A 72,089-nucleotide genomic window follows, 5' to 3' on the forward strand; every position below is an offset into this window, starting at 1 on the left:
ATGCAATTCAGTTGAAATTGCATGAACGAATGAACAAAAAGTGGCTGTGACGTCATATGGTCGTAACAAAAATCATGACGACGAAATAAAAAAAAAACCAAGAGAAGGCCAATAATAGCCTCAGCTATCGCTGTGCGGCTATTAATTAAACAAACCTGGCAAATTGCCCGGAAAACAGCCGCAATAGCTTCATAGATCTGTAGTCTCACAAAGAAGGTAAAAAAAACTGACCAAAAAAGAAACTTATTCTTTTCATCAAGGGCTGAGATGTTAAATTTTTATTAGGAATCTGTATAACTTATTGCGGTTTCTATTTGCTGCTCTTAAATTACCGTCAATTAGAGTGACAAGCACTCATTTGACCTTATCTCTTTGAATTAAAGCAAAAAAAAACAAATTCAGAGTGAGAAAGTCATTTTTAAGAGTGAGGTAAGTCACGTGTGACCAAAAATTTATTCACGCGAATGAACAAAAAACGAGCTCCACTAAGAGCGAAAAATGACGTCACACGCATTTCAGTTGAAATTGCATGAACGAATGAACAAAAAGCAGATTTGAAGTGGTTGTGACGTTATATGGTCGTAACAAAAATTTTGACGACGAAATAAATAAAAAACCAAGAGAAGGCCAAGAATAGCCTCAGCTATCGCTTCGCGGCTATTAAAAAGAAATTTAAACTAATAATAAAATTCAATTACAATTTCCGCAAGTAATTACAATGGGAAAACAATATTGCGAGCAGCCGAGACAAAACCGCTGCATACACAAATACCAATTCTTACTCGTGAAATAAAGCGAAAGAGGCTAAGAAAAATTTATCAATTTTTTTGTCAAAATTCAAAGAAAAAAATGCGCTGATAAAAAAACTGGATTCAATTTGCAATAAAAACTGCCACCGATCATTAAGCTCAAATTCAGTAAAAATTAAAAGCAATAAAACACAACAACGCACCGTAAAATCGCTGAAATAGCCTTAAAACCGCAGAATTAGTTGAAAAACCTTCAAGTTAGCGCAAAACTCCCATTAAGTACTAAAAACCTTCGAAACGGCATCAAATCAATCTGAATATTTCAACTTTAGTCTAAGAAAAACCTTTTCATTTCTCGCTGCGTTTCAAAAGAAGTCATGAACAAAAGAACCACTCTCTTTTCTCAGCTCTTCGAATTTGTTCACTGAAACAGCTTTTTAAAATTTTATTCACTCCCTGAACTTCCGATTTTCTTGCTCGCTCACTTATAAAAAAACAGAAAACCATAAAGCTTCTTCGAGTCATAAAAGGGCAGCGCCCCAATACAATTCAAATTTTTTGAATTATAAAAAAGGGGCGCCTAAATAATAGCCATTGAGGGGCTGACGGCGGCTAGTAATCATGCTAGTAATACCGAGTGCTAATTTGTTAATGGATTATTGAGCGAAACGATCCCAGGAAATAAATAGGGTATATCCTCACATTGGGTATATTGTTTTGTAACCCTAACTAATTAAAACATCAATTTCGAGACAAAATCGAGATGAAGCCAAAATATTTTCAACTACAACAGGTAGTGTGTTTTCACATCCTTCGTGTCATGCAGCTAAATGACAAAATTTTCCACGTCATTGCAAAATGTACCTTTTAGTTAGAAACTATGCATTTTTCGAATCTTTGACTTGGTAAGGACAAAACCTACTCATGTTGCCGCAACTGAATCCTCTGTTTGTTCAAAATCTGTTTCGCTTAAGGCGTATTAGGCAGCCAAACAAGCAGGCAGGCTAATAATTGGTTCTAACTAAGCCAAAACCTAGTTTTCAGTCAACTTTTACGTATGCAGTTGCAAAAGATGAATGATTAAAAATACTTAAATTCAATAATCGAGGTCTAGCTTGATATGAAATATAAAATATCAGAAAAAGAGTGCAAATTAGTCGCTAACTAGTTCGCGCAGGTTAATCCAGACCAATGACCTTCCATAATGACGTCACAGTTTTCTGTCTCTGTTGCTTCCTATTATTAATATCAAACAAGTCCTTTATGCCTCCCATGTTTCAACTTCTTATAATGCAAGGCATTGATCGGATTGATTTTACGAATGACAATAATTCCTTTTTTGCGAAATATGAATATGTAGTGCTTTAAGAATGATAACAAAATATCTTTACAAGGGAAACATATACAAACGAACACTGTACAATAAATGAATGCAATATACTGCAATAGGAGGCGGTTACTTTGTATGTGTAAGTTCAAAGATTACCCCCTCAGAAATTTAAATAAGAAGTCAGCGGACTTGCACCAATCAATAAACTCACCAAGAATAGTCAGTCATCACTAATGGCCCCAATTTAGCTAATATGAACGTGAACAAAGATTAAAACTACAACTGAACAAAACAAAGATAATTTCAACAAACGAGTACACATCTTACAATGGTGCATACCTGTCAGTTCTACACTGAGATTTTTCCCTTTTTTTCTGTTTTAACTTGAACTCTTTGGTCACTCTTGATTAGAAACTCTTCACTTATTTGGCAACTTGACTCTTCGTAGCAGCAAAATTGAATTCTAATTTTTGAGCTAGAGAACTTTTGCAAACAGCAAAGTGCAGATTGTCGACAACCAAATTATGGGGTTCATCAGAACAAAACCTCTGCCGCCATTGAGTCCTCCATTCTCGCTGAATGAGCGCCATTCTGCGTAGTATGGAGAGTAGGAGATATTGGCCATCGATTGTGTGAACACGGAAGGGTCTTCCAAAGTTCCATACAGTTTTAGTTCCACTTTGGACAGGGTAGCTAAACAAGTTACGGAGCTTGACTCTGACTTTTACTGAACTTGACCCAGAAATCAAAGCAACGTCACTCTTTCCATTCTTACTTATTTCGCTTTCTTTGCTTTCTAATTAAAAAGCAAAAAGCGTGGTGCAGATTGATGCTACTTCTGAATAGGTGCAGTTTAGATTACTCAAATATCAAGCGTGAAAAGTTGACATGCAAAATCAAATGGGCAGACTAAGAATGGATCAAGTAAAAATACACAAAATAACTAACAGGAGTAATATTATTGCTACATACTTCGTTCGAGAGCAATTTAACATGTACATAATTTATTCAAAATTGGAAACATAGCCGGCAGAGAATTGCTCTTAAACGATTGGTGAGGATTGGCTTTAGTAGTCGCTGGCGTACGCAACCTATTTTCACGGGTTGAAAAATGCGGTCGGTGGCAAAAACGAAGGCGAGGGAATAAATTGCGTATAACTGAACCACAAAAATTGCCGTTTACATCGTTTATATACGCCTGCACATCAGAGTTCGTTGGGGGGATTCCAAAAATCATCAATTTATGTCATCACAGCAGTTTCGCTGAATCACATCTTGAAACGCTCCTAACGAACTGCTCAACAACTTAATCTCTTTGGGCTTCAACAGTCTATCCCGTTTCTCGAGGCGAAAAGTCAAATTTGTTGGTTAAACAAAAAACGAAAAAAATTGCATAGCAAAAATCGGGACCAAAAACATAAACCGATTAACATCGGAAATATTGCTCTCGATTGGCGGGCGGATCGTAAATATTTCTATATGAGTGCAAAAACATCAGCCGACGGTAGGACTTATACCCGGATTTCCTGAGTCCAGTTCCATCTCTCGACAGAGCCATTACCCGCTCGTTTATGAAGGCCTTGCCATCGTATCTCTAATAATCGGTTTTGTTTGAACAGCAAACTTTATTTCGGAGTGAGAGCAATTGAAATCACTCAAAAATTAAGAAGTGCGTGAAAAAGTCACTTGAAAAGTAACGCAAAAACGGTCAAGCGAAAAGTTGCATTCAAAAACGGCAGAATACAGGAAACGACATGGAATATAAACTATAACCTTATCTTTCTGTAATACAGAACATCAAAATAGACACGAGAAAAAAAAAACAAAGTATCCGAATAAAACACACTAAAAAGTGTTCTGGAAAATTCAGACACAAGTTTTAGTTTAGGGGTGTGTGTAGGTGCTGGAAACGGCGGGAGAGTGGGTGGGGTACGTGGTGGGGGAAGGGTGAAGTACGAGAGATGGGGGGAGGTAGGTTGCGGGTAGGTGGAGGGAGAGGTGGGAAGGTGGGGGTGGGGGATATTGGCGAGTGGATGTAATTGGAGCGGGGTGAAGGTGTAGGTGGGGGGGGGAGGCGCAGGTAGTTAGGTGGGGGGAGTCAGCTATTTGGGAGTCTGTAGTTTAAATAATTAGGGGTGACTTGTATATGATTAAAAAATCATCAAAATGACCTCTTTACCTTGAATATTACAGGCAGTTCATATTAACTATGCATTAAAAGCTCAGCTACTTGTGTAGTCCAAATATCGAAAACAGACGTCAACGTTCTAAAACAGAAGTCAATGTTCGAAAATAGACGTCAAATAGCCAGTAGAATACATCAAACGTACTTATAGTTTATCTAATCCTAAACTATCTCAGAAATGAAAAAGAAACAGAAAAGCAATAAGCAGGGTAAAAAATCAATTCATAGTGAGAAAGTTGGGTAGGTAGGTGAAGGGTGTGTGTGGGGGTGGGGGGGCGGTTAGATGTGGGAGGGTCTTGTGAGAGGTGGTAGTTCAGATAGGTTGGAGGGAGGTTCGGATCAAAAGTTCTCGAAACAGCCTTTTAACCTTGAATATTACCAACAACTCTTAATTACTATACATTACAAACTAAGCTACTCTTTAAAGTCCATTGTTAGAAAAGAGAATCCAACGTTCTAAAACCGAAGCCAATGTTTGAAAACAAAAGTCAGATTTCAAGTCATGACTTTAGCTAAAAATTCATAGCCAGTAAAATACCCGTAATGAATCGAAGCGTCCTGCATTCCAATTTCTAACCAGCCTACCAAAATCAGAACATACAAACGAAAAAATATGAAGCATAAGAATGGTAGATACATCAGATACGAGAAACATCAGAACGACAAAAAACAAAAAAACATAGCCGACTAACGTCGGGCAAATTCCACTCAAACAACCAGCGAGCAGTTGACTTCGTCAGTATCCAGCCATGGTTTAGTGAGGCGAGCTTTAGCTTGATTCCACTCTGCAACTTTGTTTTATAGCCTTGTTAGTATATAAATCAAATAACCGATATCAAAAATTTTGCAAAATATTGCAAAATTTAAAAAAACTTCCATAATTCGCATTGAAAATGTTTGAATTTTTAATTGTGGAGTTATGTCAAGTAGCCCATCTGCAAGACTTCAGAAGCCTCACCGGCCAGTAATGATCGGTAAACTCAAGAAGAGGACAAAAGAATTCAAAAATACTGATTCCAACAATCGTAAATTTTAAAATCTTGCAAAAATTTAAAAGATTAAATCTTCAAAATCCTTCCATTGTCTTAGGATACTATCAAGTATCCGTATTTTAAGCCTCAAATAGTTCCTTTCTCATAGAGTTCCATAAACTCGCAACACGATGACAACTTTGTGAAAACTTTAATTTCAAAAAATTGCTTAAAATGGAGTCAATAAAATATTGATAACTATTACATCAACTCTAGAAACTAATAGTCAGCGAAAACTTATAATCTAACCTTAGCGGAGGTCGCTTGGACTCTGGTGCCGGAAAAAACGACAGAAATTCAAAATTTTTGAAAAAATTGCAAATAGTTGGTTGTAAAAATTTCTGATATTAAAATCTTGAAAAACATTCCATTACAACTAGAAGCTATGCAGTAACCTATAATCAAAACCTTAAGGAGGTTATGTGGCTCTTGAGGCTAGAGAATCTTAAGAAACGACAAAAAAATTCAAAATATTTGAAAAAATTTGCCAGTTGATAAAAAACTGATAAAATTTGTGGTAATAAAAACCATTGATTTTGTAATAATCCATGGCCAAAAAACATTTTGCGGTACCTTATTATCAAACCCTAACAGAGATTTTCTGTTAGGCAAAAAACCTCAATAATGACCATACGTGTAAAAGAAATGAAAAAAAAGTTTTGTAAAAAGTGCTAAGATTCGTGATATTGAAATTTTGAAAAACATTCTATTACATTTAGAAACTACACAGAAACGTATAGTCAAACCCTACAAAAAGTTCCTCGGCCCCTGAAAAAACATAAAACGAAAAAAAGCCGACAAAAATTTTTAAAAAAACTTGAAAAAATTTAAAATTAGTATAAAAAGTTTTTAGCGATCGGTTGTTCGTCAGTATCCATGGGGGGGGGAAGGGGGGTGCACTGGGGGGTTAGGTCAAAATTGTGGGTGTCTTCAACCTCTAAGAACCACCCTTCACACCATAAGAATAAGTCAGAAAAACAGTTTGAGCTGAAAAAGAGCTAAAAGGCTCTCAGAGCACTTAATGTCAGCTGAGCGCTACCTGTTTATACCGTTTTTGAGGGAAAAAAGTCAAAAGCGTCAGACAAATAAAATCGCATAAAAAAGACAGACAGGACTAGTAAAATTGCTACAAATTTCGTTTGAGAGCAATTAATTAGCCCAACAAAATACAACAAATTATTTCCAAAAATGAAGACACAATTTTGTCATTTCAGTGCTGTGGGTAGGTGGAGAGGGTGTGAGGGCAGGTGGGGGTTAGGTAGGCGGGGAGGGCGGTAGATAGGTAGGTGGGAAAGGTGGTGCAGGTAGGTAAGGGGGTGGGTGGTAGGTGTGAGTCTATAGTTTAGATAAGTAGGAGTGACTTATATAGGATCAGAAAATCTCAAAATGACCGCTTCACCTTGAATATTATCAGCAGTTCCTAATTACTTTACATTACAAACTAGACTACTGGAAACGGCGGGAGAGTGGGCGGGGTACGTGGTGGGTGAAGTACGAGAGATAGGGGAGGTAGGTTGCGGGTAGGTGGAGGGAGATGTGGGAAGGTGGGGGTGGGGGGATATTGGCGACTGGATGTAGTTGGAGCGCGGTGAAGGTGTAGATTGGGGGGGGGGAGGCGCAGGTAGTTAGGTGGGGGAGTTGGCTATTTGGGAGTCTGTAGTTTAAATAATTAGGGGTGACTTGTATAGTATTAAAAAATCATCAATATGACCTCTTCACCTTGAATATTACAGGCAGTTAATATTAACTATGCATTAAAAACTCAGCTACTTGTGTAGTCCAAAAATCGAAAACAGACGTCAACGTTCTAAAACAGAAGTCAATGTTCGAAAATAGACGTCAAATAGCCAGTAGAATACATCAAACGTACTTATAGTTTATCTAATCCTAAACTATCTCAGAAGTGAAAAAGAAACAGAAAAGCAATAAGCAGGGTAAAAAATCAATTTATAGTGAGAAATGTGGGTAGGTAGGTGAAGGGTGTGTGTGGGGGAGGGGGGGCGGTTAGATGTGGGAGGGTCTTGTGGGAGGTGGTAGTTCAGATAGGTTGGAGGGAGGTTCGGATCAAAAGTTCTCGAAATAACCTTTTAACCTTGAATATAACCAACAACTCTTAATTACTATACATTACAAACTAAGCTACTCTTTAAAGTCCATTGTTAGAAAATAGAAGCCAACGTTCTAAAACCGAAGCCAATGTTTGAAAACAAAAGTCAGATTTCAAGTCATGACTTTAGCTAAAAATTCATAGCCAGTAAAATACCCGTAATGAATCGAAGCGTCCTGCATTCCAATTTCTAACCAGCCTACCAAAATCAGAACATACAAACGAGAAAATATGAAGCATAAGAATGGTAGATACATCAGATACGAGAAACATCAGAACGACAAAAAACAAAAAAACATAGCCGACTAACGTCGGGCAAACTCCACTCAAACAACCAGCGAGCAGTTGACTTCGTCAGTATCCAGCCATGGTTTAGTGAACCGAGCCTTAGCTTGATTCCACTCTGCAACTTTGTTTTATAGCCTTGTTAGTATATAAATCAAATAACCGATATCAAAAATTTTGCAAAATATTGCAAAATTTAAAAAAGCTTCCATAATTCGCATTGAAAATGTTTGAATTTTTAATTGTGGAGTTATGTCAAGTAGCCCATCTGCAAGACTTCAGAAGCTTCGCCGGCCAGTAATGATCGGTAAACTCAGAAGAGGACAAAAAAATTCAAAAATACTGATTCCAACAATCGTAAATTTTAACAAAATCTTGCAAAAGTTAAAAAGATTAAATCTTCAAAATCCCTCCATTGTCTTAGAATACTATCAAGTATCCCTATTTTAAGCCTCAAATAGTTCCTTTCTCATAAAGTTCCATAAACTCGCAACACGATAACAACTTTCTGAAAACTTTAATTTCATCAAAAAATTGCTTAAAATGGAGTCAATAAAATATTGATAACTATTACATCAACTCTAGAAACTAATAATCAGCGAAAACTTATAATCAAACGTTAGCGGAGGTCGCTTGGACTCTGGTGCCGGAAAAAACGATAGAAATTCAAAAAGATTCAAAACATTTGAAAAAATTGCAAATAGTTAGTTGTAAAAATTGCTGATATTAAAATCTTGAAAAACATTCCATTACAACTAGAAGCTATGCAGTAACCTATAATCAAAACCTTAAGGAGGTTATGTGGCTCTTGAGGCTAGAGAATCTTAAGAAACGACAAAAAATTCAAAAAAATTCGCCAGTTGATAAAAAACTGATAAAATTTGTGGTAATAAAAACCATTGATTTTGTAATAATCCATGGCCAAAAAACATTTTGCGGTACCTTATTATCAAACCCTAACAGAGATTTTCTGTTAGGCAAAAAACCTCAATAATGCCCATACGTGTAAAAGAAACGAAAAAAAAAGTTTTGTAAAAAGTGCTAAGATTCGTGATATTGAAATTTTGAAAAACATTCCATTACATTTAGAAACTACACAGAAACCTATAGTCAAACCCTACAAAAAGTTCCTCGGACCCTGAAAAAACATATAACGAAAAAAAGCCGACAAAAATTTTCAAAAAACTTGAAAAAATTTAAAATTAGTATAAAAAGTTTTTAGCGATCGGTTGTTCGTCAGTATCCATGGGGGGGGGGGGGGGGTGCACTGGGGGGTGAGGTCAAAATTGTGGGTGTCTTCAACCTCTAAGAACCACTCTTCACACCATAAGTATAAGTCAGAAAAACAGTTTGAGCGGAAAAAGAGCTAAAAGGCTCTCAGAGCACTTAATGTCAGCTGAGCGCTACCTGTTTATCCCGTTTTTGAGGGCAAAAAGTCAAAAGCGTCAGACAAAAAAAATCGCATAAAAAAGACAGACAGGACTAGTATAGTTGCTACGAACTTCGTTTGAGAGCAATTAATTAGCCCAACAAAATACAACAAATTATTACCAAAAACGAAGACACAATTTTGTCATTTCAGTGCTGTGGGTAGGTGGGGAGGGTGTGAGGGCAGGTGGGGGTTAGGTAGGCGGGGGAGGGCGGTAGATAGGTAGGTGGGAAAGGGGGTGCAGGTAGGTAATTGGGTGGGTGGTAGGTGTGAGTCTATAGTTTAGATAAGTAGGAGTGACTTATATAGGATCAGAAAATCTCAAAATGACCGCTTCACCTTGAATATTATCAGCAGTTCCTAATTACTTTACATTACAAACTAGACTACTGTTAAGTCCAATGTTCGAAAACAGAAATCAACAATCAAAATCAGAGGTAAATGTTCGAAACGGAAAAAGTCAAAATTCAAGTCATGAAAAATCTTGCTCTAGCTCCTCTTCGAGTCGTAAAAAAATCTGTAGAATATCAGTACTCTTCCGAGTCGTAAAACGACTCACACGTTTACAATAATTGCTTCTCATTCGAGAGCAATTAATAATAGCTTCTCATTCGAGAGCAATTACTAATAGCTTCTCATTCGAGAGCGATTAATAATAGCTTCTCATTCGAGAGCAATTAATAATTGCTACAAACTTCTTTTGAGAAAAATTAAAAGTTCGCATTTTAACAACTCTTCGCCAGCACGGAAAACAGTACCAACAAAGGTCGGACAAATTGGTCTCGAGAGGCTGCTCAGGTGTTGCTTTTGGTAGCAGCTGACTGCTTGAGAAGGCTTAAGGTATATGGGGTCCGTACCTACCAAAATGGCTGAAAGCTACGTACTTATGCCTCATCAGGAGTTTCAGTACACCATACAATTAAAAAAAATTATAAAGTTCTGAGAGCAATACACAGCGAATTAAAAGCCCTCGGGTTTCACACCTGTATCCCATTTCTATTGGCGAAACGTGAAATCGATCAGATGGAAAATGATTAAACGAAAGGTCGCATGAATAAGAAAAACATCCTGAAATAATTGCTTTGAGCTTCATTTGAGAGAATCAATAACATGACCAACATACTTTTGTGTGTGTAACTATTCGACTGCATGAGCATTTAAAACTAGCATACTGAGACACGCTTTCTGCGATAGCAAAAACTATCAATAGAATTTTTATCTTAGAACTTGAACTGAAAGTAGCGCACCTGTAGCGGTAGGGTGGTCATTTCTGAACGTGAACTTCCACTCTCCCACGGCTGGTTCCTCCCAGTGATGTACAGACATAAACTGCCAGTTGTTAAAACCATCTTTTCCGTTGTCTTTGTTCCTAACAATAAAAGTATATTTTGTAATAAATACACTCAATGTTGTTTTCAATGGTGTCCCACTTTTTCACCCCTATTTATTTAACTCCCCTGTCATTTAACCCCGATTTATTCGCCCCTCTATCATTTAACCCCTCTATCATTTCACCCCGATTTTAATCTTTAGTAATATAGGGACTTAATTTAGCAATATAATCATTTGGCCATGCCTTAGCGGCCCGTGGGACTTGATATGAAACTATCACATCCGAACATGGGATTAAGTTATCTACTTAATTGGCGGAATAAAATGATAGAGGGGTGAAATGATATAGGGGTTAAATGATAGAGGGGTTAAAAGATACGGGATTAAAATATGCGGGGTTAAATGAATCGGGGTGAAAAGAAGTAGAACCGTTTTCAATATATTCACTTTAATATTCAAAGGTGCGTCTCAATGAAACACTCTAACCCGCACAAGATTTATGAGACTTCAAATGTCAGTCACAACCTCGAAATTGCAGCAAAGATTTCTATTTTCACATCTACTCCTTACAAGTCTTAAAAACTGATTTAATTTAACCAAAATACAGGTACTAAATTAAGAATTATGCGATTTTGGCGTCTAACCACCACATAAAAAGTAATGTAGTTATCTTACAACACTCGTGCGCTGAGCATTCTGTTCGTTTATTCGGAAGCTTCCCTCGGATAAAATAATAATTGTTAAACTAAACCAGCAATCAGCATAATCCAGGCCAACCTTGGAAATAGTAGCTGTGACACAGTTCCCTCAGGTGAAGTGAGTTGGATTGATAATTTGCCCCTGTTGGTTGGGATAGCGAGGGTCACAATTGCCACTACATGTTCCAGATACATCACCTGTTCACCACACCCAGTGCTCTTGATCTTCACTTCATGGGTGGTGTGTGGCGCAATTTTACTACAAAATTACAATGACCAACTTATAGAGCTATAGGCCAGTTTACTTTGGACGCAACTAAAACCAATCAAACCAAAATGGGCTTCAGTTACCTCGAAACACTCTTCTGAAACTGTTACAGCCACTTTATTTTGATCAAAATGCATGTCATATTTAGTACTATTAGTGATCACGGGGCTCTCCTCTCATAGACTTGTCGAAACCTTTTGTATCATTTTAATGTGTTTCTTTGTATCCTCTTAATGTGTTTTAAAGCTATTAGTCTCAAAGCTACACTTGCTAAAGTTCAAAAGAGGAGGAGGCTGATGTGAGGGGTGGGTTGGGGGTCAACCTCTAAGAAACGCCCATCACACCACAAGTATAATTCTCCGTAACAGTTATGTGAATCGCATACTTGGAGACTAGTGAACTGAAAGGCTCTTTGAGCACTTAATGCCCGCTGGGTGCTATCTATTTATCCCGTTTTTGAGAACAAAAAGTCAAATGGGTGAGACGAAAAATTGGTCAAGCGAAAAATCGCACAAAAAAGACTGACAGGAAAACTATAACGGCTACAAACTTCGCTTCAGAGCAATTAATAAAGAACTAACCATGCACTCAAGAATAAAGACACCATGTACTCAAATTCAGTTGCAGAGGGCTAGAATTTACCCGCTCAAACGGCGGTACAAAAATATGGAGGAAGACGAAGAAGCAAAAAACATCCAAAGTCCTGAATTCAATTCAAGTCACTGAAAAAAACTAGGACATGTCCATCAATCACATTAGCGAAACAACTCTCGGTTGTTAGCAAAAAAAAAAATAACCGAACACAGCAAAATGAGCTAGAAAAAATTCTTTCGTCTTCCTTTACAACATTATTGTTGTCCATGTCATCGGATCTGGTAAAAGCATCCGGTAAAAATATCTCGCAACATTTGTCTCCAAACTGCATACTCCAACTTTATAGAAATGCTAAGAAGACAAAGATGTAGGATGAAAACCACTACAGATGAGAAATATGAATTCACTTGAAAGAGTGGCGTCGGATTCAATAAAATATGAACCAATCAAATAAAAGCCTTAACCAGATCAAACAATCTGCCATTGGAAAAGACATATAGCCAATCAGGCCTATAAATGTTGAGGCTTAGTGAAACAAAAGGAACGAAACTCGAAATGCAGCGAAAACAAATAACGAAGTCATTCACTTAAACTGCTGGTTCTAAATTGAAACAACAAAACACATTCGATTATCGATTATTAAAAAAATCACAAAACTTCATCAGAAGAATCTGTCATTGACAAGCAGATAAGATTTGTCATTAAAACAAAACCAACAAACAAAAGCAAAACCACTAACATTGTGCTAGAAAAAGCAGTTTCAGTGAAGAAAAGCATTAAAAATAACATGAAAACTCAGACGTAATAATTTAAATGTCACGAAAAACCTGAAAGGGCTTTTCAATAATAAAACTTAGAGACAACAAAAAGACCAGCACATACGATTGAAACTCAAAAACACAAATTTAGCAAAGTGTCAACGTAGCTAAAGTCAGTGGCTATTAACTAAAACCCCTAATAAAATTCACTTAGGCCTCGCAAGAAAGTCAATGAGACCTGTATGTATTAACCCACGTATCGGGACATCTAAACGATAACAAATTAGGGAAAAAATCAAAAAATCACTAAACTATTTAGAAAAAAATGGTGTCAAAATCATAACTTCATTAGCCATCAACTCAAACATCTAAGAGAAATCCCAAATGCTTCATTAGCAAGCCGATAAGACCTTTCATTATTAATCATAAGCAAACGGACGTGAAAACGAACATAAATTACAGGTAAAACTCAAAAAATTAATTAATATTTTAAGAAAATTGAAACAAAGTCAGACTGCCGGAATAGCTGCGAGATACAATTTCGCACCAAAAAATCAGAAAAAACGGATACAGAAATGAGCAGGAAAAAAAATTTCCGCAGCCTTCAAGACTTTAATTCAAAGAATGACTCAAAAAATAAAAAAAATTACAAAATGACTGAAAAATTGGAAAAATTACGCCAAAATTGTAATTAAATTTGCATTACACAAAAAACCTTAAATTCAAAAAGCAGTTATGAAGAGCATTTCTAGCGTGCGCAAGATTACTAGGAGCTTAAGTAAATGTCAATTGAAGTCCTGTTTAAAAAAATCTCATAAAACGTAAAAACAGCACAAGAGCAGCACAATTTTGTGGTCAAAACTTCAAAAGTGCCTTTTTAACCTTCAATTTAGACGACCCAGCAACTTCAGTACATTAAGCACCTTAACGACTACTAGAGCAGCTGAGGTCCTCTAATGCAACTTAATGCGTGCCAAGCGCTACTTGTTTATCCCGTTTTGAAAGCTAAGTCATCAGAAAAATGTGTGAAAACATCTTAAACATAGCCCGAAGAAATCCGGATGCCACTAAAGGTAGAAAACTGAGCCCCCTCGTTGGCCTCATTCACTTAATTGTTTACATTGACAATCTGAAAATTTACATGACGGAATTAACTGTGGAAAACCTGAAACATAACCGACTAACATCGGGAGAACTGATCTCAAACGACCGGCGAGCGGCTGGCTTAGTCAGTAGCTATCCACGGGAGAGGGGTTTGAAACGGGCGGCTGACGTGGAAGGGGCAACAGTGGGGCGGGGCAACGGGGTGCGGGTAATTAACCTCTCAGAACCGCCCTTCACACAATAAGTATAAATCTCCAAAACAGTTTTGTGATTCGCATACATGGAGACCAGGGAGTTGAAAGGCTTTAAGAGCACTTAATGCTCACTGGCCGCTACCTGTTTATCCCGTTTTTCAGGAAGACGAAAAATCGGTCAAGCGAAAAAAGACCGACAGGACTAATATAATTGCTACAAACTTTGGTTGAGAGCAATTAAAATGCATGCTTTTTTTTAAGTTGCGATCCAAAAAGGGAAGAATCAAGTTAAATTGTAACAAAAAAGAAAATCGAACGTGTTTAAAAACAACGTGTTTAAAAAAGAAAATCGAAAGTGTTTAACAAAGACGGCAGATTGCCGGAAAACAGCTGCCGTTGACGCGCTTGATGCACATCGGGAAAAAATGACCGAATTTTTTTCTGTCTTTTTCCAGTGTCAGAAAGTGTTTTAATTTGTTGTGCAGTTTCAGTTGGATTCTAAAACTAAACTTAATTCAGATTCCTAACTGAAATCAAATATGTTTAATACCAATGTCAGCTCGCAAACAGTCGAATGAAATTTGATAACCTAATTCTCAATTACTTAATGACCTGGCTTTATTTGTTTATCCCGTCTCTTTTGATCTTTTGACTTTGACAGTATTCACAACATTGCGTAATTGGATGCGTGAGAAATTTAAAATCTATTCAGTTGAAACAGTGACTGAAGTAAGTCAGAAGTCAAACGTGAAAATCGTGACTTGTGTAAAACGAAAAACGTGATCAAACGGTAAAGCGAATTCGAAAAAATGAGAGCGCGTATATAATAGCCGTTGAGAAGCTGACGGCGGCTATTAAAGAGAGTAAAATTGGTGAAAAAATTTGCTCGATTTTCTTGAACAAAATAAGTCAAAAATCAACCAAAATGAAATCAATCTAGTGCTTTAACAACTTATCTTAATCACAACACTCCCAAAATGCTACCAAAAGTTGAAGAACAGAAAAACTGATGAAAGAGATTAAAACAAAGCAATAAGATACAAAACAAACCGGTCACAATTGACATAAAGAGGGGTAAAATTAACTTTATATTGCCAAAAAATGCTTGCAAACGCATTAGTACCAGTTTAGATAATTGAGAAAAACCACTGACTGAAAAAATAGCAGTTAGATCTTCGAAAAATGGCTTTCAAAAACAGCTTTATGAAACGGCTTTGAAAAAACCGCCGGTGATTAAAAAAATCCACTCGCTTGGTGGAATTTTTTTCACAACTTCTCTCGCTCTCCATCAAGTAAGCGACATGAACAGTAACCCACCACCTCTCTTCTCACAACTCTTCAGCAATTTGACCTGAACACTGTTTTCACGCATTTCACTTCCTGTTTCAAAAACAATCTAACAAAATTACCAAACATACCCGGCAGATTGCCGGAAAATAGCCGCCGTTGATTCCAATAAGCATGATTGGGATTGAAATAACAGAAGATATTGAAAAAAAAAACGGATTTTTGTACAAAAACATTTTTTTAAGTCCGATTTATTTTGATGGCATTTCGTAGTTGAACATACTTCTGTTTCTTAGAGAGAGGCTACAGGGGCTACTATCAATAACAATAAGCATTAGAGAGAGGTAACTAATACTTATAGGAACGACGTTCAAATAGGGGGCATCTAAAATTGGGCTTTATGGGTTTATCCCGTTTCTATTTCTGACTTCAATTTTTTATACTGACTCTGTTCATTTTGAATTGCTTTGCTGAGCAACTGATGTTCAAAATCACTTTTAGCAGAATGAGAGAAGAGAGAAACTAGCCTAGAGAAGTCAAAAAGATTTCACGCAAAATGTTGAAAAGGCGGCAAAATGAGGTAAAGCGAAACATTTTTTTATTCGACGAAGTAAAAAAAATAGGAGCGCTATAATAGCCGGCTGAGAAGATGAGGGCGGCTATTAATAAAAAGACTCTAAAATTACTCTTCGTGTCGTAAAAAGATAGCACACTAATACAATCCAAGAGCACTAAAAACCAAGAGCACAGGAATATAGCTACGTTTAGCTTAGAGCTTTGCTGCTATAAACAAAGCCAGCACAAAGCCGAACAAGTTGCGAAACAGACTTGAGTGATGTTGAATAAAGATGCCAACAGAAACAGAAATGAATCGATGCAGTTGCCAAAACTTTTTTAAATGAAAACTTTATCAAAGAAAATTCTTTCCAAAAAAATCAGATTCGTAAACCTAACTTGATCACCATGTTTTACTATTAGTAATGATCATTACATAGGAGTCCTAAGTTAACCTTCAAAGGGGGGTTTAGAGTGATCTAAGGGGCCCTTAATAAAGTTAGTCATTCAGAGAGTGAGGTGAGTCAGTTATTATCAAAAAATTCGCCTCATTTTACAGCTGCAAACTAAACGTCAATAAGTGTAAGATGTGACGCCACGCAGATAAGAGTAGCAGAGGATCGGCGAACTAGCGACAAAAAAAGAGCAACAAAATTGCACTGCTGAAGTGTCCGGTGTAAAAATATGTAAAACAAAAAAGGGCGTCAGACGACGAAACAATCACATAGGACAAGTCTTGACCTACAATTCAAAGAATTTTAATTGATTTAACAAAAAATTAGACCTAGAATGGACTATGAGTTGGTTGAGAAAATCATTTAGAAAAAAATTCTATCAAAATAAAAAACAACAGTAAAAATTAAGAAAATGCCGCACGTGATTAAAAACCACTAGCGATAAAGATAATTTTTGTTCATACGCTGTTTTCTCACTCTATTTTGGAACATGAGTGAACCCATATAATTCCGCAAAACCACTCGCTCTTTCACTCAAATTCTTGTTTCGGCGTGACCAAAATCACTACAAATTGACGTCACAAATCATGAAAATGTGCGAACAGATCTTAAAAAAACGTAGCCGGAAGAATTCCAGAAACATCTCAAGGATCTCTTTTTCGAAGAGCAGTCTGTCAAATAACTAGTTTCTCAAAGCAATAAATATTAAAAAAAAAAGAGTTAGGAAAATCTCAACTGAAAAAAGAAAACTTTACTAAGAAAATTTTAACGAAAAAAAATCGAGAATTCAATTACGTTTTCAATTTGTACAAGCACAAATACCAAAGGAAAACAATATTTCAAGTGATTGAAAGAACTCAATTGCTCACACGAATTCGGAAAGGCCAAAATAAGCACAAAAAACATCTCTGATTTTGAAATGAAGTAAAAAACTGTATATGAAATTAACCTAAATTTTAAAAACTTTTCGCAATTTTTGGTAAACAATCCGAAGTAAAAAACTGCCTGGAAACCAAATTAATTTGTATTAAAAACTGCTTGCTAGAATTAGGCTTAATTCAGTAACAAGCAAAATCAATAAAACACAATAAAAGGCCAAAAATTGCTAAAACAGACTTAAAACAGAATTAGTTGAAAAGCCTTTAAAAAAGGGCAAAACTCCCATTTATTACCCAAAACCTCTGAAACGCTATCAAAACAACCTACAGTTAAAAGCTTAGTCTATAAAAAACATTTAAACAGAAATTGCAAAACATAGCTGGCCATTTTCCAGAAATTAGTTGCAATAGCTTTGTAGATCTGTGGTCGAAAAAAGATAGTAATAAATAGACCAAAAAAGACTATTTTAAATGCTGAGATGTTATATTTTGATTAGGAATCTCTTTTAATTATTGATGCTGCTACTAGCTACTTTCAAACACCCTTCAATTAAGGTGACACGCACGCACTTGACTTTATACTTTATCTCTTTGAATTAAAGCAATGAAAAGTCAACTTCAGAGTGAGGAAGCCATTTTTGAAAGCGAGGTAAGCCACACGAGAAGCAAACCTCAATCTCGCAAATGAACAATAAAACCTCCACTAAGAGTGGAAAAAACGTCACGCACGCAACTATTGAAACTGCATAAACCAATGAACAAAAAGATGATTTGAAGTGATTGTGAATTTATATGGTCGTAACAAAGATCTTGACAAAATTTTAAAAACCAATAGAAGGCCAAAAATCGCCTCAGCTATCTCTTTGCGCCTAAAAAACGAAAAAACAACAGCTGGAAAAAACCGCACGTAAACAAAAAAATTGCCGGTGAAAAATTTTCACACCTATAGTTCTCGCTGTTTCAAAACAGGCAAAAGATTCGCTCTTTTTTCGGCTCTTCGATTTTGTTCACTGAAGCAACTTTTTCAAACTTTATTCACTAACCGAACTTCCGGTTTCTTGCTCGCTCATTTATCAAAAAAAGAAAACCACAGCCTCTTCGAGTCTTAAAAATACCCGGCAGATTGCCGGAAAATAGCCGCCGTTGTTTCCAATAAGCATGATTGTGATTGAAACAGATATTGAAAAAAAAAAAGATTTTTGTACAAAAACATTTTTTAAGTCCGAATTATTATGATGGCAATTCGTAGTTGAACATATTTCTATTTCTTAGAGAGAGGCTACAGGGGTTACTATCAATAACAATAACCATTAGAGATGGTAACTAAGACTTAAAGGAACGACGTTCAAACAGCGGGCATCTAAAATTTGGCTTTATGGGTTTATCCCGGTTCTATTTCTGACTTCAATTTTTTATACTGACTCTGTTCATTTTGAATTGCTTTGCTGAGCAACTGATGTTCAAAATCGCTTTTAGCAGAATGAGAAAAGAGAGAAACTAGCCTAGAGAAGTCAAAAAGATCTCGCGCAAAATGTTGAAAAAGCGGCAAAATGAGGTAAAGCGAAACAATTTTTGTCCGACCAAGTAAAAAAACATAGCAGGACAAGTCCTGACGTACAATTCAAAGAAAATTCATTGACTAAACAGAAAACTATACCTAGAACGGACTATGAATGGATTGGGAAAGCCATTTAGAAAAAAATCTATCCAAAAAATCGAAAAAATAGTAAAAATCAAAGTGAAATTGCCGCATGTGAACAAAAAACCACTAGCGAGAAAGCGAATTTTTGTTCAAACACTGTTTTCTTACTCTACTTTAAATTTAGAGCAAAAAAAATTCACGCCGCAAAACCACTCGCTTTTTGTCTCCACTTCCTTTTTCGGCGTGACCAAAATCACTACTCCAATTTGACTTCAAAAATCATAAAAAAGCGTTAACAGATCTTTAGAAAAAGACAGCGCCCCAATACATTTCAAATTCTTTGAATTGCATAAAAAAATTAGGAGCGCCATAATAGCCGGCTGAGAAGATGAGGGCGGCTATTAAAAAGACAGCGCCCCAATACAATTCAAATTCTTTGAATTGTAACAAAACCCAAGATGACAGCAATATAGCTAGGTTCAGCTTACAGCTTTGCAGAATAAATCATTAGATAACAACTGGAACATAACCGACTAACATCGCGGGAATTGCTCTCAAACGACTGGCGAGCGGTTGGTTTGTCAGTAGCTGCTGAGGATAGGGAGGCTAAATTTAGCTTAATTGAAGGGAGCGTGGGGTGAGCATGGGTTTTATATAAGAAACAGCGATGAGACCAATAATAGCCCCACTATCGCTTCCCGGCTATTTTGAAGTTACTTACACTGGGTTGAAGGTAGGAATGTTATTGACACACTCCCTCTGTTGAGGCACAGTCTTCCATTGTCTTGCCATTCTGACCATAGCTCCTGCGTCCATCAGTCCATAACCATAACTATGGCTTACAAGTCTGCCCACGCCATTCTTCTTCCACGAGTCAGGGGATTTGGGTTGCATGTTGGTCAGCGGTCTGGCTGTCCTCAGCACGATATGTTGCATGTCACGCCACGTCAAGTTGGAGCTACAATGAAAGTATCAGTAAAAAAATGCATGCCTCGTAATGAGAGAGAAAAATGAAAAAATCTAAATTCAAAAGAGTTAATTTATAAAGATTTTCATAAATAAAAAATTTCAGAGTTCATTTTTGGGTTATTTCGCAGTCGGGTAACATACACTGGAGTTCCTGGAATTTTGACATGTTGCGAACTTGGACCGATTTTAAAACAAAGCTCATCGCTCACTTTATTTTAAGAAACCAAATGCTTTTTTTGCTAGCTCATCATGCATTTATCACTGTAGCCCTATCGATTAGCTTGATGCCATCCGCTAGAAATGCACTTCCCATCTGACATCTCCGGGATCTATTTTGCCCCCCGTGCTTTTATACCCCCACGAACAAATTATATGTCAGATAGCACGTTACTATGTAAAAAAGCACGTGCGCCTGGGGTGGGCGCGTAAAAGTTATATGCCCAATAATCTTGGGGGCAGAAAAGATCCCATATCCATTTTTAGGCAATAAGGACTAACTTGGCCTCCAACGCGAGGGCGCATATTCCTGCTGCGAGAGGGGCACTAGCAGATGTGCCCGTGTGCTTGTCAGTGCACTTGTTCCTCAGATCCGTTGTCACTATACTCTTCTCTCCTGAACTACCACTGCTGTATGTGCTGGCCAGGGTAGACGAGCATCTTTAACACCAAAATTATAATATCAAAATCATAATATCTCTCAACAACATGGTCTGGAAGAAAGACACTGTCTTCTACGTAACGCAACTGCCCCTTGATAGTTTTCATGCCGTTTACTGGTCAGCAGAAACAAAGAATGCTACGATTGTACCTTAAATTACAACAATTCCCACAAAAACAGAAATTCATAAATCATTTCATTAAGAAGAAAGTTATTTCTTCGTTTTCAAAACAATTTCAAAGTTGGGCTCCTTCTAGATTAATAGATTTCTAAGAGAAAGCGCACCTTTCACTGTACCAGGGAAACTGTTCCTTTTCGGTTGTACTGGCAATAGACAATGTGTAAATTGAAGTCGTGTATCCATCACAGTTGCAGTCATCCTGATGTCTTCCACCATTGCCAGCTGCCCACACAAATATTGAACCCTTCCCTTTGCGACCCTACATAAGCGTTTTCAATATTAGCACATCTATGATTCTCTACCCCCAAAATTCAGCATAAGCAGTTCAATATCACTGCACAACATTTGACATGATGTATCTCGAAATATTGCATTTATGATACAAAAAAACTATCACCAAAAATTTGATTGAGCCTGTAAGTTGACAATAACCTGATTTCATTATGGTAAAAGCGAAATACAGCAGATTGTCGGACAAAATATGGGAAAATGTGCTAACAACTTGAAACAGCGGCGCAACTTCCACAGAAAAACAAACATAAGTGGCAGATTGCCGGAAAATAGCCGCCATTGATTCCCATAATTCCCTTGAAATCGAAAGAACCGAATAAAAAGTGATTACAGAAAAATACTTAAAAAATGGGGATTCAGGGATTAGTATCCATACCGATAAACATTAGATCTGGCAACAGACTAAATTGAACGAAGTTCAAACAGGGGGCATCTAAAACTGGGCTTTAATAGCTTATCTTGTTTCTAATTTTCATTTCGTTTTTTGTTCATTTTAGATTGCTCTGTTGAGCAACTGCTGTTTAAAAGCACTTCCAGCAGAATGAGAGTCTCAAGAAAACACTATTTTTATTTGGCGTCACAGCAACTAGCACAAAAGACAATTTTCTCTTGTTGAACATATAACCAACAAAACGAAATCAAAAAATTGCAAATATATAAATTCTCGTGGAATAAAACAAAGGAAATAGAATAATACTCCAGAGCAAAAAATAAGTTTATTAACAAGACCTAGCCCAAAGATCATACGGCAAAAAAAAATATTCTAAATTAGTAACATACCCGGCAGATTGCCGGAAAATAGCCGCCGTAGATTCCAATAAGCATGGTTGGGATTGAACGAATAGAATATATTGAAAAAAATATTTGTACAAAAATATTTTTTAAGTCCGATTTCTTTTGATGGCATTTCGTAGTGGAACATACTTCTGTTTCTTAGAGAGAGGCTACAGGGGCTACTATCAACACCAATAAGCATTAGAGGTGGTAACGAATACTTATAGGAACGACGTTCAAATAGCGGGCATCTAAAATTGGGCTTTATGGGTTTATCCCGTTTCTATTTCTGACTTCAATTTTTTATACCGACTCTGTTCATTTTGAATTGCTTTGCTTAGCAACTGATGTTCAAATTCACTTTTAGCAGAATGAGAGAAGAGAGAAACTAGCCTAGAGAAGTCAAAAAGATTTCACGCAAAATGTCGAAAAAGCGGCAAAATGGTAAAGCGAAAAAAAGTTTGACGATGTAAAAAAAAAATACGAGCGCAATAATAGCCGGCTGAGAAGATGAGGGCGGCTATTAAAAAGTAATACCAGCAAATTCCCAGTGCTACATTAAATTAAATGAAAAACCTAAAAGCATTAAAAATTTTTCCACAACTAAAACATCAGAACCAAGAAAACTGCAGGTCTTAGGAGACTGCCAAAATCATACATGTTAGAATACCAACGCATTGTAAAAAGAAACAGTTCAATGCTACATCAGAACGCAGTGCAAAACATTTAAAACATGGACAAGAAATAAAAACTTCAAAAAACTTAAGAAATGATTAATTTAGTTTCAAAAAAAAAATATGTCACATCAAACCCCAACTTTTTCCACTTAGTAACAAATAACTAAATTCATAGATTTAATTCTATGAAAATGTGACATCAAACCTTTAATTGTTTTCACATACCAGGAGCGCTATTTAAACAATTGAACAAGAAAAATATTCTGAAAGGCAGAAAAAAACATAGAACAAGACGAAAAAAATTCAAAACCAGAAAAAGTGAGCATACTTTCTTAACGTATTTTCTTTTGTTAAAACAAGTCGTTATTGATATTGGAAAAATCCAAAGGCCACGAAAATCAACATAAATGCCAATTTAAACCAAAAATTACCAAAGACACAAAAACACAAAAAAGAGTACAAAAATTGCAAAAAGCGTCTAAAACGGTTTAACATAGGTCAATGTTGAAAATAAATATCTAATACAAGATTGAGATGGTCAAAAATTCTCCCAAACACAACGTCACTTATTATGGTTAAGAAAGTAAAAAATTTTTAAAAAAGCTTCCAAAAAAGGCGCAGGTGATCAAAATATTTCGTTCGTTCCGCAAATTTTTTTGAATCTATTCGCTCTCTCTAAAAAACGCAGCGTGAACTGAAGATCACACTCTCTTCTCATTGCTCAATTCGGTCAGCCGATTGACATAAACACTTCGATTGACCTCTACTAATACTCTTCTTCGAGTCGTAAAAATATATGAGCGCATAAATAGCCAGATGCGAAGATGAAGTGGGCTATGAAACATCACGCAAAGCAGATGAACGTACGCAGATGACTGCAAAAAAATGCAATCAATAAAACCTTGCCTTAAGAATATCGGAAGCGACTCCAGGTATAAAATTGACACCTTTTTCCTGACTTAAAGAGCTACAAACAAAATCATATCAATAACTTTGAAACAATAACAGGCAATTAACAATCTGAAATTCTCAAAAAAAAAATGCTAAATCATCTGAGATAATCTTCTTTACAAGTTATGCTTCCAAAACAACTATTGGCGAAGTACCTTATGATACGGCCAGTTTCCATTCTTTAAACAACTACCACGTAGCAGACAGACCAACACAAAAATTTTGTTAGAAAACCTAGTGAAAAAAAACGTTCATTACCTCTTCAACTAGAGCATTCAAACACACAAACCCAGCATTTGGCAGAAATTTGTTGAACAATATAATTAGAGCAAAAACATTAGACTTGCATTATTTATTTCAATGGAAAGTTCACAGTCTAGTCAATTCTGATATATTTTAGGAATAACAAGTATAAGGTAGCTCTATATTAAAGATTGCACAAAAAAACATTCTGAGAAGCATTAAATCAGAAATAAGGGGAAATTAAGGAGAAAAATTGGACATTTGTTTAAAATTACTCAATTAACTTTAATAAGCATAGCCAGCAAATTTCTAGAAAATAGCTCCAGTTGACCCTCTTGATGCACATTGGGCTTGAAACAGAAAAAAATAGAGAAATTGACTTAATTTTTCCAAGTGTCAAAGTTTTCTTATTTGGTGAGCAAACTCTGTACATTCTGAAGTTAAACTTTATTCAGCTTCTAAACTGAACGCTACTAAGCAGAATACTAATGACAGACAGCAATCGCTTTAATGAACTTTGATAACCTAATGCACTATGACTTAATGACCGTGCTTTATCGGTTTATCCCGTCTCTTTTGATTTTGATCTTCGGACTTTAACAGTATTTACTACATTGCGTAATTGAATGCGTGAAAGAATTTAAAATCTATTCAGTTGAAACAGCGAGTGAAGCAAGTCATAAGTCAAACGTGAAAATCATGACTTGTGTAAACCGAAAAACGAGATCAAAAGGTAAAGTGAATTAAAAAAAGAGCGCATAAATAATAGCCGTTGAGAGGCTGACGAACAAAAAATTGCCGGACGTACAAAAAATTGTTTGCTTAGAAAAAATTTTTACACCTATTTCGCTCTCTCAGAAATGCGACAAGAACAAAAAATCGCTTTTTTTCTCTGCTCTTTGACAATCTGACCTAACACTTCGTTTTCCCGCATCTCACTTCCTGTTTCAAAGACATTGCAGCAAAATTACCCATCAGAAAAGGCGCCCCGCCCCCATTACTCTTCGAGTCGTAAAAAAGACCCTCCACCAATACTTAGAGTAGTAAAAAGACAAACGCCCCCAATAAAATTCTTCGAAGTGTTAAAAAATAGCCACTAGAATAGCCTGCTGAGAAGTTGAGGGCAGATATTAAAAAACCAAAAGGACGAGAAAAGGTTTAAATTAGTTAAAACACGTTGTAACCGTCAAAAGAACAAAGCCACTAAGTTACAGAATCAAAGCGGCACATGAAGAGAAAGTTTCGCTGAGCAAATAGTTATTCAGCCCCGCATATTTTTGCTTTAGTTCAAATCGACGCTTGCAGAAACAATACTTCAAAAGAAACAACTAAAAAATCCGCAGAAAACCAATACCCCTCTTCGGGTCGTAAAAATGCACAGATTAATAATAGCACCACTCACCAACCACTATTGTAGCTATTTAACAATAAAAATGGCCAGAAAATTAACATGGCCAGCACCATGTTAATAGTTTCATGCATCACCTATTAGACAGCCAAAATATTGATAAAACAGAAAAGCCTTACAACCTGGACAACAATTGGGATTAGAAGATTAAGTTGTTAACTGTCAATCAACTCCTTACTAATGGGATTCGATGATACGAATCAGATTCAGCTGCAAGATTAAAACAGTTTATTGTAAGGTAAAACAGTTCTTTAAAACATAGCTGAGGGATTGACAGAAGATAGTGGCGATAGCTTTCTAGATCTGCAGTCCCAAAAATACAATGAAAATAAAAAAGACGTCAGAAGAGAAATTTTAGTCTTTTCCTAATTTCTGAGATGTTATTTTTTGAATAAGAATGTGTAAAAATTACTCTTGTTTCCATTAGCAGCCATTAATTAACCTTTGATATGCACTTACTCTCGTGCACTTCAACTTACCCTCTCGTCTTCAATTCAATTAAGCAAAGATCAAATTGGGAGAATGGATGTCAAGTTGAGGAAGACCGAAAAGTTAATCATGCTGAGATATATTTGGATTAAAAATCTGCTTAACTTACTGCTGCTTCAATTAACTGCTCTCAAAAAATTTTCAATTAGAGTGACGCACACTCACTTTTCTCTTTGAATGGAAGTAAAAAAAAAGTCAATTTCAGAGTGAGGAAGTCATTTTTGAGAGAGGTACATCACGTGTGACCTAACGCAAACAAACAAAAAACTCGCTCCATCAAGAGAGACAAATGAATCAAGCATGCATTTCAGTTGAACTTGCATGAACGAAAGAACAGAAGGGAGATTTGAAGTGATTATGACGTCATATCGTCCTAAAATCCAGTCGAAAAAAAAACATAGCAGGACACGTCCTGAATTGCAAAACAAAAAACTACAAGAAAACTTTTAAAATTCCTCAATTTACTAACAGAACAATTGGATAACGCAAGCCAAAAGAAATTTTTTCTACAAAAGTGAGAATTATGAAAACAGAAACCGTATTTTAGATACTCTGGTTGTTAACACGACAAACAATATTATTTCAAAACACTTGAAAAATTCAAAACACATTGACATTTCACACATATCTTTCCGGACACAAACAACAAGCAAAAGCAAAGACCCCAAAAGAAGCCTTTTTTGTAAAAGCAAGTTTTAGAAATCTAATACTATTACTGTTAATGCGCTCAGAACCATTTTTGTTTAGTCCAAAATGATTCCAGACACCAGCAGCAAGATAGACTAATGATTAACTGGCGGCTTTCACAAAAAAAAACATTGAAAATTGGAGGGTGAAAAACAAAAATAAAACAAATTTACATTAGAGATTAATTAATACTTCAGTTACGTTCAAAGACACTAACTTAATCAAGCATTTTAACCAGCATTTTTGAATAACTACAAATGGCAAAACCTAAAAACCACAAAATAAAATCAGGTTATACACAAGCCAAACAGAGGGTAGAGACTGATCTCAGAGGGTAGACACTGTAAATAAAATGAAACTAAAATGAAAACAAACAATATTTTTTAAAATGAAAAGAGCAAATATTAATAACAAATTTTCAAAAGTTTACATCTTCCAAGAATTACCCGAGTCATTAAAAGTTATCCATTCAAACAAATTTAAGCTTAAAAACTGTTTCACAGCTCACTACAAATTAAAAAACTGAAAAATGTTCAAAGATTTTTTTAAAAATTCAAAATGAGCAAAAAATAGCAAAAATTAATTCAAACGAAAGAATATTTGATTAATATGAAATTGAAAATAAAACAATTTTCAAAAAAACTTGAGTGACACCCAAACTTTCGGAAAAATTTAGCGAGGAATGATTTTATTATTGTTAAAATTGGTATAAACAACCAACTTTTTCACCTTGAATTTAGGCCTTACAGCAGTTTCAGCACAATAAACAGCTAAATCTACTAAATTCAGCTGAGGTCCTCTGTATCAACAACTTAAGGCAGAGCTTTACTTGTTTATACCGTTTCAAAATCTCAAGTAATGGAAAAAGGAGTCAAAATTTCTTACAAAAAAGACAGGCACCAATACAATCCAAATTCATTGGTTTGCAAAAAATAAAAGAAGGCCAAAAGAGCCTCAGCGATCGCTCTAAGTCTTTTAATAAACATTCAAAATCTTAAGATGAAAAATTAAAAGACTTCAAAACTACCATTTTTAAACATTCTTCAATAAATAACAAACCCGGCAGATTACCGGAAGACAGCCGCCGTTAATTCCAATAAGCATGATTGGGATTGAAAGAATAGAAGATATTGAAAAAAAGATTTTTGTACAAAAACATTTTTTAAGTCCGATTTATTTTGATGGCATTTCGTCGTTGAACATACTTCTGTTTCTTAGAGAGGCTACAGGGGCTACTATCAATAACAATAAGCATTAGAGATGGTAACTAAGACTTAAAGGAACGACGTTCAAACAGCGGGCATCTAAAATTTGGCTTTATGGGTTTATCCCGTTTCTATTTCTGACTTCAATTTTTTATACTGACTCTGTTCATTTTGAATTGCTTTGCTGAGCAACTGATGTTCAAAATCACTTTTAGCAGAATTAGAGAAGAGAGAAACTAGCCTAGAGAAGTCAAAAAGATCTCGCGCAAAATGTTGAAAAAGCGGCAAAATGAGGTAAAGCGAAACATTTTTTTGTTCTACGAAGTAAAAAAACATAGCAGGGCAAGTCCTGACGTACAATTCAAAGAATTTTCATTGACTAAACAGAAAACTAGACCTAGAACGGACTATGAATGGATTGGGAAAACCATTTACTAAAAAATCCGATCCATAAAATTGAAAAAACAGTAAAAATTAAAGTGAAATTGCCGCATATGAACAAAAAAACCACTAGCGAGACAGCGAATTTTTGTTCAAACACCGTTTTCTCACTCTGCTTTAAATTCAGAGCAAAAAAATTTCACGCCGCAAAACCACTCGCTTTTTCGCTCCACTTCCTGTTTCGGCGTGACAAAAATCACTACTCCAATTTGACTTCAAAAATCATGAAAATGTGTGAACAGATATTTAAAAAAAGACAGCGCCCAAATAGAATTCAAATTCTTTGAATTGTAAAAAAATTAGGAGCGCTATAATAGCCGGCTAAGAGGATGAGGGCGGCTATTAATCAAGAGTTCTTTAAATTACTTGAATTTTCATTAACTCAACATGCACATCACTGAAGGTGCAAAAATGCATATTACATCAAAACACCCAAATCCAAAAAATACAAAGTCTGTCTAATTCGATTTCGTAAATATACAGAACGGACCGGAACGTATGAGCTAATAAACGTCCGTTGCAGTATACACTGATCACATGTAAGTCCACTCAAACCTGAACAATTTTGTCGATTAAAAATAGAGAATTTTGGCCGATTTTGCCCTCGAAGTGCATTATTGTGTTCTCAAAATACTTTTGCTTATCAACAGCGGATGGGTACTATTAAAGCAGCAACAGTCAAAAATGATTTCTTCAAGAATATACAAACTACAAGCCTAACTCATTTAGGTGAAATCGCCACCTCAGCTTCAGTAAAAAAAAATAATTAAAATTGGGCAATTAAAGCAAAGTTGGAGGTGGGTGTCAACCTGTAGGAACCGCTTCACACCACAAGTATACGTCTCCAAAACAGTTTCCGTGAACTGCGTATTTGGGGGCTAGTGACCTGAAAGGCTCCAAGAGAATTTAATGCCTGCTGCGCGCTACCTGTTTATCCCGTTTTTGAGGACGAAAAGTCACATGGGTCAGGCAAAAAACCAGTCAAGAGAAAAATTGCACAATAAAAGACCAACAGGACTAACGAAATTGCTACAAACTTCGTTTGAGAGCAATTAAAAATTACTACAAACTTGAGGGTAATTATAGAGATCGCAACTAATTGAAACGAGACTGTATTATAGCACATAAAAGACACCGCTAGCCAATCTGAAATACAGAAATACCAAATACCAAGAAGACTTTCAAAAACATAACCCACTAACGTCGGGCGAATTGCTCTCAAATGTCCAAGAGCTGTCAAACTCTAAGAACCCTTCACACAATGAATATACGTCTCTGAAACAGTTTCTGTGAATCGCACACTTGTAAACTAGTGCGCTGAAGGGCTCTAAGAGAATTAATGCCCCATGGGCGCTACCTGTTTATCCTGTTTTTGAGGAAGTGAAGTCAAATGGGTCAGACGGAAAATCGGTCAAATAAAAATTCGCATTAAAAAATAGCAAGAAGATTGCCTGAAAACAGCCGCTTTGCCTTGCTTGATGCACATCGAGCTTAAAACAGAAAAACAGAAAAAAGACCGATTTTTTATGTTTTTCAGACAAAAAGTGTTCTAATTTGACGAGAAGTTTCAGTTAGACACTAAAACTATACTTAGTTCAGCTTATAAACTGAAAGCTAATAAGCTTAATACCAATGTCAGCTAGCAAACACTCTAATGAACTTTGATAACCTAATGCTCTATGAGTTAATGAACGCGCTTTATCGGTTTATCTTGTCTCTTTTGATTTTGCTCTTTGGACAATGATCGTATTCACCACATTGGGTAATTCAATGCATGAAAGAATTTAAAATCTATTCAGTTGAAACAGCGAGTCAAGTAAGTCAGAAGTCAAACGTGAAAATCGTGACTTAAAAGGTAAATCGAGTTTTAAAAAAATCATAGCAGGACAATGAGTGAATTGGGAAAACCATTTCAAAAAAATCAGATCAAAAACAAAAAAAAACAGAAAATCAAAATTAAAAAGCCTCATGTGAACAAAAAACCACTAGCGAGAAAGGGAAATTTGGTTCAAACAAAAACACTAGGCCTAGAATGAACTATGAATTGATTGGAGAAAAAATCCGATCCAAAAAATTGAAAACAAAGCTGGCAGATTGCCAGAAAATAGCCGCAATAGCTTCGTAGATCTGCGGTCTCAAAAAAAAACAGTAAAAAAGAGACCCAAAAAATTCGTCTTTTCATTGAAGGCTGATATGTTAGATTTTGATTAAAAATCTGTATAAGTTTTTGCTGCCTCTATTAGCTGCTCTCAAATAATCTTCATTTAGAGTGACACACACCCATTTGACCTTATCTCTTTGAATTAAAGTAAAAAAAAGTCAATTTCAAAGCGAGGAAGTCATTTTTGAGAGTGAGGTAAGTGAAGTGTGACCAAAAATTTAATCACACGAATGATCAAAAAACTCGCTCCACTAAGAGCGAAAAATGACGTCACACGCATTTCAGTTGAAATTGCATGAACGAATGAACAAAAAGCAGATTTGAAGTGGTTGTGACGTCATATGGTCGTAACAAAAATCGTGACGACGAAATAAAAAAAACCAAGAGAAGGCCAATAATAGCCCCAGCTATCGGTGTGCGGCTATTCAAAAAAACAGTAATAAAAAACTCAAAGTGAAATTGCCGCACGTGAACATAAAATCACCAGCGAGAAAGCGAATTTTTGTTCAAACAGCGTTTTCCCACTCAACTTTAAAATAAGGGTAAAAAATTTTACGCCGCAAAACCACTCGCTTTTTCGCTCAACTTCCTGTTTCAGCGTGATCAAAATCACTACTCCAATTTGACTTCAAAAATAAAACATAGCTGGCAGATTGCCAGAAAATAGCCGCAATAGATTCGTAGATCGGCAGAAAAGAACAATAAAAAAGACAGACCAAAAAAAATCGTCTTTTCATTGAGGGCTGATCTGTTATATTTTGATTAAAAATCTGTATAAGTTACTGCTGCCTCTATTAGCTGATCTCAAATAACCTTCATTTAGACTGACACACACCCATTTGACCTTATCTCTTTGAATTAAAGTAAATTAAAGTCAATTTCAAAGTGAGGAAGTCATTTTTGAGAGTGAGGTAAGTCAAGTGTGACCAAAAATTTAATCACGCGCATGAACAAAAAAACTCGCTCTACTAAGAGCGAAAAATGACGTCACACATGCAATTCAATTAAATTGCATGAACGAATGAACAAAAAGTGGCTGTGACGTCATATGGTCGTAACAAAAATCATGACGACGAAATAAAAAAACATAGCAGGACAAGTCCTGACGTACAATTCAAAGAATTTTCATTGACTAAACAGAAAACTAGACCTAAAACGGACTATGAATGGATTGAAAAAACCATTTAAAAAAATCCGATCCAAAAAATCGAAAAAACAGTAAAAATCAAAGTGAAATTGCCGCATGTGAACAAAAAATCACTATCGAGAAAGCGAATTTTTGTTCAAACGCCGTTTTCTCACTCTACTTTAAATTTGGAGCGAAAAAAATTCACATCGCAAAACCACTCGCTTTTTTGCTCCACTTCCTGTTTCGGCGTGACCAAAATCACTACTCCAATTTGACTTCAAAAATCATGAAAATGTGTGAACAGATCTTAAAAAAAAAAGACAGCGCCCCAATACAATTCAAATTCTTTGAATTGTAAAAAAACCAAGAGAAGGCCAATAATAGCCCCAGCTATCGCTGTGCGGCTATTAATAAAACAGCTAAAAAAGTGCTGTCTTAAAAAAGCCATTGAGATGCTGACGGCCGCTATTAAAAATTGCAACAAAGTTCGTTTGAGAGCAATTAAACAAAGCTAGCTAGAGAATAGAGGCTTAGAAACAAAACAATATTTGTATTAAAACCATTATGTACCCTATATTTTCTACAAAAATTACAGAATAATAGCTTATTTATTCCAAAATGAAGCTTCAACATACATTGCGAACTCCATCTAAAAATGCCCTGAGAGCGAGCACCTTCGGACCATCCACAGTTTTCCCATCGTCATCTGGACCCCACGAGGAACTGTAAATATCGACATACTCTGGTTTATAAGACAGAGACCTGGCTTCTACAGAGTCTGTGATCTGGCCATCTAACATCCTGATTCCACCCACTTTGGAATTGTAAGCCACTCCCACAACACAGTTATTGTTGTTGATAGAAGCAGCAACTTCTCCAGCACACCGTGTTCCATGTCTAAAAATATTTCAGTTCAGAAGCAATTTTGAGAATCTAACACGATTATGGTAACTGTTGCATGCTCTATATATCGCTGACATAGCGCAGAAACCATTTAAACATTGCCTGTAGATTTAAGGAAATTAGCAGCGATAGACCCTCTTGAGCTTCATTGGTATTCAAACCACCAGTTAGTTTTGAGAATTCTAAGGGTTAGATTCTGAGAGCAATTTCAATATGACAAAAATGAGTTCTGTTAAACATCGATGTTCGAGATGAAATGTTCTAAACCTTTCATTTTAAAAACTAGAGCACTTAGTTTTTGACACAATTTAGATGCGCGATCTTCCATTACTAAATGCTCTTAAACTTAAACCGACTAATGTCGGAAGAATTGCTCTCAAACGACAGGCATAACCAGATGCACTGACCACTCGGCTATCAGGCCCTTGTTTTTGCTATGCTGCAACCAACTTTATATTAGCAACAAGCTTTACCTCGGAGTGAGAGCAATAGAGATCACTCAAAAATGAAGAACGAAAGCGTGAAAGTCACTTGAGAAGTCAAAGAATGTTCTAGAAGAAAACCGCCAAAATGGTCAAACAAAAATTTGCACAAAAAAAGGCCAACACGTTTTCAATAATTGCTATGAACTTCGTTCAAGAGCAATTAAAAATTAAACTTCATTAATTGAGAGTAGAAGTTAATTTTTTTTCAGTGAGATACGTCAAAAACCGCTCCCACAATTGACCTAAAAAGCTGACGCATAGATTATCAAATGACATCACGCACACAAACTCAACTGCAAGGCTGTAGAAGTCACTATAAATGAAATCAAATGTTCATACAAGAATCATCAATGGAGAGAACGAATTAAAGACAGAGGCCGTACAATACCATAAACGACTCAACGAGTCGTCCAATATAATCTCTACGCTAACTTGACTTAAATCAGAATTATCACAGAAAAAGAATAAACGATGAAAATTAATTTCCTAATAACACTAAGTGTTTTAAAAACTGCGGACACAATTTATAGTTTTTGAGGGTATGACTTGTTGTCGTGAGTTAATGGCGCGGGCGGTGGTTTTGGCCATTGCGTGCGGGCCGGGTTTAAGTAGGTGGATTAGGTACGTTTGGTAGCTGGGTGTAGGTTTCGGGGGGGGGGGGAGGGTTGTTGTGTTTGTGGGGGTAGGTAGGTTGGGGTTGGCGGAGGGGGGGGGGGGGACGGAGGGAGGGGGGAGTTATTCCAACAACGACGGAGGAGGGTGACGAGGCAGGGGGTTAAGGTGACTGAAACCCTTCACACAATGATTTTATGTCTCCTCAACAGTTTCCGTGAATCGCATACTAAGACACTAGTACGGTTTAAGACAGAGAGCTGCTCAGCCACTTAATGCCCTCCGGGCTTTACCTTTTTTAATCCCATTGAGGACAAAAACTTTATAGCGTAAGACCAAAGATTCGGTCAAGTGAAAAATCGCATAAAAGCACCATAGGACTAATAAAATTGCTACTAAGGACTAATAAAAGAGCAATTAAAAACAAATTTAAAAACTACTTCAAATAGAATTACACGATGGAAAACCTATATGGACAAAAAATTGTCAGAAGCAAACCTCGCATATACAAAACAATTTTGAGCAAATTGAAGCACTTACTTGTTTATGTTCGAGCTGTCGTATCTAGGCGTGGCATCCTTATCATTATCGTTGATATCATAGCTTGCTTTAGGATCGAAATTCTGAGCCAAATCTTTGTGCTTTCCCTCGACTCCATCATCTATGATTGTGATTACAACTCCCTTGCCAGTATAGCCAAGTACCCATGCCTCAATCACGTTCATGTCCTCCTTCTTCTCAATTTTAGAATTCAGAGACCGGTGCTGCAACAAAGATACGCTTGTTCACAATTCGCGGGTCTTTCTACTACGCACTCAAAGTTAATAGTACCCAGCCAATTAGAAAATGTTACTACCAAATTGCAGCAAAAACAATCGTCCCATCAACCATCATCAATTATTAAGAGGAGGGACTTTCATGCAGTCAGCAAATAGGTTTCACTTGTTTTTGTCAATTTGGTACCGTGCATGATTCTATGGCGTAAGAGTGCAAGTCTATATGCTAAATGCCAAGATACTAGAAGCTATTTGTAAGTAATTGACTTACAAGGTACCACTGACTCAACCATGACGGGTCATTCGGTGCGACAAATTTGCTTTTGATCTGCTGCAACGTCAGTTGACCACTCTTGAAGTCGGGTTTCCGCATGATCTCGCCGCCCAAAAACTTCCCAGCTACATTCATCTTCACAGAAATGTTGCCACCCTGTAGACGTTTCTGCTCATTGTGTTCCAATCTAGCGTCGGCTACTACTGATATTGTTGGTTGAACAGACGGTTCTTCGTTATCTCTCTTTTGTCTGCTTAATACGTATTGCTGTTCGAACCATAGCACCTATAAATTGCATTTTCTACTACAATTTGACTTTTCATAAATTGACTACAATTATTGGCACTTAACTATCAAGACAAAAACATCATAAAAAGGCCATAAAAAGCCAATGGCCATCAATTATAAGGTTGTTAGATCATGGCTCCGCTGGCAAAAAAACACTTTCTTTGAAACGGCTAGCAGACCCATCAAAAGTTTCTTAATTCGAAAATTATATCTACATTCCATTGTTCCAGCATTAAAAAAATGGGAACTTATAGAAAGCAGGCGTTATACTTCACTCAAACTTCTCCCTTTTTGTTTAGGAATCCCACCGTTTTGTAGCTGCTAGTCTTTAGTTCTGTTTTGAATAAAAATTTTAATTTTTCATCAATTTGTGTAAAAGGGAGCACTCAAGTTCTGAAGGACCATGAAATGAAATCTTCCCAAAATACTAGAAGTCTATCTTTTGTTTCCAATTTTGAGTTATTTTAAGCCTGAATTTTTTGTTTGACAGTTTCAAATGCTTCAAAATGCCCTACATGAATCTTGAAGTCGTGAAATGCAGATCAAATAAACAAGACAATTAGGGAAAATCATTTTGATTTCTCTGGATTTTCAACCAAACTTTAAAACTGTTTTACGGCAGTAAATAAAGAGTTTCGTATAGTCACAAAAAAAGATTTCACGGATCATCAGTTTTAGAAATATTCAACTAACAGCGAAAAATATTAGATTGCAAACACAAAAGCAGGCATCAAAAACTCGCAGCAAAATGCCATCTTCAATTAAAATTATTTTTCAGATCTTGAATGAATTTGAGAATACATTTTTCTAGTTTATCTAGATTTTGGTTCTCTGAGACGCCAAATTCTTCATCCAATTAATATCAGAATCCTCAGTTTAAATATGTTACTGGTATTATGAGTTTGCCTCATTTATCCCAACTAGTTATACTGCGTTTGGAAGTGTTTTTGATCATCTGAAGAAATAAAACCTTTATAGCTTGAAGTTTGAGCAATTTATCAAGGGAATTTTGTACATGAATAACACAATTTAAATTAAATGCAATTAATTTCTCAGCCATTCGATGGATAAAAATTAAGCTAGGCCGAAGCTCACATTTCAATTCAAATTTTTTGTAATCATAACGTCAATAACACCCCAGCCATTTGTTATCAGCCATTTAAAAAGGTGACTGATCATACCCAACAGCTGTTAAATCATTAATCTTGCCCTTGAACAAATTCTACATACCTTCGAGTTTGATCTGAGGCCAGAGTGTAGATCGTGTGTTGAACCGGCATCGTCTGCCCTCCGTCTGTGTCTGTGAGGCACTTGGAACAGGTGGTGGTTTTCAAATATCTAAACAAATCCAACTATTCACTACTGCGCTTTTGTTAATCTAGCACTTCTACCTAATCGAAAGGACCAGACCTAAAGGGTAACAAATACAGTAGAAAAACAACGACAGATGTGAAACTGCTGCTATCCAATGGTCAGTTTATGTTTCAGATTGCAGCTGGTGATTTTTGTTGCCTTCATTGTCATACGCCCTAATGAATACAAGCGGGTAATGCCGGACGAATAGCTCGTAAAAGACTTGCGTGGGCTGGCTTTGGTTGTAGATAGCTTACTGCGATGCTAGCCTCACCAGGTAAGAGAGACAGAGGGGGCAAACGCTCCTCGCGACAGTTTTGGTGAACCCTACGCTTAGAGAAACCTGATATCCATGCACACTATAAGCTTTTTCACAAGTAGACCGAAGAAGTTCGTTAAAGTGTGCCACGGTTTAACAGGCTATTCTCTTTTATTATTGTTAATCTTTAATTTTCATGCAATGCGTTGTTGTTGTCGATTTTTATCAATGGTGGGGCATTTCACAACTACAGTTATAAGAAAAATTTCGGTTGGTTCAGCAATTGAAGAGCAACAAGGCAATTGCCAAAAGTAAGTTTTGGATTCGAATTCACATAACTTTTCCTGGGCAAACTTCTACAAAGCAGGGGTAGTGTGAGGTATGGCATGTAGAGTGAGACGGGTCTAAAGTTCACTAGGTGACGGCAGATGCCGACCTCTCAAAAACGAAATGTTCAATGAATTTTTTGTCAGCGTCTTTAAGGAAAAATGGGAAATACAGCAAGATATGGACCTGGACTATACTATATCAATGCTAAATCACATCCGCATACCCGGAAAAACAAATAAAATGGTTTGTTATGGTTTAGTCGTGACAAACACATGAGGCCCGGATCACATCGGAAACATTATCTTCAAAATTGCATCAGAAAGTTGCCATCCACATCAATGGAAACTAACCGAGGTAAACTCTATAATTAAAGAAAATAACAGCCGACATTGCCCAATATCGTCTCAACAAACTCTTTGGAAACATATCAAAAGTGTTGTTCAATCACCTCTATCCAAACCGCGATCAAAATGGTCCCTCTCCGGAGAATAGTAGTTCCACAGATTCTTGTCCAATTCAAGGAAACAAGTTACAGCACGTGATGAGAGAAAATGTAATGACACTATGCTGCTTTTAACAACGCCTTCCATTAAAAAAACTATACAAACTATAGTCGAAGCTGTCGAATTTGTCCATTACTGGCAAGCAGCTGAAACTAGTATCCAATACCACGATAAAACTGTTTTGGTACGAGGTTGGTATTGCTATTAATGTGTATTATAGATAATTGCATGCGTAGAAAATTAATTACTATCAAGTTTAGGCTGATGTTGGTGGATGGCTGTACTTTGGATGCAATGGATTCTATATTTCAGTACAGTATCTCTAAATGTTGAGTAAGTAAAGATTTTCACTTATTCGTTTTAATTAATTCTCAATAGTGTTGAAATTAGCAAGTAACTTAACTTTACAATCTCTTTCACTTTTATGAATTTAAAACAAACAATTTGGTGAGGCTTGCTTCTATGTAAATAAAGAATATTCTGTTTAAATATCATGCTCGATAAGTATTCATATTAACGAATTTTTTGACAACGTCACACTCCCGTCCTTTTAAGAACTTCCGGACTCCAAAAAATTTGGTACTCCATCATTCAATGACGTTGAGAAATATCGTACTGTTAGGATAGTAGGGAGCAATTGTAGTTGTAGAAAAAGATAGAAAAGTTGCCACCTTTCGTTCCAGTCCAGTTTACATGCATAAGAAATAAAAGGTATATGCGCATCAGGGATACGGATGAGGCTGAGCAATAGATATAAAAGATGCTTTTTGTTGTCAGAAAAGGATAAAACTAAATTGGTGTAGTCGTGTGGAATTTGCTCAACGTAGATCGCTGATTGTTCCAATCTGCTGTCGTTTAAAATGTGGGATAGGACAAGCAGGTGTACTGTGGATGATCGTTAATTGGTCGTGCAGTTGTTGATATTTTTGACGAGTTACATCTATACTTTACAATTAAACTGCACACTTTCTTAGACATTGGTTTCGTCTTGCGCGGCTTGATCAGATGATGACAAATTTCGCTCAGATTGATAATGTCGGGATTGAATGGATGACCTTCTTGACGAAGGGACAGCAGTAAGCGCTGACTCAAATGATATCAATTTGTCTTCAGCTCGAACAAAAATGTCATAATCCCGTTTAAGTTCATTATAACGTTCCATGCAAAGTTTGACTTCATTTTTATCTTCCCACTTGACATCCATAATGAAACATGGTTTCAAATTTCCGTGTGGTCGCGTTATGAACGGTGAAAGAACACTCCGTATTAACTTGAATTTGTGATATGCCCACATGAACAGGAGATGAAGGAAAAGATTGATGACAAAGACTACAACTGATAAGGTTAGAGACATTTTTAAAGGGACATATTCCTTCAAGGTAGTTTTGAATGATGGGTTGAGGCTGCTCATTTCCATAGTCAAAGGCATCGCTATCTTGACTAGATCGTCAGTCGATTCAACTTTCGGGCTGTACAGAAGTTTTGCACGGACTTTCTTTAATAAGTCGACTCCGGCTATAGTACGTGACTCGAAATAAGGTAAGCTATCCAAATCAGGCACGACGTTCATTAAATGTTCCAGGGGATCGGGTAGTTTCACGTCTACAGTTTTGGGATCTATTTTGTCGCAAACTTCCAAATCTGATCGCAATTTTATATTATCACCAACTTTTACCTGATAACCGCAATCTACTGTAAGAAGACAGATTTTGCATCCGTCAGTAGTAGATCCGAGGCCAGACAGGCTTTTTTCCAGGCTATATGTGCGTATGCTAAACGCATCTGTGGCTGAAGTAAGAAGCCAAATTCCATAACCCAAGTTTTCCGCTTGGACATTCGTTGGAAGATAGAACACTTCCGTGTCGCATGTCTCGGCTGCCTTGAGTATGGATCCCAAGAACAAGGTTGCAAGGCACGAAGGTTGATTTGACTGAGACGGAAATTGCTCATGACAAATCTTGTACTTCGAAGAACCTATGCAACGATCGAATTGTTGCTGGGATAAGGTAACGGTTTCATCCTGATCCTCGGAGACGGCAAGATATGGGTTCTCAATTACCCATCTAATCGCCATACGAGGTTCAGACTGTGGCATGGGAACCACCTTAGCTCTATATGTAGAGTATGCAGTAGTCCGTGACGCCAACGGAATCGCAAGGGTCAATATCAACCCTTTTTCGACTGTTACGACATCACGGAGAAGTTTTGCTTCATAATATGAAAGCAAGTCAGTGTTATAAGGTATAGCCAAAGATAATCTGCTGCCGGATAAAGTCAAGTCCTCTCCAACAGATTTTAAAATGGCTTGTAAGGATTCTTTTGGAACTAACGAGATTGGCAATAACTTTTGCATCAGAATTGGAATTGCATTCAAAACGTTGACTCGATAGGTGTAGACGGAAGCCCGATAACTTTTGACGTCGGCATATAATAAAGAGAGAAGACTCGCCATCGTATCGAAATTGAAATTTAGCTGTTGGTTGGAAAACAGCATTTGATTACAATCGCGAAGAATATTGAAATTAGTTTCGATTACGTTAAATTGTTCTTGAATAACCTGCCAATTCTTATTCTGTGTTTCAGTCATTTGAGCTTGTGCTTCTTCAATTGCTTTCAGTTTGTTACTAACAAGGAAGAACTTCTCGTCGGTGTTTGTTCTCAATTGGCTCACATAACTAGTCAAGACTGAAGTTATTGTTCCCAAATGTTCAATATTAGCTGCATTTGTTTCGGATTGGTCTTGACAAGTGCCGAAGATTCCGGTCAATCCACAATCTGCAGATCCTCCTGCAATAAGGCCTGAACCAAATAGACCTAGACCTGCTGCTGCCAACGCTCCAATGTGTGCTCCTCTAGCATTTCGTGAATGTTTCTCTTCGTTTGTTGTCGATTTCATCACTTTAGATTTTTCACCAAGAAATGTTGATGTTTCGTTTCGGAGCAATTTGATATCAGCTTTCGACTGATTGACTTCATGGTGGATTTTGTTGAACATCCAATCAACGTTAAAATATGATTCATTTGTATGAAAAGGTGATGAGAAATCGAGAGGGCAATGGGCAGATGGCAGTTTCCACATATCATTTAGCTTGGCAAGCATGTCTTTGATTTCAGTCTTCAACGTGAAGTTATACGATGGAAAAGGAACAAGAAATTGGACTGGAATGAATTTTTCGGCAATAATGATTTTTGATTCTTCCGTAAACAAAATTCCTTTTTTCAAAACATCGTCATAATCAATATCATAGTCGTTTGAGCAATAAATTTGGGTTAGGGATAAAAGGGTTAGGGAAATAGCAAGCCTCATCTAAACACAAATTAAGCTTTAAGAATTTAAAAATTAACTAATGATGTTTTGTTGTGTTTCAGATTTAAGTTCTTACTCCTTGTTTTCACAAGTAGAGTAGTCAGGTAAAACAAAAATATGTGTTCAAATGGTAAGTTGTCTCTATTTCAGTTGTTTGTCATGTTGAGAAAATTGTTTTTGTTCGTCTTGTTGGCCCCCTTCGTACTTTCGTGCGAGGTGGTTGTTTGGCGTATGACTCAAATACACTGTTGCCCCAATGGTACTTATGTGGTTGTGGGGACAGAAAGAATTTGGAGCAAGTCTGTACCTTTGGCGTGTGGGGTGGGAGCTGAGGGACAGCTCAGTGTCGCTCCTTTTGTGTGGACTTTAACAATCCTGTTTTGTATTTATCAAACAGTGCAATCAGTTTTGGCCTGCGTCTTTGCCAGAATGTATCGTTATTACTAGTTACGTGAGACTTAACGGACTAAAACTAGACTGAGTTGTGTTAGATGTCGCTAGGCTTTGTTTTAGAATGTTGTTTTAGAATGACTTTTGACTAATTTGACTTTACTATTTCTTAACTCTTTTAACACTCACACTTGGTGAGCGCTCTAAATCAAAATACTCAATTTTCGTGAATTTTTTAAGATTAGTCATGGAAGTGTATCTTATGAAAGCTGCTAAAACTTACTGTGGGACTGAGAAAATTGACAAAAAATATAATTTTGGCAGAGATCGCAAACTTTACAGCGATCGTTTTCGACAATTTAAAGTTGTCAATAACGTATTAATGAAAGGCAATTTTGTCGTGCCGACTGCCGATACTGCGGGCAAAGTGGCACGAAGAATTCACAGGCAAACTGAGGATCACGTATGTGATATAAAACAGCTTGTGGCGGGTTTGAGATCCTCAAACTTTTTCCTACCAGATTTTGTTGGGGGACTTCAATTAGTGGCGAAAGAGTAAGTAATCAAACATCATCGAATGAAATCATGTTATTAAGGTAGTGAAATCTCTTTTTGTTTTTCCAGTGCGGTGAGGCAATGTCCCGATTGCTTTAATGAACTTTGTGGAAAAGTAAAGATAATATGTTCGACTCCCAGTGAAGCTATGCAAAGAAAGTGGTGTTCGGAATTCGATTTCAAATTTGAAAGGAAACCTTTTATTGGTACTTCATACCAGAAGGAATTATGTGAACCGGCGCTTCCAATTGTGCAGCCTCATATTTCGGAAACATCTGGGAATTGTGTATTTTCTTCGGTCTATTATTTGATAACTGGCAAAAAATCAGGTCATGCATTTTTTTTTGAATTTAATGGTATGTAAATGAATATCAAAAATAAAAAATGGATTTTTAGAGAATGGTGAGTGTAACAAATTGAGAGCTCGCACTGCGGACATGATGTTGCGACCTGACTTTATCAAATTTTGTACAAAAGAGATGAATTATATCCCAAATCCTTTCGATGTGTTCGAATATAAAAATACATCTTGGCCAGTGTCAGAATCATGGGTACATTTTTACTGCCTTTATTTCTAATATGCAAATTAGGTGGAAAAAATGTAGTTTTCCAGGGCAAAATCATTTTTTTTTGTGGCAGATTCTTGGACTTGCATGGGTGCTGAAGTGCGACATAAATGTCTTTTGGATTTATAAAAATGAAGGGATGTGGAGTGTTTATCGACACTGTGAGTTAAAGAATGGAAATGGGCCGGCAATTCTTTTACATAGTGCACTGTTTAAGAATTCAAGAGGTTTTCACTGCGAGCCACTCTTACAGTTTCCCTGTAAAAGGTTAATTTACATTTTTTCGACAGCAAAACTTGAAATTGGTCAAAAATATAGATTTCTCACTCTTTTATAAATAATTTAGCAATGAGGGTGAGTTTGATGCTCGAAAAGCCGAGGGTGAGCTGCAGCCACGTGCTGCTAAATTCCTCAGGGGTGATGTTATAAAAAAGTGACTCATAATGATGTTCAAACAAAATTTCATATAATTTTCATCAATTCTTCATAGAAAAATTAACTTAAATTTCAGCTGAACGAATAAATTTTTTGAATACAAACAGTTTACTAGGTTGATGAAACTTTATGAGCTGCGTTTTGGGGAATTTGAATTTGATTAAGGTCAATTTGGGGAAAAAATTTAAGGAAATTCAAAAATTTTTAAAAAGTTCGCATATGCGGGTGACCTTGAAAATTTTTTTTCCGTAGAGGCTTCAGAGGTACACCATTCGATAGAGGATGATCTGCTAGGTACCAAAGGCCCCCACAGATTTTTAATATAGGCCTTAGTTTCTCTAGAAATTTGAATTTTTTGGCTCTAATTTGACATGAAATTCTTGCTCAATTTTTACGTTGAGTTCTTTTGAGTTTTGATGTTCAAAATAAATTTTTTCATTCGCCATTTTCAATGCTGATTCTAGGAGTGAGAGGGTTTGTTCCCTCCTTTGTAGGGTGGGACTTTTAGTCGGGGTACAATTTTTGAAATAGGTCAATTATAGCAAAAATTTTTGTAAAAGATTTCTAAGGGCAAAGCACATACATGTGGGAGTTCTATAAACTAGGGGGACTATAGGAATAAAGCTAACTACTATTAATATTATCCTGTATACGTCAGGGTAAAAAGAAATGTTAAATCCGGGTACTTATACATTAAAACTGCTATTAAATTAAGTAAAGCAATGAGAATAAAACATCAATTATAAATTAAAGAATTGAAGGTTAAATAAGGGTTAAAACTAAGAATTAATAGTAAGTTAATATATAGTGTGTTTAATTAATAAAATAAAGTAATAGTTTTAATGATTTTTCTATTTATTTTAATTATTTATTATATATTTTTTTTTGTAATATTTTTTTTTTTTTTTATTTTACATGAACATATAAGTTTAAGTTAAAATTGTTGAACACATTTCGGATTAAATTAAGAACTTCTGGCCATGAAAGTTGCTGTGGCTTGCAATCTAGTTGTGCGATTGCTAAATCAGTGATGTTGTAGTTTTCACAATGCTTTTTAAGGTTCTGAAGACAACTTTGTAATGATAAGTATGATGGTTTGTGGGCATCGGTTTCTTTTGTTACAAGACTATAGATAAACCGATTGTTTGATACGTCAGAAATGGTTAGCAATGAACCTATATCTAGGTCCTGATTTTCTAGATTGTACGGGGGGATATTGAAGTCCAATTTTTGGAAAAAGGAATTTGGATTTGATTTTGAAACAGTGTCGGCAACAGAGAACTTTGAGTTTTCTAAGTTTTCTCGGCTGAAGAAAATCTTCAGACTATCATCTACTAAGGCTTTCATTCCAGATTGCTTCTGTAACTCTGCCTTTTCTTTTTTCTGTCTCGTGCGTCTCTTAGCAACTACTACTAAATCTAACAAAGGTGAAGGCTGTTTTGGTAAAGCTTGTGAAGTAGATGGAGAACTTGAAGACTGAGGTGTTGTATTGAGTAATTGATTGTGGGCTTCTTCGCTTCGCTTAATATCGTGTTTTGTTGCTCTAGATGGCGGTTTTCCAAAAGCTAAGCGGGCAGTATTGTCACGACATGACTGAATAATTATTGACCGTTTTTCATTTGGATTTTTTAAATATAACTTTCCATCCCGTATTCCGAGTTTGCTTGTCGTGGGAGAAGTGGTGTGCTTCGTTTCAGGATGAAAGGTAACTGTTTTCCGGCGTGTCGCTGCTATAGGAGTTTCTGCCGTATTGGGCATTGGTATCCTAGTAGGACGTGGTTCTCGCTGTTCCGGTGTATTGTCGACTTCAAATGTTGGTCGAATCTTATCATGGATTGTTGGCATCTGAGGCTGTCTGGTCTCAAATGTCTGTGGAAATTCAGCGAATGGTTGATCATCAGCATCCGGAATGGCATCATTATCATTTTCCTCGTCTGTTATTGGCTCCAGTTCTTCATCTAGAATTTCCTGATCTATTATATCTGGCTCGTCTGCTTCATTCTCATCGTTAACTGGGTCAGGAAATTCAAGGTGAGGGCCACCGCCTGGTTCAGCATGATCCGCTGGTGGTGCTGGAGCTGGTGGTGGAGGGACTGGAGGCATTGCAGGTGGAACAACTGGTGGAGGCAAAACTGGAGCTGGTGGAACAGGTGGTATTGCAACTTGAAATTGAATTGCGGTTGTCAGTTGCGCATCATCTTCTTCCTGTTCTGCTTGCTCTGGTACATCCGTCATGAATGTGTGTTCCAACAATTTTGGAATCTCATTATCAAATAACGCAGGCTCTTGTCTGTACTTTCCTAAGACTGGGTCTGGAATGAACTTTTCTTGATCTATGTTTTCGAGATCTATCGGAGGTTCACTCGGACTATATGCTCTGAGTCTTATGCGATGAATACATTGGGTAAAATAGGTACCTACTTTTCGAATCAAATAATTGGAATCAGTAAGCACTTTTTCGACTCTATACAATGGTAACCAAACATTCATGGACTTACTTCCAAAATCATTCTGATTCGTCAACTTAGGATTCAAAATCAAACAATAGGAATGCAACTTGAGTGGATGTGCTAACGCTTTTTCATCATAATATTTTCGATAATGGTGATAGCTGTGAATGAGCCTAGATTTTGTTTCAGCGAACTTTTGCTGCATGGCATCTTGCAACTCTATTACAAAATCAGACTTTGGATCAAGTCTTTTTATGGCTGTGTTGCTAAATCTCAAATCAAGAGGTTTGATTGGCTCTCTGCCATGAAAAATTGCAGTTGGTGTACAACCTATTGATGAGTAGTATGAGGTGTTATGAATGTAGGCTGCCAATGGTACGTATTTGTGCCAATTTGACCATTGATGATTGGTGTTAAGCTTTAAGATACGTTTCAACGCTCCATGAGCTCTTTCAACTACACCTACACTTTGTGCGTGTTTCAAACTAGCATGCTTTATTTTCACCTCTAACAATGATGCAAGTTCATGCATTAACTCAGAAACTAGGCTTGTTCCAAGATCAGACACTATAGTTTTTGGAATATAGCTGTGTTCGAAAAATATTGATGAAAGTTCATGTGCAAGTTTTTGTGCGTTGACAGTTGTGAGTGGAACGGCAAAAAGATACTTTGAAAAAACGTCAATACCGGTTAGGACATATTTGTAAAGTGGAGACTGAAATGGTCCTACAATATCAATTTGCATCATGTCACCTGGATATGATTGAAGGGATGAAACTGGTTGCAAAAATGGTCGTAAAGACTTGTTTGAAATGCTTTTCTGCTGGATACAGGTTAGGCAATTTTTAATCATTTGGACAAAATACTCTGTGAAACCTGGAAAATAAAATCTATTTCTGAACTCATTTATTGTCCTTTGTATGCCTATATGACCTGCTATTGGCGAATTATGCAATCTATACACTGTTTCTTTCCACAAATGTTTTGGTAAACAGTACTGGAGATTTGCAACTTTTCCAGCATGATCAAAAAATTGTCGATACAAAATTTCATCCTTCAAAATAAGTCTTTGGAACTGTTTTGCATACTTTTTCAATTCAAAAATTTGGTAATTTAAATCAACAGGTTGACCTTCTTTTTTCCACTTAATTACCTCTCTTATTGTCTCATCTTTCATTTGTTCATCTAAGAGATTAAGAGGTGTCATTCTGTCATGCAAATCATTAAGTTTGTCTGCCGGATCTGGCATTAAAACTGCGTTAATTTCGGTATTTTTCAACAAAAATCTGACAAAACCTGAAATTTCTTCATTTTCAGTAACTTGATTTGATTGTTGAATTTGTTCAAGAATAGCATTTGGAATGCCTATTTGCTTGAGTTGGTTGATAACGTTTTCATCAAGTATTACTTTGAACAAGTGATCAAAATCTTCTACAGCGTTCATTAAAACATCAGGTGTTTTTGCCATCGTTTCAATTTCAATTTCCTTGACTGGAATATGATCAGTTAATTTCAATTCAATCGCTTGGTCAGGATCAGTTTGAATACGTGACAAAAAATCTGCGGCATAGTTAGCTCTGCCTGGGATGTGAGCAATGACTAGGTTGAAAGAAAGTAATCGATCAAGAAGATTCCATAAAGATGGGGGAATTGTTTTTGATTGGAAAAATTGTACCAAACTTTTGTTATCTGTCAGGATAATAACTGGTTTTTCAGTTCCCCAAATAAAATGCGAAAAATGGTCTAGTGCAAAATACAGACCCAAAAATTCTTTGTAATAAGTTGAAAATTTCAATTGAGCTTCATTGAACAATTTTGTACCAAAAGCAACTGGTGCATAAGTTTTTCGTTCTTTGGCTTTTTGGTCCTTGACATAGTCCTCAATCATTAGGACAAAACCTGCGCCATAATAACTGGCGTCACATAACAAAACATATTGCATTCCTGGCTTCGCCAGTCTAAGGGTAAGCTCTGTTGCTTTAACTAGGTCATCTTTCAAAGTTTTCAAACTTTTTTTATGATCATCAGTGATGTAGTGTTCTACATTTTTTCGCAAAAGTTTGTAAAACGGTAAAAGTTTTTCACCTAGGTTTGGTATGAAATCTCGCCAAAATTGTAGAAAACCGACAAGTCTTTTCACTTGCTTAACCGTTTTAGGCATTGTCAATTTACTAAGGAATTTTGCAATTCTTTCTTTCTCAGGTTGAATTCCTTTTGGAGTAATGACTTTTCCTAAGAAGGTTATTTCCTGAACACCAAATTCACATTTGCTTGGTGATAGTTTTAAACCTGATTTTCTCACACACTCAAATATTTTCCTTAGGTTAGGAATCAACTCATGAAAACTATCGACTGCACTTCCTATGTCATCCATATACTGAGTACATATATTTGCTGCTAAGCATGGGTCTAAGTAATGTCTGATGAATGAACTAAAACCTGTGACAGATTTGCTAAGACCTTGAGCTAGACATTTATATGCGTAAGTACGAGAAGCAAAATTAAATGCCAAAAGTTGAACCGAAAGGTCATCTGCCATTTGCACACAATGGTATGCTTGCGAACAATCAAGTTTATTAAACAATTTCTTTCCTGCGAAATGGTTCGATGCATCGCTCATATTTGAAATTGGAAAGTTCGTGTTTATATAGTCATTCCTTAACAGATGGTTTATTCGTCTTAGATCAATTAAAATTCTCAATCTACCGGATGCTTTTCGTTGAGCAAATACTGGACTACTGTATTTTGAATGTGACAAGGTTGTAATCAAACCATAATAGTGCATGAGTGCTAGTTCGACAATCAGTTCATTTCGCAAATGTATGGGTGTTTGTGGACTTTGTACATAAACAGGCGAGTTATGCTCGGGTGTAAGTTTGATTTTCAACTCGGTATTGTAACCTACGTCGAAACGATGTTTGGCGAAAATGTCAGAAAACTCTGTCAACAAATTTTGGACCTCGACCTTTTGGTCATTTGACAAAACAGATTTTTCCCATTTGAAATTTGCTAAGAATGTTTGCTTGTGAACTTCATTAACTTTGGGGTCAATTTTTTCAAGACCTTGAAAATGTTGGATTTGGTCGAAAATTTCACGTTGTAAGGGTGGGAGTAAATGAGGATTGGGACAAGTTTCAGGGGTTGGGAACCAGAGTTTCTCATACTCAGGTCCAGGGCGTTTTTTGGACTCATCATTTGAACATTCTATTTGAATAAGCTGATTAAGACCATTTTCAATGTCATCAGGATCACGTTGCTTAGCCAACGCTATCAGTTGCGGATCGATACTGATAAGTTTTTCTGCTTGAGCTTGGCTCAGAATTTCAAAAGATGCAACAAGTGTGTTAGCTTTAAGATGTACATAGTGATCTGTGATGTTAATTGCTGATATATACAATTTTCCGTCTTTTTCAGCTGTACTCAGAGATGATGTTAAGGCAATCTCTGTAGATTGTTCAAATTCGTCATTAGGGATAACAACTCCACTACATTCGGAAAAACTTTCAGAGTTATCCTTGAGTGAACACTCTAAAATTTGGTGTGAATTTGGGGGTAGGGCATGCTTTTTGTTAAGAAAAATGGGTATTTTCTTAAGTTTTTTCAGGTAAAATTTTGATTTACCTTTTGGCTTATTTTCATTAAGCTGGACAGTCAAATTTGGAAGTTTCAAAAGATTGAAAGCGGGGCAAATCCAAATAAAATTTTTCTTGAAAAAAGGATTTCCAATAATAACGGAGTTCATTGTTGGCAAAACGAGAAAAGTGTCTGTAAATTCATGATTTGTGATATCAAAAGTAATTTTTACGGCCTTTGAGATGTTAATTGGCGCACCTGAAGCCAATTTTACATTTTTAAAAGATGGTGATGTGAACTCAAATTTTGCATTGGAATTTTGTAGTTGCTCTAAAAGATTTTCTGGGATTGCATTTGCGCAAGAACCAGTATCTATTAAAGCTTTTCGTCGAATTTTATTATCAAAGAGAATATTAACATAAGAAAGGAATTCTCCCTCCAAAGGGATAACGGCACATAAATCATTTTCCGTTTCTAAACTACTAGTATCAAAATCAAATACATTGTCAGTTACATGATTAGTAGAAAAATCTAAATTTTTGGAGGACTTTTGTGGAACTTGTGGCTCGTTTAGTTTTTTGGTTTCCTATTGAATGGGAAACTACCACCGCCGCGTCTGCCTCCTCTGCCTCGCAGAGAGCATGTTGCTGCAGTGTGGTTTGGATAGCCACAAATGAAACATGTTACACTAGAATATTGAACTGTTTCAATATGACCAGGGGGAGCGGGAGGTGTTATTTGAACAGTCGCAGGCTGAGCATTAGAACTAGATGCTTGTGCAGGTGGTGCTTGAGGTGAAACTTGACCTGCTGCTTGTTGATTTGCATATGCAGGGAAAAGTTGCTGCGAAAAGTTATTGTTCCGAGGATAATTTTTGTTGTTATTATAATATCCTCGTCCTCTCCAATTACCTCTGTTATTATTATTACCTCGGTAATTATTTCGTCCTCTGTTTCGTCCTCTAAATCCGAAACCACCGCGGTTGCGGCCTCTATAACTTCCTCTGAAGTCTCCCTGTTCTTGGTAATAATTTTCTTGAGCATTCATACCTTGCTGACTCAAAACTTGTTCCTGTTGTTGATGTTGTAATTTTTGTTCTTCAAACTGTTTTGAAAGTTCATTTACTTTATTTTCCATAGCCTCACTTGTCTGTGTAAGTTTTGAAAGTGCATTTACTAAGTTCTCTGATACTGTGTTACTCATTTCACTGAATGCTCCATCTGCATATTCGTCTGTTTTACATAAGTTATGAATTGTCAGTTGTTTTCTGGCAAAAAGACACAAATCATCTACTGTTGCGTTATCTGGTTGTTCAAGTAACTTTGCTCTTAACCAACTTGGCATACATTTCACAAAAAGTCTCTTAATCTGATTACCACGTTCAGTTTGTGCAAAAAGTAAATTTTGTGCATTTACAGCATTTTCACGATCTATTCTTGCTCTCTCTGCTCCTGCATCTAACGCAGGGTCAGCTGCTGCTACCGGGTTTGGTGTTGGGTCAGGATATGCTCTCACTGCCATATTTTGAAGTGTTACTAAGAAATTTTCTGGTGTATCAGTTTTTTGATCGAATCTCAAACTTTCTAACTTAATGACATGTAGTTCCTGCAATTGGGGGTTACAAAAGTGATTTCTCAGTGCTGTTAGACTTAAATTAATGTCTGCTCTTGTAGCGTCGTCAAGTGTTTGAAAATATCTTAATGCTGAGTCTCTAAGATGTAATGACATAAAATTAGCCTGTTGACCAGCTGCAATTCCTGCAACTCCTATTATGCTTCTCAACAATCTTTCAAATTCGCGGAAACTTTCTTTTTCTGTACCTGAGTACGGTTTCAAAGTTATATTTGGTTGAGCCATTTTTATAATTATTATTATTATTATGATTAACTATTGAAGTCAAAAGACGTGTTAGTGTGCAAAATGCAAGTGATTGAAACAAAAGTTATGTGCTTTGTCAAAATTCCTTCGGAATTATCCCAAAAAGTGTCAAAATTTGAAATTACTCTGAAAAATTGAGCCCCTTTAGTTTTTGAACTGAACTTTAGTGACACAGTTGATGAAAGTGATAATTACTTTTAAAAGCACCATAAAATTTATCTTTAATCTCTCCATTCATGGTTTCAAACATTTCTGTTTTCACGATAAATGATTTCAATTGATCAAAATTGACTGAGCGCTCATCAAGTTTAGATAGGACATTTTATAAATTCACTGCAAAAGTAGAATTGTTAACGAACCCTTGAAGTGTTGTGGTGATTCTTGAGCACTAAGTTGTAAATGGGATTGAGCCCTTCTGCTGCGTCTTTGGCTTTGAGCAAGTAAAATCCAGTTTTTTCTTCTTCTTTGCTTAGTAGGGTTAAGATGCTGACATTGTAACACAAGATACTGCCTGTGATCTTTTTCAGCTGGACCTTCTTCTCAGCTGTTGGTGTCCGTTTCTGTCACCATATCCAATACCACGATAAAACTGTTTTGGTACGAGGTTGGTATTGCTATTAATGTGTATTATAGATAATTGCATGCGTAGAAAATTAATTACTATCAAGTTTAGGCTGATGTTGGTGGATGGCTGTACTTTGGATGCAATGGATTCTATATTTCAGTACAGTATCTCTAAATGTTGAGTAAGTAAAGATTTTCACTTAATCGTTTTAATTAATTCTCAATAGTGTTGAAATTAGCAAGTAACTTAACTTTACAATCTCTTTCACTTTTATGAATTTAAAACAAACAATTTGGTGAGGCTTGCTTCTATGTAAATAAAGAATATTCTGTTTAAATATCATGCTCGATAAGTATTCATATTAACGAATTTTTTGACAACGTCACAGAAATATAAACAAAAACTATGCCCTCATCTTTCTTGAGAAAAATTGGATCTTTCTGATAGACCCCCCCCAGCTTAGGCGCCAGATAAACTCTACCCCCAATCATGCTAAATAAGTATACCATAATGGGGGATTATAATCGGGAAACACCCGAAAAATTAAAACGAAATTTTTTATGGGCATTGTCAAATGTACTGATGACTAACAATTTAAATTCTCTACTCCAATATAATTTAACTCCAATTATATTTCAGGAAGAGGAGGAAGAAATAAAGCTAGAAGTAAATGTCCTGAAAACGGTAGGTCAATTGTAAAGTTGTTAATTACATTCTTTGACTTTAGAAAACAATTATTATGCTTTTGTTATTATCTTCAATAGTTTCGTACTGAAGTTTTTTGTTTCTTTCAGCACTCAAATCAGCGAAATATTGCCAGATTTTTTGGAGCATTTGTCAACAAATCAGTGGAACCCAAGTCGTTATGGCTGGTAATGGAATATTGTGGCGCTGGCTCAGTCACAGATCTAGTCATACGCCCTAATGAATACAAGCGGGTAATGCCGGACGAATAGCTCGTAAAAGACTTGCGTGGGCTGGCTTTGGTTGTAGATAGCTTACTGCGATGCTAGCCTCACCAGGTAAGAGAGACAGAGGGGGCAAACGCTCCTCGCGACAGTTTTGGTGAACCCTACGCTTAGAGAAACCTGATATCCATGCACACTATAAGCTTTTTCACAAGTAGACCGAAGAAGTTCGTTAAAGTGTGCCACGGTTTAACAGGCTATTCTCTTTTATTATTGTTAATCTTTAATTTTCATGCAATGCGTTGTTGTTGTCGATTTTTATCAATGGTGGGGCATTTCACAACTACAGTTATAAGAAAAATTTCGGTTGGTTCAGCAATTGAAGAGCAACAAGGCAATTGCCAAAAGTAAGTTTTGGATTCGAATTCACATAACTTTTCCTGGGCAAACTTCTACAAAGCAGGGGTAGTGTGAGGTATGGCATGTAGAGTGAGACGGGTCTAAAGTTCACTAGGTGACGGCAGATGCCGACCTCTCAAAAACGAAATGTTCAATGAATTTTTTGTCAGCGTCTTTAAGGAAAAATGGGAAATACAGCAAGATATGGACCTGGACTATACTATATCAATGCTAAATCACATCCGCATACCTGGAAAAACAAATAAAATGGTTTGTTATGGTTTAGTCGTGACAAACACATGAGGCCCGGATCACATCGGAAACATTATCTTCAAAATTGCATCAGAAAGTTGCCATCCACATCAATGGAAACTAACCGAGGTAAACTCTATAATTAAAGAAAATAACAGCCGACATTGCCCAATATCGTCTCAACAAACTCTTTGGAAACATATCAAAAGTGTTGTTCAATCACCTCTATCCAAACCGCGATCAAAATGGTCCCTCTCCGGAGAATAGTAGTTCCACAGATTCTTGTCCAATTCAAGGAAACAAGTTACACAACGTGATGAGAGAAAATGTAATGACACTATGCTGCTTTTAACAACGCCTTCCATTAAAAAAACTATACAAACTATAGTCGAAGCTGTCGAATTTGTCCATTACTGGCAAGCAGCTGAAACTAGCAAGTGGCATTAGTCGAGGCAACGAGTTACACTGAGAAAAGCCGTAACTCCTTAAGTATCTGTCACCGGGCTGTTCGTAGTTTACGTCGATGGCTCGCCTGAATCAGTCTCTTGTTTCAACACCAAGGAATCAGAAAAAATTACTTTACAGCATCAACGAATGGAATCTGGACAATCTCATGGCACGCAAAGATAAAAGTAACAGTCTATGCATTAAAGGCGAAAACCACGCTCCCATGAAACACTGTCATGAACAAGTAACTATTCAAAATGAGCCAGGAGTCATTATATAATATCTATATTAGAACAAAACTGGTACAGAAGAATCATCAAAGCATGGAGATCATTCTTTTTTCTACTTGAAAGTTCAAAAGAACGCCTCTAACTAAAAATTCTCTGGTTCAATGTACATGGAACTTCAGGAAGCTCCCTTAGCAAAATTTAAATTACTGGCAATTACCGCACAGTGAAAATCGTAATACCTCGACTTTGTCAACACAGAATTTGTCAAGATCTAGAGTTTGAAATCCAAAAAAAAACATCGACTGAAGTAAACAGATTATCTCCTTTGGGTGTCAACAGCAAAATTCATCATCATTGCACGGCGACACACTTCAAAAGGACTTCACAAAGACACGCTCACAAAAGTTAGCACTGAATAATTCAAGAGGGGCTATACTGAAATGCATTCGTACAGCGGTGGGATCCGGTTTTCTTGTAGCTCATGTAACCCGCTCAAGAAAACCGCGCCACTTGAAAACTGAACCATCAATCCTGGATAGCTTTTAACGGACTTTCACAAATATCCAATCATGTAGGGTACAAACCCCAATTTCTGTTAACCTACTGAAGCACTGACCACTCGGCTATTGCTGCCATTCAATCGCTTCTGTTGTAGAAAACTTAATTTCTAAGTAAGCGCAATTTTGGTCACACAAAAACCAGGAAGTCAAGAAAAGTCACCCGAGAAGTGAAATCGAAGCAATGTTTTCGAACAAAACGGTCAAGCGAAAAATTGCATAAAATGGCACAAACACATTTACAACAATTGCTTCAAACTTCATTCGCAGGCAATTAAAAACTGTCCTTCGCATCATTATTTTCTCCAGCCTCACGTACTGCGGCTGGAAAACAAAGCTTAAAGCATAAAGGGTTCTGTCGCGCCCTTCTAACTTATTGCTCAGTTGCCTGGATGCTGAGAAAAAGCAACATGCAAACTTTCAGAAAGTTTCAGAGGACAGCAACAATATGGACACTAAACAGCAACTCCAGCTATGATGACTGTCTGAAGTTTTTGAAAATTTTGCCAAATTGCACGACCTCACATTTTTATCAATTTTGAGGGACATCATGATGCAGATTTGAAGCAAGAGTTTAAAAAAAGAAAAAGGTGCAAACACATCTAATTGCTCTAAGACATACAAACCTAACAAAAATTACCTATCACGCACTGATGACAATTTCTTCCGCGCCAAATGTCTCGAACAAAATGACAAAAATTAATCGACATTTTGGGGCCCATTTGAACAAAAACAATTAGGAATATCGACTGAACGTTTTTTGCAAACACAAATTAAAAGCTACGTGGATCATACACTGCAGATGTAATCTTTGCGAAAACTTCTCAAAACAGCTGTAACTTGGACTGCAATTTATATGGCGCTAACTAAACTCAGAACTTCGACCTAAGTCCTGTTCAACTTCTTCAATTTTTTTTCTAAGCAGCTTTGGTTATTTTTATAGTTAGGGACTAGTAAAGCTCTAGGAGATCTGCTCAGCAATTTAATGCCCCAAGCGATAAATGTTTATCCCGTTTGGAGGACGAAAAGCCATATGGTCAAGCGAAAAGTCCATCGTACAACAAAATCGCATTAAAAAGGCCGACAGGATAAATATAAACGCTACAAACTTTGTTTTAGATCAATCAATAACAACTACAAATAACTAAAAATCAACGCGCTTTGAAGCGCAAGATATTTGAAAATCTCATCTCTCCAATGTTGAACCACCCTTCTTTCAATGATCAATGCCGCAAAGTTTTCTCTCTTCCGGTGAAAGGAGGTGGCCTTAACATGGCACAAGACAAGGCAAACGCATATGAAAGAATAATTCAGAAATCTGAGCCGTTAGAAAATAATAACGCTCTAGATGCAGAATTTCATCAGGAAAGAATCCTTCATAAAATGATAAAAAAAAGCCGGAACAGAACCGAGCAAAAAAATTGAAAGATCTCATCAATGACAGCGAGGCGCCTTCTATAAATTTGGCTTTAAAAAAGCGTCATGCTGGCCAAAAGCACTTCATTGAAGGGGTATCATTTCAATCTAACTAAAGTAGAGTTTACAGATGAAATTGCCTTCTGATATGGATAGGATCCCAAGAACTGCCAAAAATACGCGCATGTGGAGAAATTTTTTTTAATGTAGCGCACTCTCTAAATTACCCTAAAGAAGGATATACGCACGTCAGAAACTGATATCCCTGACTCTTTTGCCAACCTGCTCAACGAGGTTTGCGACGATCGCGAAATAGAGCCCTGTCTTCAGACCCTGCAAGGTGAAACCTTCGCAATAGAAGTACCACTACTGATGACGCTCGACTAGATATCAAAGCTAATGTCTTGTTCGAATCATGTTTCAGCAGAAAGTTCGTGGATGTGAAAATGTTTAATCCGTATGCCAAGAGTTGCACAAGAAGCAAACCGGATTCCTTCATGTATGACGAGTCCATAAAGAAGCTGAAATACGAAAGAAAAATATTCGAAGTCGAGGAAGCTACTTTCTGTCCGCTAATCTTCTCCAGTACAGGAGGAGTTGGTCCGTCCGCATCGAAAACGATACAGAGATTGGCTACCATGATTAGCGACAAGAAACAGGATTCATATTCGGACGTGATCACTTAGGACAAAAATAAGCGCTCGTCCGCAGCTTCATACTCCGCCTCCGAGATGCGCGCTCCATGCGCCGGCGCATGGAGCGCGCACAGTAAAAGCCTCAAATGGGACCACTGTAGAGGAAGGGCGACTGCTGTCCTAGATGTACAAATTTATTTGAAATATTGATTCTAAATCACCTCATATAATGATTTCTGATTCTCGTATCTATTTTGTTCGCAATTCTCTTGTTCATATGGCGTTTGATGTTTTAATCTTTTACAACTGTCATGATTTATAAATGTATATAGGAGTTGACTTGCCGCCCCCGAGTTGACCAACTACCCTTTTAGGGGAGGGGCTTTCTTTTAATTGGCCTTTTTCTTTTTTTTACTAAAAAATTCACATTCAAATACTTAGAGACGACTCAAACAGTTCGGCACTTTTCAATAAAACGTTCCGCCACTTGGCGCCGCCTTAGCATACGAAAGACAATTAATTGGCTCCTAGAACGTTGCGTCGCAGCAAAATTATCTAACCTCTGTAATGTGAACTAAGTCATGCTCATCTGCGATCTGATATGCTTTATCCAGACTACCATCACAGTGAATAACAATTTCATCAGTATACACCCGACTTTTCTCAGCAAAAGAAACTGCATCGTCACTCTCATGATCGGCATCTAAGGAGTTTTGATCGGCTTCGGATGGTTCCTTCAGAATGGCAGCGAGGGATAAGTTAGGAACAACCATGGCTATCCAGATCATTGCCAGGCCAACAATCATAAAGATTGAATGGCATACTTGCTCAGGATACAAAAACATTGATTAAATACGAATACTACATAATTGGTCTGAAATAAAAGATCCATATAATATACCGTTGCCTCGGTGTATTTATTTGTGTCCTTTTATAAAATGGCTGAGGATGTGCGTTACAGTACCTTCATACAGAGGGATGCTTGGGCTGACTCTATCTACTTCTTGCTCAAAACTTGAAATTGTAAGTTAGCGATCATTTATTATTTACTTAATGCCAATCTAAATTTTCTATTCCAAGAATTTGTTCTTGGGATAATTAATGTTTACATTAGGTAAATATCACCGAATTCCTTCACATTATATAAACACGTTATAGTAACAAATAACAGAGTTAAACTTAAGGAAAAATATGGTGAACTGAGATTAAATAACAAGATTACTGCGGTTATGCCTTGACATAAATTTCAGGGACGTCACAATGCAAGAACAAATCTCTGATCAAAGTTAGGGGTAGCTTCACCTCTAGTCAAAAAATTTGCGTGGACTTATTAATAAGGCTGCCGAACGTTACCGTGGATTCTTACTCTCAGTGGACTTGGCTTGTGAATTAGGGTCTTTACCGATATAGCCTTCTCCTCCCCCACCCCTCGAAAACTCCCTCCCACTCGCAAAGGAGGCTACAGGTTATGCCACCGCTAATGGGTTATAGGTAAAACCCAAAATTTTGATTGAAACATGTAGTAGTAGGAGAGACTTCAGGGTCGGAGCCCACGGGAGTAAACCCTTCAGTTTTTGTTTGGCACGAGTTTTTTCATTGGATTGCAGATTCCACAGTTGCATAGAAGTCTCCAGGTACAGCTGTCGAGTTCGTTGTAGCTTCTGTAGAAGTAGTTTTGGTACATCTCTGTCAGAAGTTTCTTCGTCATTGGCTTCACCGTTGTTCTTCTGATGATGTTGAATAGCTTTGAGGCTCTGAAGAAGTTTTCGTCTGATTTCGGTAGTCGGTGTTTGGGGAGTTCAAACTCCTGCTTTTGTCTTGTTTCGTTTTCTTTTCGATATGGCCATTTGTTTTCGGGGACGTAGTAATTGCCTTCTAGGATTGAGAGGAGATAGAGGACATCGTGCATTTCCGTGTACATGGAGAGTGGGAGTATTTTCAGTGTTTCGAGTCTTTGATGCTATTCGTCGTTTCCACCGCATATCCACTTCGTGGCCTTCGATCTTCTCGATTGATCTCATGTCAGCCTTCGAAGGGTACCAGAATTGGGAGGCGTAAGTGAGTACGGGCACTACGTATCCTATGTACGCGTTCAGTTTCGTTTCCATTGAGGTTCCGCTCGAAACATTTTGTTTGAGTGTCTGGAAGGCTTTCCACGCTTTGGTTGTTCTACGTTGGCAGCTTGCGCTCCAAGGGAGATTTCGAGACATTACGACTCCGAGACCTTTTTGGCTGACAACGGTTTCCAGACCTGCCTCGTCACGCTCGGCTAGATCCCCTCTGATGAGGAGAGTTTTACTTTTGCTAACATTTAGGTCCACTTCTGTTTTGCTTTGCTCCATTTCTATATTTCCTCGAGTGCTCTCGCATTCGTGCTCACCGTGGGTAAATGCTTTGAAATCATCCGCGTATCCGAAAGCTGGGATGTCTGAGATTTCTTCGGGGAGATCGTCAATGTAGATGATGAACATCATAGGCCCCAAAATTGATCCCTGAGGTACTCCTCTGGTCACATTTCTGCTCTCTGATTTGCTTCCTCCAATTTTGACTAGTTGCGTTCGGTTTGTGAGATAGCTTTGGAGTAGTTGGATTAGCTTTCCTCCGAGCGGAATGAATGTCCTCGAGCTTCAGGATGTGTCTTTTGTTCGCTACTTGGTCAAAGGCTTTTCTGAAATCAACAGTCATTGCATTTTTTCGATTCAAGTTGCTGGTTATTCGTCTGTGAAGAGGATGAGCTGAAGGACTGCTGATCGTTTCTTTCTGAAACCGTGTTGGGAGTCAGAGGGAATTCCTTCTATCGTTGGGTAAAGCATTCGAAAATGACTTTTGAGACGTTCTTCAGTAGACTTATTGGTCGATATTGTGTGATGTGCGCTTTTTCGTTTTCTTTGTAGATCGGGGTGATCTCGGTTGTTTTCCAGCTCTCTGGGAATTTTCCTTTATTAAGGCAGGTTTGGAAGATAAGTTTGAGAGACTTTGCCAAAGCTAGGGCGTTTTTTAAGATTAAATTTGCCATGTTGTCTGGGCCGCACGCTTTGTTTGCTTGGAGGCCCAGCAATTGTCTTTCAATTTTTTCTTTAGAAATTCGGAGGTAGTTGAGTCTCTGTTTTGGGTAGACTGAGGGTTCGTTGATTTTACCATCTTTGGTGAAAACGTCGCAGAAGAAGTTGCACTTTTCGCTATCTGTTGTGGCTGTCTTCTTTGTTTCTTGTCCATTTTGCACAAAGTTGTAGGACTTTTCACCAAGGAAGTGTTTCGATTTGCGTAAGAAAATCAGGTATTTATGTAGGTCAGACATTTGGCGGCTTTTGAAGAGTTTTTTTTTCATAGACTGCCTGATCTGTCAGTATTTGCTCATTGAGGAGTTTTTCGCGTCGTTTTATCTTTATCAGGAGGTTGAGGGTCAGTGCTTTCTCATATTTCCTTTTCATCGTTCCAAAGATCTTCAGTTTGTGTGATGTGGCAGAATAATTCCGTGGGGGAAGGTTTGCTCGGTGCTGAGTGAATGGGGGATTAGTATCTCGATTATCTTTTCGATCCATGGGTACCATTGGTCAACAAGTTCATCGACGTTGCAGAAGCAGTAGGGTGAAAAAAGATGGTCTCTGATGTGGCTGTTAAATTCTTTCCAGTCCACCTTGTGATATGCATGTTTCACTTTGCAATCTAAATTAACATCTAAATTAACGAACAAAATCTTTAGGTTAAAAGTTTGCATGTTCAAAAATAACAAAAGGTCAATCAACTTATTGTTGTTGTTGTGCATTCACAGCTGCTGGATCTTGATCCCGGTGCTCAAAATATTAGCGAAAAAAATAACTAAAGTAGGAAAATCAATTGCTGAAATTAGCAAACAGCACACATTCAACATAAGAAAATCATAATACAGGGAAGAATACACCGCTTGTTTGGAGCCACCAGCAATTGGGAAGCGTTCCATGAAGCATTGGCAACAAATAAAATTTGGTAACGCAATCAATATCCTAGGCATTGGTTAGTGAATATTGTCAGGGATATAATTAACCAGCTGCGAATGAAAGAACAAAGAAAAGGGATATAATTCGGGCGTAGCCGTAAAACAACAGAAAAGTACTCAGAAACTACAATTTGTAATACAGTACAGAGGTAACATCTCTAATGAATTTGTAAAAAAGCTGAACAAAATTCATCCTGCACAGACAAATTTTACCACTCGGAAGCTTAAGAGCTGTTTACCTAGCCTTAAGTCTAGCTTTGATAAAGACCTCAAATCCCACGTGTCTTATGAGCTCAATGTAATAGAGGCAAATCCATCTATGTAGGGCAGACATGCCGACAATTTTCAAGGGTCGCAGAGCATGCCAAGGCGGACTCACCAATGGGAATACATGCAATTGAGTAAAACGGTGATAAAACAGCTTTCCAGTCGAAGATATTAGACCAGTGCGGCAACCAATCTAAATTAATGACACTAGAAGCGCTCTATATAAGAACACTGAAACCAGTCATCAACATGCGCGATGAATACCGAACACGAGAATTGACACTGAAAGCTTAGTGTGGAGATGAAATTCCAACTCCAAAGAAAGACACGTTATGAAACAAAAATTTCAACATTACAATTGAATAAAATCAATGTTTGAGGTGATTTATGAAAGTTTTTTTAAAAAAAAAACACGTCGATTTGCATCAGCAACATCAAAATGAGAATGTATATTTACTCAGATGTAAAGTTTTGTAGATACGACTGTAGATATGTAAAAATTCGTTTGAAATTTCCTTGAATGAGTGATTTTAATGATTTCCTTTTTATTTTCTGGCTTTTCGTATTAGCTTTTTGAATTGTTTAGAACCTGACGATGATTTTAGAGTTCGAAAACGTTCGTAAGAAAGTTGTAAATTGACAAAACTTTTTTAATTCTCAAACAAAAAGAGTACGCGCAATTACCAAATTGATTGCGGAACTCGCAAGTGTGCAGAAACAGCAACTCTTTTTTTCATAAAAGTTGTGGCACCACCCGACCCAAATCTGCTTTTTTTCTTCAATTAGATTTTAAAAATTCTCATAACTCCTTATAAAAAGAAAAAATGCTTAAATAAATACAACTATACATACGTCATTACCCAGTTTCCTTTATTTTGGAGATGAGCCTCCACTATTTGCCGAAACAATACAGGCACTCGTTAATCAAATGAAGTCAAAAATTAATACATTGTACTTCATCGATAGCAATATGGCAGATGAAATAGCAGCCGCCCGTTTCCAATATATTATCTCTTTGGTTAAATGAAAGTGGTACTAGAGAAGATACTATTGAAAAGAAAGCTTTGTTTCCTCTTTATAGTTCCTTTAAAAAGATTATGAAGAAGAAAAAATAAACATGAAATAAGGTTCTTCAGAGTGGTTAGCTCGTCTGGTTGGATGAATGTTCACGATCTGAATAAAATCCTTGTTTTGTCAGTACCAGATATCGATTCTATCAACCTGGAAAATTAACCAATTCAACAATGATTTCAATTTTATTGATATTGCTCGAATCAAACGTCTAAAAATAAACAAATAGCCTCAGGCAATTTGCTCTCAAACGACCGGTGAGCACTTGACTATGTAAGTAGCAAGCCATGGTTAAGTGAGGCTAGCTTAAGCTTGATTCGACTCTGCAATTTTTAGTTTTCTAGCCCTGGTAGTGAATGAAAAATAGGTAAATTAAAAAATGCCCCTCCCCAGAAATGGGTGAATAGTAGCTTGTCCGGGGCCCTCCCAGCACTACGTCTTCATAAATTTTTTTGTATTGTTTAAAGTTATCAATAAAATGCTATATACAAACATCAGCATTAGAAAACAAACAAATAATGACAAAAGTAGATGAGTCAAACTAACCGCCTCCCTTCTTCAACCACAGCTCCAATTGAGGCATCCACAATTTGTCGCCACCTAAATGTCCTTGACCCACGAATGAAGAGTATAGAACTACGCAGGAGAGCAAAAATGATTTTTGTCCTTAGATACGATGTAGTATCAGCGTAGCTGTCCTCTTTTCGAGCAGAGAGCTTTGATAACAGCTGTTTCAGCGCTTTTGGAGCTGATGGGACAGCTCCACTAGTGCAAGCAAAGACAAGAGGACAAAACATTGCTTTCTCAGCCTCAATTATTTTTTGATCATATTTGTTCTTTTCAATAGGTTCATGGTACTTGTAGGCTTCGCTACTGCTTTCAGAGCAATTTTTTGCCAGCGGGTTGAAAACTTTTACATCAAAATAGGTTGAATTCCCAATAGGTTGAACTTTTATTCCCAAAGTCCGTTGGCCTTGATATCTAATCTTGCATCATCATCAGTTTTAGTTGATTTAAGAAGAAAGGTTGCCAATTGCAACGGCTGAAGACGAGGTTCAATCTCGACATCATGACAGACATCACTTAACAAGTTTGCAAACTTCATTATGTCTCATGTGCGTGTATCTTATTTTCGGTCATTGGAGGGCATGTTCGACAGTGAATTGAATGCTCATAGTGAGGGCATCTTCACTGGATCCCAGCCATAGCGAAGGGCAATGCCAACACGAATCATGCTTTTCGTTAGATCGAAGTGATAACGCTTCAATGGCATTGCATTCAGCCAGCTTGATGCACCTATTTTACTAGTCAAGTCAAGTGAACGAGTCTCATTCTTATTCAATCCACTCTTCAATCTTGTCTTCTTTGATTTAATAGCAAGCTCTTTCTCTTTTTTATGTCATGTATGATTTTTTGTGCCCTTAGTTCGGCTTTGGGCAGAGATAGGGATAAGAGACTTGACAATTGAACTGATCGCTCATAATTGTTAACGCGGTCATCAGGTTTAAGCATGTTTAGGCCGCCCTCCCTTATCGGCAACGAAAAAATATCCCTGTATTTTGGATTGTAGGCGGGATAATTTAATAGATTATGTAATGGCTAATCGTTGATTGATTTCTTACATTCTCTTAAATCGTCTTCAAAATTGGGTGTTGTACGTGCTAAGAAGGTCAATTTAAGCTGAACCAATGAATTGAACGGTTTAGAAACATCTTGATGTGAAACAATGGCAAGAGCGCCTAGCTTTCTCAACAACAATTTATGCTGTTTTAGTGATCTTTCTACAATTTTCTTTCCTGCATTTTCAGAACCTTTTACACTACCAAGTACCCTACAACCGTCAACTACTTCAACTTGATTGCGAAGAAAAATCTGCTTCGCTTTTTCAAAAAGATGTTCTTTTACAATGTTGTGACATTTGGTAAGATAGTAACCGAAAACAGGACCGTGTTTTTTTCAATGAGTCAAGTTTTGTCAAGATAATAAGAGAGCTGACATTGTAGTCATAGTCCGCATACCATTTTTGATTTGTGAAAAATTGACAAGAAATTCAATTAGTGCCACATGAACAAAGAAAAAGCCTTAAACTGATTTCATTACCCGCGGATGGTCAATAATTTTGGGCCTAGATAATGGCATTAGTGATCACAAACCAAGTAGATCTTCCATAGAGCTACCCTCTGAAAAGGTTACTACAATTTTCATTGTATTAGCTATCGGAGAGTTTTTGTCAGCATAATAACGTTCCAAATAATTGACAAGAGTTGGTCAAAGTTTTTCCATTTTCATCTGTGGACTTGTCTCATAATTATCATTATTATCAGACTTGTTACCGCTCGTAAAAAAAATTTGTCGAAATCTTATCAGACGAAAACCAAAAGCGCAGTATTGTACCATATTTTTTAATTGCACAAGATGAATCTTCTGAATCGATGTGTAACCTTTTGGGAAAGCTTTTAATTTTTTCTGGCTAATACAGTAGCTGCAAAAGTAAAGTTGACCATAAATTTTCTGTCATCAATTGTGATGAAAAATTTTTTTGTCGAAATTTCGAGTCCAGCGATCGACTTCAATCATTGATGTTAGTGCCTAAACTTGCTCAACTTGAGCTCAAATTTTGATTTCAACGTTTTTTTTTACTATGATCGCAGAGCTGTTAGCAGATATGACATAACTCAGATGTTCAATATGTTTTTTTTACCCTGCCTTCAAAACAAAAAAACTTCAAGCAAAAAATTTAACTTAAATGCAAAAATTGGCTGATTGAGGTATGCATCGCCGCAACTGATGTTGGCTTTTTTGGTATTTTTTAAATAAATATTCCACTTTGGGGATCTTTTCACTTTAAATTTTTCAAAAATTGCTCACTAACAGGCACCATTGATTTTTATATTCCCTTGTGTGGCCTTATCAATGAAAAAGCTTTTACAATTAAACTATTGTAATTTCAAAACAAAAAGCAGCAACATTGTTCTAATAAAATTTGCAGCAATGTCTGTCATTTTTTAGTTTATTTTGAGAAATATATTTGCATCTGTCCAATATCCTATGCGCATTTATTTGTTGTTCAGCCTGGCAGACTGCCGCTATACCTGACAAGAGATCCACTTCCAAGAGATCCACTTAAGACAACAAATTTTTGCAAGAGATCCACTTAAGACAACAAAACCCTAACGCTTATCTAACTAACCGTTCTCAATGCGTAATAACTATATTGCAAGGAGGAGCGTATATTGGTGGCTACTAATATACACCTCAACTAAACTCAATTTCAATGAGCGTTTTCATTGTTGACATTCGAATCAGTTGCTACATCAGGGGCCACATAAACAAAGAAACACCCTTAAACTGATTTCATTGCGTGCAGAAGGTCTTTAATTTTGGGCCATGATAATTACCTTAGTGATCACAAACCAAAAAGATCTTCCATAGCGCTACACTCTGAAGAGGTTACATAAGTTTTTTTCAATTTGCCATTGGAGAGTTATTGTCAACATAATGACGTTACAAATATTTGACGCAAATTGGTCATATAATTTTCCATTTTAAACTGTGGTCTTAAGTCCTAATTTTCATTATTATTGGACTTAGTACCGCTCTCTAAAAAAGACGTTGTCTATATCTCATCAAATATAATTCAAAAACTCAGTATTATACCATATTTTTTTTAGTTGCAAAAAATGAATCTTCTGATTATTTGGGAACATTTTTTTTGAGGCAACAGATTTTTTTTGTTGTCCTAAAGGGTTTTCGAGTGGTGGTCACCATGTCAGATGTTGGGCTATGGTAATGTTAAGGTTTTAACTTCTCGTTGTTTTTTGAGATCAATATGGCTCAGTGTGTAAATATCTCTTCCTTCAGATTTCCCTTCCCTCTGCGGGCGTCGATGATCTGTTTGCATTTATCGGTTGAGTTTCGCTTTTATATCTTTCAGTACCACTGATTAAAAAGATGCTGAAATTCTCAAAATTGTTTACCAATTGTTTAAATTTTGAGATCATCTGCAACGACCTCTTAGTCTAATGGAAACCAACGCTTCCTGCAAATCATTGACTACAATAAAGGAACAGCAGAGGACCTAGTGTCCGACCCCGTGGGACCCCACTTGTCACTTCGAGAGATTTCTAGATTTTTTGTCGACTCTTATAAATTTTTGACAGAGGAAGAAATTGATGACGAACTCGGCCAAACGCTTCAAAGCAATTGGTGTTAATTGCTCTTTACGTATAAAAATTTTACAGTATAATTATTTTGCAGGGAGGAGCATATTTTGATGGTTACTAATCTACATCTCAAATGAGCAAAATTTCAATGAGCGTTTTCTTGGTTGACGTTCGAATCAATTGGCAGATTACGAGTCACATGAACAAAGAAACAGCCTTAAAATTATTGCATTACGCGCGGATGATCAATAATTTTGGGCCTTGATAACAGCATCAGTGATCACAAACCAAGTAGATCTTCCATAGAGCTACCTTCTGAAGAGGTTACTACACTTTTTTTTGTATTAGCCATCGGAGAGTTTTTGTCAGCATAATAATGTTCCGAATAATTGACAAGAGTTGTTCAAAAGTTTTTTCCATTTTCATCTGTGGACTTGTCTCATAATTACCATTATTATCAGACTTGTTACTGCTCGCTAAACAAAAATTTGTTGAAATCTTATCAAACGAAAACCAAAAGCGCATATTGGTTCTTTTCAATAGGTTCATGGTACTTGTAGGCTTCGCTACTGCTTCCAGAGCAATTTTTTGCCAGCGGGTTGAAAACTTTCACATCAAAATAGGTTGAATTCCCAATAGGTTGAACTTCTATTCCCGAAGTCCGTTGGCCTTGATATCTAATCTTGCATCATCATCAGTTTTAGTTTATTTAAGAAGAAAGGTTGCCACTTGCAACGGCTGAAGACGAAGTTCAATCTTGACATCATGACAGACATCACTTAACAAGTTTGCAAACTTCATTATGTCTCATGTGCGTGTATCTTAATTTCGGTCATTGGAGGGCATGTTCGACAGTGAATTGAATGCTCATAGTGAGGGCATCTTCACTGGATCCCAGCCATAGCGAAGGGCAATGCCAACACGAATCATGCTTTTCGTTAGATCGAAGTGATAACGCTTCAATGGCATTGCATTCAGCCAGCTTGTTGCACCTATTTCACTTGTTTTACCCTGCCTTCAAAACAAAAAAAACTTCAAACAATAAACTTAACTTAAATGCAAAAATTGGCTGATTGAGGTATGCATAGGCAGGTAAATAAATGTTCCACTTTGGGCATTTTTTCACTTTGTATTTTTCAAAAAGTGCTCACTAAATGGCATCATTGATTTTTATTTTCCCTTGTGTGGCCTTATCAATGAAAAAGCTCATTTATTGCTCCCCAGCACAACAGGGGTTCAACGCAGTTCAAATCTAACTCTTAAACTATTGTAATTTCAAAACAAAAAACAGCAACGTTGTGTTAATAAAAGTTGCAGCAATGTCTGTCATTTTTTAGTTCATTTTGAGAAATATATTTGCATCTGAGATTTTAATTCAGACTTTTTGGGTAAATTTTTTAACGTCAGAAAAAAATTTGACACGGTCCTACACATTTGCTCTGAGATAATAGGATTTTGTTGTCTTAAATGGATTCTTTCCACCGGCAGCAGCAGTAAAGTTTAATAAACGGAGCGGCTAATGTTTTGCTTATTAGCTTCCAGCTAGCAGATGTAATCGATTGTGACTTTGATCTTGTTCTGTGACATTTTATGCGAGATGTTGTCAAATTGTCAACTTCGAAATAAAAAAAAGAACCTTAAAAATGGATGAGCATTTTGTTTATTGATTGATACGTGGGAACAATTTCCTTGCCAACAAACATAGTAGAGCTTGATATATCTAAAAATTGGCTACTTTCAGAAAACATTATCTTTCTGGTTCCTAATTGAGAATTTTGAGAATTTCGGGAACTTATTTTGAGATTTTTTGGGAACTTATTGCAAGCTCTGACATATTCGAGTCATGTAAGGGACTCATTCGGAGACTCGGTCGAACGCTTGAGAGAAATTTGTGTACAAATCTCTTCTACAGAATTACCTAAACCTAACAGTTTAAATCTCTTGCAAATACGAGAAGAGATTTTCCTATTGATTTCTGACGACCTATATTGTTGCACCTAAGGCAGTTAAACTGGATTCCAATATAAAAAAGCATCTGTCCAATATCCTATGCGCATGGATTTGTTGTTCAGCCTGGCAGACTGCTGCTATACCTGACAAGTGATCCACTTCCAATAGATCCACGTAAGACAACAAAATTTTGCAAGTGATCTACTGAAAACAACAAAACCCTAACGCTCATCTAACTAACCGTTCTCAATGCGTAATAACTATATTGCAAGGAGGAGCGTATATTGGTGGCTACTAATATACACCTCAACTAAACTCAATTTCAATGAGCGTTTTCATTGTTGACATTCGAATCAGTTGCTACATCAGGGGCCACATAAACAAAGAAACACCCTTAAACTGATTTCATTGCGTGCAGAAGGTCTTTAATTTTGGGCCATGATAATTACCTTAGTGATCACAAATCAAAAAGATCTTCCATAGCGCTACACTCTGAAGAGGTTACATAAGTTTTTTTCAATTTGCCATTGGAGAGTTATTGTCAACATAATGACGTTACAAATATTTGACGCAAATTGGTCATATAATTTTCCATTTTAAACTGTGGTCTTAAGTCCTAATTTTCCTTACTATCAGACTTAGTACCGCTCTCTAAAAAAGACGCTGTCTAAATTTCATCAAATAAAGTTCAAAAACTCAGCAATGTAACATATTTCTTTAAATTGCAATAAATGAGTCTTCTGATTAAAATGAATTCTTCAAAACAAAAAACTTTAAGCAAAAAATTTAACTTAAATGCAATAATTGGCTGATTGAGGTATGCATCGCTGCAACTGAGGTTTGCTTTTTTAGAATTTTTTAAATAAATGTTCCACTTTGGGCATTTTTTCATTTTGTATTTTTCAAAAAGTGCCCACTAACTGGCACCATTGATTTTTATTTGCCCTTGTGTGGCCTTATCAATGAAAAAACTCATTTATTAGTCCCCTGCACAAAACGGGTGCAACGCAGTTCACATCGAACTCTTAAAATATTGTAATTTCAAAACAAAAAGCAGCAACATCGTTTTAATAAAGTTTGCAGCAATGTCTGTCATTTTTTTTAAGTTTATTTTGAGAAATATATTTGCATATGAGATTTTAATTCAGACTTTTTGCGTCAATTTTTTAACGTCAGAAAAAAGTTCGAAACTGTCCTACACATTTGCTCTGAGATAATAGGATTTTGTAGTCTTAAATGGATTCTTTGCACCGGCAGCAGCAGTAAAGTTTAATAAACGGAGCGGCTAATGTTTTGCTTATTAGCTTCCCGCTAGCAGATGTAATCGATTGTGATTTTGATCTTGTTCTGTGACATTTTATGCGAGATGTTGTCAAATTGTCAACTTCGAAATAAAAAAAGAACCTTAAAAATGGATGAGCATTTTGTTTATTGATTGCTACGTGGGGACAATTTCCTTGCTAACAAACACAGTAGAGCTTGATATATCTAAAAATTGGCTATTTTCAAAAATATTACTTTCTGGTTCCTAATTGAGAATTTTGAGAATTTGGGGAACTTATTTTGAGAATTTTTGGGAACTTATTTTGAGACTTTTTGGGAACTCCCCATTTTGAGAATTTTTGGGAACTTATTGGAAGCTCTGACATATTCGAGACATGTAAGAAACTCATTCGGAGACTCGGTCGAACGCTTAAGAGAAATTTGTGTACAAATCTGTTCTACATAAGTACCTAATCCTAACAGTTTAAATCTCTTGCAAATACGAGAAGAGATTTTCCTATTGATTTCTGACGACCTGTATTGTTGCACCTAAGGCAGTTAAACTGGATTCGAAAAAAAAGCATCTGTCCAAAATCCTATGCGCATGGATTTGTTGTTCAACCTGGCAGACTGCCGCTATACCTGACAAGAGATCCACTTCCAAGAGATCCACGTAAGACAACGAAATTTTGCAAGTGATCTACTGAAGACAACAAAACCCTAACGCTTATCTAACTAACCGTTCTCAATGCGTAATAACTATATTGCAATGAGGAGCGTATATTGGTGGCTACTAATATACACCTCAACTAAACGCAATTTCAATGAGCGTTTTCATGGTTGACATTCGAATCAGTTGCTACATCAGGGGCCACATAAAAAAGGAAACAGACTTAAACTAATTTCATTGCGTGCGGAAGATCTTTAATTTTGGGCCAAGATAATAGCATAAGTGATCACAAACCAAATAGATCTTCCAAAGAGCTACACTCTGAAGAGGTTTCATATTTTTTTTGAATTTGCCATTGGAGAGTTATTGTCAGCATAATAACGTCACAAATATTTGCCAAAAATAGGTCAAAGATTTTTCCATTTTAAACTGTGGTCTTTATGTCCTAATTTTCATTACTATCGGACTTAGTACCGCTCTTTAAAAAAACGCTGTCTAATTTTCATCAAATAAAATTCAAAAACTCAGCAATGTAACATATTTCTTTAAATTGCAATAAATGAGTCTTCTGATTAAAATGAATTCTTCAAAACAAAAAACTTTAAGCAAAAAATTTAACTTAAATGCAATAATTGGCTGATTGAGGTATGCATCGCTGCAACTTAGGTTTGCTTTTTTAGTATTTTTTAAATAAATGTTCCACTTTGGGCATTTTTTCATTTTGTATTTTTCAAAAAGTGCCCACTAACTGGCACCATTGATTTTTATTTGCCCTTGTGTGGCCTTATCAATGAAAAAACTCATTTATTAGTCCCCTGCACAAAAGGGGTGCAACGCAGTTCACATCGAACTCTTAAAATATTGTAATTTCAAAACAAAAAGCAGCAACATCTTTTTAATAAAATTTGCAGCAATGTCTGTCATTTTTTTTAAGTTTATTTTGAGAAATATATTCGCATCTGAGATTTTAATTCAGACTTTTTGCGTCAATTTTTTAACGTCAGAAAAAAGTTCGAAACTGTCCTACACATTTGCTCTGAGATAATAGGATTTTGTAGTCTTAAATGGATTCTTTGCACCGGCAGCAGCGGTAAAGTTTAATAAACGGAGCGGCTAATGTTTTGCTTATTAGCTTCCCGCTAGCAGATGTAATCGATTGTGACTTTGATCTTGTTCTGTGACATTTTATGCGAGATGTTGTCAAATTGTCAACTTCGAAATAAAAAAAGAACCTTAAAAATGGATGAGCATTTTGTTTATTGATTGCTACGTGGGGACAATTTCCTTGCTAACAAACACAGTAGAGCTTGATATATCTAAAAATTGGCTATTTTCAAAAATATTTTTTTTCTGGTTCCTAATTGAGAATTTTGAGAATTTTGGGAACTTATTTTGAGAATTTTTGGGAACTTATTTTGAGACTTTTTGGGAACTCCCAATTTTGAGAATTTTTGGGAACTTATTGGAAGCTCTGACATATTCGAGACATGTAAGAAACTCATTCGGAGACTCGGTCGAACGCTTAAGAGAAATTTGTGTACAAATATGTTCTACATAAGTACCTAATCCTAACAGTTTAAATCTCTTGCAAAAACGAGAAGAGATTTTCCTATTGATTTCTGACGACCTGTTTTGTTGCACCTAAGGCAGTTAAACTGGATTCGAAAAAAAGCATCTCTCCAAAATCCTATGCGCATGGATTTGTTGTTCAGCCTGGCAGACTGCCGCTATACCTGAGAAGAGATCCACTTCCGAGAGATCCACGTAAGACTACAAAATTTTGCAAGTGATCTACTGAAGACAACAAAACCCTAACGCTTATCTAACTAACCGTTCTCAATGCGTAATAACTATATTGCAAGGAGGAGCGTATATTGGTGGCTACTAATATACACCTCAACTAAACGCAATTTCAATGAGCGTTTTCATGGTTGACTTTCGAATCAGTTGCTACATCAGGGGCCACATAAAAAAGGAAACAGCCTTAAACTTTCTTCATTGCGTGCGGAAGATCTTTAATTTTGGGCCAAGATAATAGCATAAGTGATCACAAACCAAATAGATCTTCCAATGAGCTACACTCTGAAGATGTTACATACGTTTTTTTGAATTTGCCATTGGAGAGTTATTGTCATCATAATAACGTTACAAAAATTTGACAAAAATTGGTCAAAGATTTTTCAATTTTAAACTGTGGTCTTTATGTCCTAATTTTCATTACTATCGGACTTAGTACCGCTCTTTAAAAAAACGCTGTCTAATTTTCATCAAATAAAATTCAAAAACTCAGTATTGTACCAAATTCAATTAAATTGCAATGAATGAGTCTTCTGATTAAAATTAATTCTTCAAAACAAAAAACTTTAAGCACAAAATTTAACTTAAATGCAAAAATTGGCTGATTGAGGTATGCATCGCTGCAACTGAGGTATGCTTTTTTGGTATTTTTTAAATAAATGTTCCACTTTGGGCATTTTTTCATTTTTTATTTTCCAAAAAGTGCTCACTAACTGGAACCATTGATTTTTTTCCCTTGTGTGGCCTTGTCAATGAAAAAGCTCATTTATTAGTCCCCTGCACAAAAGGGGTGCAACGCAGTTCACATCCAACTCTTAAACTATCGTAATTTCAAAACAAAAAGCAGCAACATTGTTTTAATAAAATTTGCAGCAATGTCTGTCATTTTTTAGTTTATTTTGAGAAATATATTTGCATCTGAGATTTTAATTCAGACTTTTTGCGTCAATTTTTTAACGTCAGAAAAAAAGTTCGAAACTGTCCTACACATTTGCTCTGAGATAATAGGATTTTGTTGTCTTAAATGGATTCTTTGCACCGGCAGCAGCAGTAAAGTTTAATAAACGGAGCGGCTAATGTTTTGCTTATTAGCTTCCCGCTAGCAGATGTAATCGATTGTGACTTTGATCTTGTTCTGTGACTCTTTATGCGAGATGTTGTCAAATTGTCAACTTCGAAATAAGAAAAGAACCTTAAAAATGGATGAGCATTTTGTTTATTGATTGCTACGTGGGGACAATTTCCTTGCTAACAAACACAGTAGAGCTCGATATATCTAAAAATAGGCTATTTTCAAAAATATTACTTTCTGGTTCCTAATTGACATTTTGAGAATTCTTGGGAACTTATTGGAAGCTCTGACATATTCGAGACATGTAAGAAACTCATTCGGAGACTCGGTCGAACGCTTAAGAAAAATTTGTGTACAAATCTGTTCTAC

The 72,089-nt window shown here is 36.6% G+C and overlaps 1 protein-coding gene across 1 annotated transcript; it reads right to left on the reverse strand.

The window, feature by feature from the left end:
• Positions 1-1,826: 1,826 nt before the first annotated feature.
• On the reverse strand, positions 1,827-56,387 carry LOC142343215 (furin-like protease kpc-1). The gene is made up of 11 exons (XM_075394972.1): positions 56,052-56,387; positions 35,714-35,821; positions 34,193-34,480; positions 33,686-33,909; positions 31,781-32,042; positions 20,794-20,948; positions 20,349-20,507; positions 19,603-19,839; positions 11,226-11,405; positions 10,364-10,485; positions 1,827-2,772 (listed from the first exon to the last, which is right to left on the reverse strand). The coding sequence occupies exons 1-11, from the start codon at positions 56,334-56,336 to the stop codon at positions 2,555-2,557; spliced, it is 2,238 nt and encodes a 745-aa protein (XP_075251087.1). The 5' UTR covers positions 56,337-56,387; the 3' UTR covers positions 1,827-2,554.
• Between the last annotated feature and the right edge of the window lie 15,702 nt (positions 56,388-72,089).

Source organism: Convolutriloba macropyga, chromosome 7 (genome assembly GCF_964194025.1).
Source record: "Convolutriloba macropyga chromosome 7, txConMacr16.3, whole genome shotgun sequence".
Lineage (NCBI taxonomy): Eukaryota > Metazoa > Xenacoelomorpha > Acoela > Convolutidae > Convolutriloba > Convolutriloba macropyga.

Bases quoted from the DNA above. Each gene is read 5' to 3' on its own strand.
- LOC142343215 (XM_075394972.1), bottom strand. From the start codon at position 56,336: ATGTTTTTGTATCCTGAGCAAGTATGCCATTCAATCTTTATGATTGTT. The intron at 19,840-20,348 runs GTTAGTCCTTAT...CTTTCATTGTAG, and splicing joins GCCCTCGCGTTGGAGGCCAA to CTCCAACTTGACGTGGCGTG. The intron at 10,486-11,225 runs GTTGGCCTGGAT...TTTTATTGTTAG, and splicing joins TCACAGCTACTATTTCCAAG to GAACAAAGACAACGGAAAAG.